Here is a 72,089-nt window from a genome sequence, read left to right as displayed (position 1 = left end):
CTACATATTCTTTGTCTCCCCACCTCGTTCAACTTGTTAAGGACCTTTTGCATATCATATATGAACACCATTAACAAAGTTGCGAACAACTTGTAGCGATCAAAGAGTTTTGCACGATCCTACTCTCCTAGGCATAGATAACTCACTGACAGATATACCTCATATACATCATTTCAATTTGCGTTTGAGCTGCCGTATATTTGATGGATATTTTCATGAGTACTATAATTCAGGAAGAAGCAGAATTAGAAATCAGTGTCTGTTTACACTGTAGGAAGCCGTTGTCGGAACTGCGCCTGTGCGAGAGTCTTGTTTACAAAAAATGTATTTCGTGCACGATATCTAAATGCTCCTCGTTATCTTAGCTGCAACATTACAATTATACGATGTATATACTAGACATGTTTCACACTTTCATCAATCGCCATTGTGCCTTAAATACAGTGTTTACATCGGTCATATGGGTCCCACACGACCTTTTGAACGCAGTTCCGACGACGTTAAAGCATTAATCAATTGTCCGGATCTACCTCTCGAAATTACTGTGCCTGATCTTGTGACTCCGCTTCTTAACAATCACAAAGTGTGTGGTATGTCATCGCCGTCGATTCTCGCAATTGAAGGCAACTATTCAAAAAGAAAGGTCTGGACGATTCAATATTAATTTTATTGAAGAATGGTCTGAGTTGGAAATAAAGTGTCGTCACAAACACCTGTCAATTCTTTGAAAAAAGGAACAGCAAAAGTAAAATGACAGAGATTGCAAAAATAAAATGAATAAGAATTATCATACTTGTTTCCATGGGGACATATTTCAAAACTCAAAATATCAGTTTAAAGTTTATAATCATTATTGATAACTGGAAGATTTCATTGTCATGACAACTCCATGACACTTTAAACGAAGCATCAGAAAGCTGTACTTATTGTACCAAGTGTTTCATGTCAAGAATTTCATCGTTTTACAAAGATTGCGATCCTGTGCTATTAAAATCATCTAGTTCGCACTTTCCTAGGTCCCAAACAGAGTTAAGCAAACTCGGCGTACATGTCTTCAAAAATCCCAAACGCTTTTTTAATCGAAAAGACAGCAGTATTTTAATTAAAAAATGTCTGTTTCGCAGTTTCACTTAGTTGCGTCCGTATTTGGTAATAAGAGCAGGTGCAAAATTGAACAGGGTTACTATTTGTTGATCAGTTTGTACAATACAATACATTACAAATTGCAATTGCTTACTTTTTTTCATTAAATGATATGCGGTGTAAAGAAAAAGTAAAGGGCATTGGCCTAATTGACTTCTAAGAAGAGCGGCATGAGGTACAGTCAAACAGAACATATCAATCTGCCGGGCGGCGGAAGTCTTACACAAGTTTTGTCACCTAGAAATCCGATCTACGGCGAAGGAGAGAATATTAGTATAGATTTTTAGCAAGGATTTTTGATTTCGACTTATCATCGGTTAGCCAGCAACAATAATCTTTACGGCCCTGATACGGCGTTTGCGGCCCGAGGTCGTACGGCGGAAGGGCCCGAGCGTGCGAGGGCCCGTACGCCGTACGACCAAGGGCCGCAAAAGCCGTATCAGGGCCGTAAAGGTTTTATCATATACCTTATGGAATTATAAATGTGTAGTTTATATAATATTCAACATTGTTTAGGAGATAAAAATGCGTGCGATATCAAAAATTCATCATTTGTGTCAGTTTTTCATAAATACGATGGCCGCTTCCCCGTCGCGGATTGATATACACAATGACGTAATTTGTTTACCTGCAGAATTCTAGAACGCGCAAAGCAACATTTGTACTATACCGTGACCAACAGAGATCAAGGCTGAAATTGAGGTGTAAGAAGGACAAAAGCCTGATGTCAGTTTCTTGCAATTTACACTGAACAGGCACGCACTTAGTATACATAGTATTTCACTAGAATTTAGAAATAAAAGCTCATGTCACCTGCGCGGCTCCATTCGCCACGCGCAACTACTATCTGAGCGAGCAGACGTTTTCCTAATCTCGCGCTGGCTTTGTGTACGAATGGAACGTTTGCAGATAGCAACGCGCGTAGTAACCAGAATCGAGATAGTTCGGAAATGCACGCGATTGCCCATATTTGGGCACCGGGCCGGGGCGTGATACGTAAAAAAAATGCACGGATCTGACGGGCGCTTTCTCCCATAGCTTTACACAGGCACGTGAATGCAGGTATATGATAATGTAGGTGTCATCATGAACGTAGGACTACAATAATGTGCTCAATATTGAGCGCAAAACTTCACTAGCGGTCGCCGGTATTACCGTATTGTAAAAGCTCGTGTGATTTAGGCTACACTAATTCTGTAAGATTTCTTCTTCATGGTTCAGTAATCCGCTCTTCTTGTGTTCGCTTCCTGCCTCTCGGCTAGAGGTAATTCAATTTAGCCGTTTCTTCGCAGTTATCGCGGCGGAACGTCAGGAGAAAAAAAACAAAACCTCGTGACTAATTTTTTTTCAATTCCACACCGGTTACATGTCACCCGCTCACATATAAATATTATCACTTTTTCCATTTTTTTTTTTTTTTTTGACGAACGTTCCTTTATATAGTCGTTGTAGGCACGTATTTGTTACCATTGATTCCGGAATAGAAATAAACAAAGTTAATGGCCGATCTGTTTTGCGGAATATAAAATTGTGGTATAAATGTTAGGTTGAGACAACCTTAGAAGTAGCCTTATTGTAAGTATGGTGGCATGTAATGGCTTCATTCTACACTGAGAGCGATGGAATCCTTGAAAATCTGTTCGTCAATTCGCGGCTTTTCTTCAACAAAAATGGTCAGAACATTCCAAGTAATGAACAAATTTAAGGCTGAGCTGATACATGTATATAGGTTAACGCTGAAACATAATACAAAGTAGCAATTTAAAACGAAAGTGCGTAAAAAATGTTGACTTCCTCAGAATTGTAAGACATGTTTGGACGATTTAGAATGTCGATTTTACTGTTTCATAGATAATAGAATTAATCCAATGTGTGATATTGTCAACAAGATGTGTACTAATACTTAAAATTAGACAAACATAGCACAAAATTTAAAAACGCTAGAAGAAAACTAACCGTTTGTGAATTTTCAACCGTGAAACAAGAAGTGGAAAGTGATATGTTTATGCAAAGAACGGTAAACGTGATTCCATTTGTCGGTTAAGTGTCTCTAATTGAAAGATGAAATCACACATCATTGAGTTTTTACGCTCCTAGTAATCGAACATTGCATCGTGCAATCTATCCTTCACCTGTGACAAGGAGAGTTAGGCTTTAACAGTGAGAGTGAGTCCTTAGTGTACTTTACTTGAATTTGTGAAGAAAAAAATAATTGAGAAATACTTATACTTTCTTCGAATACCAAGTTTTGTTTCGTGTCGATACCCAAAGCGGTACCAACAAATGATAAAGCAGAATATAGAGTTTGCATTGACCCACTCAAATCGTTGATTTGTGGTTATGATATTTTCAGGTACCACGGGAAACGTCCTAAGTTAAAATGTAACGGAAAGGGAATTTATCGAAGGCAATCAAATTCGATTCGTAGAAACTACCTGTATATGAACCGGCAATCTTGAACAATAAACTGCATCACGATAGTTGTCCCAATGAACGACTGATCGAAAATGTCTTGAATGATTTAACGTCTACCAGACAGCCAATTATAACGCTTGAAGAATACTGTATGACGAGCTTTTAATCTTCTATACGACTAACTTTGCAAACTTAGCTTTAATTAATATCGGCATCCCCTACTCTTGATTAAATCATGCTTCGCCGAGTCACTCCATTAACAAACGTACCATTTTTCCCATCAGCCGAACAGTGTTTGCCTTTTTCTATTTTGCTATTGAAACGTGTAAAATAATACGCAAGACGCGTTGTTGTAGATCAGCATTGCATCAAAACCTGAAGTTCACAACTCAACGTACTCTAAACAACTGTTTCCTCTTGTTTGGCGTGCAAATTTGTCTAACGGAGATCGAGACTGGTTAAAGGCCAGCTGCTCAGAGTCACCCAGAGCTCTTGATATTAAAGTTAGCCTTAGGTAATTGAATCTCCAGGCCTTCTTTCATAAGGATAGGTTGGAGAATAAATCGCCGGCCACGATCACCTTACTCTAGCTTACGTAAGCTAAATTTTCTGGTCATATACTATTCTAGCCTGCCTGCCATTTTTACACGGCAGGTATATATGGGCGTCCATTTATGGGCAAAAAAATTAAGGTGACACTGCACGAAGGGTGACACAGCGTATTCTGCTCAAAATTACAAATTTTGCAAATCTTCGAATTCAATGAAGTTTAATTATTTTGCTTATCTAGGATTAAATTATCGGTTAGGTTCACCTTTTAGCAGTTGTCAAGCAGCCGTAAGTGTAATTTTATGTAAATTTATGCAAATCACCCGAATTTCTGGCTTTTCTTTTCTTCCACTTTTAAAATTGCTAAAGATTCGGTTAAATTTTATGAAATTTACACATTATGTTCTATACATACTATTTAACAAACGACTAGGCTTTGTTTGACAATAATGTTCTTACATTTTTAATAAGGCGTATTTTAATTTTGCTTACCATGATTTTAATCACTTTTTCTGAGAGCAAGTCTTTCAACCCCTGCCTCTTTAGAATGAGGATAGGTAATGTAAAATAAAATAGTCGTTTTTTTCTTCATATATTCTTGTTTCTAGTGAACCATTACATTTCAGAAAACGGTATCAACCTTTTGACTTAATTTGATCATTAATACCAAATTCAGCTTTTTTACCCTAAATATATGTGAAAATATACCCTTCATCCTTCGAGGGAGCTATTGCTACAATACTAAATTTCAGATTCTCTGCTTTTTGAAAATATGTCATACGAGGGGGTTTAATTGTCATCTTTGATGAGGCTTATTCCTTTGAAAAAAACAGTGTTGGTTACCTGCAGCACCACTTTATAACGGTTGTAGTCGGCACGATTTTCGGAATAGTAAATCTCTTTCGGTGATAGTTTTTTGCGATTTCCGGTGTACGAGTCATTTCCTGACTTTTGTGCCATCTTGTGAAAGGAATGTAGTCTAGGGGAATATGGGTTGACATATCAGTATTTTCTTTTCAAGTACCGTGTGCAAACCAAACAATCAACCAATTAACGGGCTCGGCGGTGACGTCTTGTTTGCGAAGAGAAAGGAATATCATATAGGTGCATGCAAATGTTCTCATCACATCATTGATACGCAGCTTCAAATCGAATCTCAGCTATAAGTTACCTGTCGTAAAATGGACCGCTCCACGTTAACAGGTCATAAGTAACACAACCTTTTGTTGCAACAAAGCCAGAGTTTCCATCGACAGCTTGGTCATTCTGTCTTTCTGAGAGATAAGAAGGTCGAACTGGTGCGGTTTTCTTGAATGTCAGCGAGAGGTTCAAAGGAAAGATAGAGCTGTATTTACTGTCACTGGACGTCCTTTAGAGTCTGCTCGACTTTAAATTGTAAGTTGACTCAAATATTTAATGTAAGATACTTTTTAATACTTATATATTCGTACCAATTTCTCAAGATTTCAAACGAAGGAATCGCCCGGCGTATACTGGAAACAACCCTCAGCATTTTATGAACGGTAATACATGAGGTACACATGGAAAAGAATGGCAAACACCCTTTCTTAACCGAGTTATACTAACAGTTTGCGAGACGCCCTTTTACGTAATGGACACGTTCCATGTAATTAAAACAGTCATTGTCAATTCATTAGTAACATTATTACATGCACAAGCCAAGTTTGTCGTCTCTGAACAGAGAATAAAGCGATCTATTATCTGATCTACATCACGACAACCCGCGCCTATGTCATCAATTTTGGTGTCGGAATTTTTTTCGATCTTGGATGTGCTCGTCAGTCTGAACAAACAACATGGCGCGCAGCGGTCCGTATTTCTCCCGCGATCAAAATTTGTTTTACGTGAATATTTGTAAAACGGTATCATAATGTTTTAGAGTCTGACATAATACATCCCCTTCGCAAATTTTGAGATCTTCTGCTTTAGTTTTAAAGTCATGACGGTGGTTCGTATCCGTATGGACCCCACCACCTGAGCTTTTGACGCACAGAGTACAGCAACACGGGGAACAAGGGGAGTAAAGTGTTTATCGTCCATGCCGCACGCGAAGCCTCAAAAAGTCGTGTAAAGAGATCATTAGTTTCATAGACTACGACAATGATAATACGAACTGCGGAAGCGTGAGAATTTAATGCTTGTATATTCCGAAGGAATTACGTAATATTTGGAAACAATTATAAACTGGAAGCTGGTCGCATTACCGTGCACATGCGTTCCGTAAGCATTGTAACCAGGGTATAGTCGGTTGGGCGCGACGTTACACGGTATTAGCGCCGAGATTCAGTGGGTTTTTTTCTCGAAAAATAACGTTACTTTGTCTGAGTTAATTTTATTCTAAATTTATGCCTATGCTATCTTTGAAATCGGATATAACTTCGCAGAAGTTACGTATAGTGTGAGGTCATCTGGCATTTGCTCCGTACATAGCCGTAAGCGCCGTGTTCATCGCTCACGTGACCGACGACTAGAAATGATTGACATCTCGCCCACGACGTATTGATATCATCCCAAAAGTAGTTCAGAAGTTTAAACGCGGAAATCTCCTTTCACTTTACAAAAAACAATGAATTCTTGGCTTGTGCATGTGATAAGTATATTATTCCCTAAAATTTTTTCTTCGTTCAGCTCGGAAAATACTCGTGACATAATAACCGTATTACAACTCGTCTTCGACTCGTGGTGACACGGTCATTAAATCACTAGTATTTTCCTTCGGAATATTCCTAAGGAATAATATCTAATTAAATTCTCTTTGTGATTATTTTACAAAAGTCATCGCAGACAATCTATGTACATATACATCAGTACATAATTGTGCATATATGGAATAACGGTACCGTTGAGATGAAAATATTTTGTAGCAATAAAAAGCATCGTCTGTTCTCTTCTCCCAATTTTCTCCCATAGTTATCTTCCAACGATGATTTCTGAAGCTTTGATATTGCTCCTGCTCAATCTAAGTGGCAAAACCTGGAGCATTGTTGTACAAAATACTATGTGCCATGCAGTTGGCGACAATATGACTTTTAGTCCGGACACATGCTCGAGACTTGACGGCTCCGCCGACTGTACACGTGTTTGGAAGTATTCGAGATATCGCACGACACCTATACGGTGGGCCTGCAACTGTGATTCTGACTGTTCAATCTATGGTGACTGTTGCATCGACTACCTGGACGTTTGTCAGAACAAGTCCTTTCCCAATACGCCGAATGAATCCAGACAGAATGTGAAAGATCTATATGTATGCGCCGGAGTGGACGACTTGAGTGCGATAAAAGCTTGGATGATTGGTCGATGCCCGCCATCATGGAAAGATAATTTTGTAAGAGATAACTGTGAGCAGAAAGCATCTCTGGGTGAGTTTTCTTAATTCCCATCTTATCCTAAATTTGTTGCTTTGTCTATATTTGTTCCAGAGCTACCCTCATGGTTTTTTTTATTGTTGTGTTCAACAAAATGTGCACCTTAGCTTTGCCAGACAAAAGGTTAGCACACAACTTAAATATTCATAATATTGTATTAGTAAAATTAATAGGCTAAAAAGTGCGAAGCTCTCTTGTCGTCATACGTACAAAGCACCACAAGGAAGCGGCTATATTTGTATTATGATACCTAACTGCAACAGGGTAAGGAAAAATAGAAAACGGAAACAGAAAATCGCATCACTCCATCACTTCAGCCAAGTATTAAGGACTGGAAACAGTTGGAGTAATTTATTTTCTAAGCTTTATGACTTATCGAATCATTTTGTCTGTCTTTCTGTGTGTCTGTCTACCTGTATGTCAATACATTTAAAATCTCCTGTAAGGATCAGTGCATAAAAGTAAAACATCACTTAGTAGAACAGGCATTAACACGTATTATGCCAGTTCTGTGTCATTGACGGCAACTTGCTTGGCAGCACAAAACATACTAATCTGTCGCAGTTGAAGCTGTATAACTTAGAATCGAAATCGAGAAGTTAGTCATTAGAATAACATGATTTAGTACACTTATGCAGTGGTTTAGTCTTTATCTATATCTGTATCCAAAGACGTCTATATCCATACGCGCATGTCCGATAAATTGATTTATTCCTTAACTGATGAACCAACAATGTGTCAAAATTACAGCTTTATTTCGAAGAAAAGTACGATAAAAGTGAAGAGGAAAAAGTGAAAACAGATGACAAACACAGACAATGCAAAAACGCAAAATGACGACAGGGCGACATATCTAAACAAAAACAACAACAGCAGCAACATCTGGCATGATACAAAGTTTGATATTACTAAAACTGAATATAAATATCAAAGTTTGATCCTTATATATTATTTATCATGACACCTTAATCATAAAGAAAAACCAATGCTTGTTTCGTGAAGATGTTTGTCTTCATATTTGTAAACTTCGCATCTGTAATGATTGTAAGTTTGTATCTTACATTTATAAATTAGGATACACGTATTTGTATTTCATTCCAGGTTTGTCGATTCAGAGTGTCCCAGTTACATGGCCCGGAGGACCAGACGTTTACCGTAACATATATTGTGCTATATGCAACGGCCGAAATAGATCAGAAGTTGTAATGTGGCACGTCAGCGTTAGTATTCGCGGAGACATAGACAGTTTGTATTCTTATCTTGAAAATATTCAAAGTCAAAAGCATGGTTCTGATCAGATGAAACTATTAACCACTTTGGTGACACAGGGTCACGCTGGCAATTTCACAGCGGAACAGATGTTCATATCAATGGAAGACATCACCGGAATACAACCAAGGGCATGTATCCCATACATTGACACTTGCAATTCGACGCTGTATGACAGTGTGAAGAAATTCGAGGCCATCCAACGGATTTGCGAATCATATTACTCTCTGACTAAACTAGTAAGCGGCCAAAATTATGAAGTATATAAAAATATCGATTGCCTTAAGTGTAACGACCCTACCGAAATAGTGTCATGTGACAGTAGTTTCTTTTCATTATTCAAGAAGTGGCCTTTTCCTTTGACACTGCTGTTCGATATAAACAGCAACACGTTTGCACAGGTGACAGTTACTAGAATGCCTTATACTCAACAGTACTCGCAAAACCTTTCGTGCTTTGAAAATGAAGTGATCGATATTGTTACACAAAGCTGCAATAAGGTTACCGAAACTGAAGTTAACGAAAGTTTCGCAAACGTTGGCTCAGATATAAATGTTAACAAAAGTTTGATAACAAATGAAACTGGACTACCAGAAATCAGTTTACGGTGTCCCATATTAAGAAACCGGCTGACTGTACAAAGAGGTGACTTTTACGTCGACGGTGATGTTTTGGTTCTGTCCTTGAACGGTATTACATTTGAAACAAAAGTTTTTCAGCTAATTGCCAACAAATCGTTGGCTTTAGTTTGTTTCACAGCCGATAAAATTTCTCACAGTCTCCAATCATGGATAACTGTGGGATGTTCTTCTCTGTCAATTATTTGCCTAATTGCTTATATTGTTATCTATGGTTTAAATAAAAACATGCACAATGAACCTGGCAAGCTTCTTTTGAATATGGTTGTATCTCTCTTGGTTGCTCAGGCAGCTTTACTCGCTACCATGGGTTTGAACGAGTTACCCAGCTTATGCATCTACATATCGGTTGCGTTGCATTACTCATGGCTGGCCTATTTTACATGGATGTCAGTTGTGAGTTTCGACATCTTTCGAACTTTTCGATCGGTCAGGCAGTCCCTGTACGTCAATCGTGGTCGATATGTTTTGCTTCGTTATTTGTTATGTGGCTGGCTACTACCCGTCCCTCTTGTGGCAGTTGCTGTGTATCTTGACAGGAGTGGGGCTGGAAATTTCAAGGTTGGATATGGCTTTGACGGTATTTGTTGGATTGGAAATAGGCGGGCTGTACTTGTATTTTTTCTGATACCAGTGGCCGCGACTTTTGCCTTAAGTACATGTTGCTTTGTACTAACCCTGTGGTATGTTATTAGGTCCCCGACAATTCTTTTAAAGATCGGAAAACGTGCTGAGTGGAAACAACATTTTGTCACGTGTTTAAAAGCGTTTATTATCATGGGCCTCACCTGGAGTGTAACCTTGTGTGACACACTCATAGAATCAGTCGAGTTGGATTACATCGCTAACGCGATAGGTTCTCTTCAGGGAGCTTTCCTATTTTGCGTCATTTGTGCTGATAAAGTCTTTATGAAACATGTTAGAAAACCAAAAGACAGTCGCAAGTCTAAAGGTACGACAAAGACAACACGGGTTAGATAAGATAAATCGACGTTTAAGTGGCAGACGGTAATACTCCGTCAACAAGATCACTGTTTATGACGATAGAGCTTAGTGGAAACTCTTAGGGTTTCGGACTTGTTTGCCTTGGCGATGATTTTTTCCTTAATTTCATCCGCCGTATCTTGATGTAAGTAATGTGTAACTGACAATTGGATTTGTTCCGTTTCAAACTATTTACTGGTTTCTTTTTCTACCTGTATTTTATAAAGAATCCCAGGACAAGTCATTTTGGACGATAACTTAAATGGCTTTGTTATCGATATATGTGTTACAGAAGTCATTCATTGTGACGTCACCTTTGCTCTTATTACGTAAAACTTACTTAATTATTACCTTTGACCTCGTGACCAATGAGTCAAGAAATCATCATCAAATCCATAAAGTGATAATGATACATGTTTGATCTCGCGTGATTTCCACATGTGCAGAGGATGATACTATGAACTTGCACCGTATATAAGATGTATGTTTACAAAGTTAGGGCGGAGTAGGCAGAAGGTGGAATGAAGAAAGGACAACACCTTGAAATATGTGACATCCGTATCTAAGAAATGAACTGTGTTATCTGTGAAAACCTTAAGCCACTACGCTATTTCTGTATCCCGACGTATTCTCACTGATTATTCCCCGAAGGGTGAAGATGAGAAGTAATATTTGTAGAGAACAAGCATGTTCATATTTTAATCGGCGAAAAGAACCAAATTGTATATTAGTATTTAAAGGTGAACTGATGATCATTTGTTTTCCATAGTAATGTTGAAAAATGACTTTGATATTCGTTTACTTTTTACATGTGTTGTTAAGCTGAAATTTACCATAACACGATATTGCTGTGTTTTGAATTTGAATGATTATATCAATGCTTTGTGTATTTTTAAATAATGTATGTATTTTTAACGCGTGAGTTTCCGGATATCTTAAATTCATTTTTAACTTTCGTCATTAATAGCACTTATTTTAATCTTTCCACGCCTTTTATAAGCGCTTTGGATTATTGTTACAAGGAGAAGCATACAGTGGAAAAATTTGCTTAACCACCTCACCAATTTAGGAGGTAATGATTTATACTGTTTTGTGGCAATATATCACATGTGATAAAACATTTAGCAAAAGCCACTCGCAGCATTTATTGATTTTTAAAAAATCTAAAATTTAAAATAACTATGGCAGCCATGAAGCCATAAAGTGGTAATTTCTATTTACGAAGAAAGTCGAAATTTTTGTAGTTAGTACGTAATAATATATTAGGTATCCGCAATTAATCACATATAACCACGATTATAGAAAGATAATCGGATTTATATACATGCAGTTGTAGTTTTCATATTTTCAAGGGTAGACTGCCCTCTACGGCAAATAGAGTTCCATTCATTAGTGCCTTAGAGGGGGGTCACAACATTGACCTGCCTCTTGTCGATCACACCGCCAAACAAGCAGCTGGCAGTTTGGTTTTTCCAACAATTTTATCCTCGTTTCTACATTGTTCAGGCAAGCTCTCTTTTTGTCTTAGGGGTCATACCCTTATATAAGTGCTGGGCATCCAGGCACATGTTTTTGGCAATCAGTATGAAGCCAAAGGTGTTAATTTTAGGTCATTCTTTCGTGGCTAGGCGTCCATGTCATTACCGCGTAACGCACGTCCTATGCCGCAGTCATTCAACATGTGCAGTTCTGCAGTAATACATCGGAGGCCGTACGGTGAATAATGTACGGGGTTTTGATTTACATGTCGTCCAGTGTTTTAACCCAGTGTGGTTGTTTTACAGCTAGGTGCAATTGATTTGTCATAACTTTCAGCAGCTATTGCCGGCTCAAGTCTGATGCATTTCGTGGAGATCTGCTCGATTACATGGACGTCAAGTTTATTTTTGTTTGCCAGATTTTCCCGCGCATCACATCATGTAGTAGCCATTTTTATCGAGCGTGTCTCACTGTTGGACACTTTCTTAGAGGCCGAGTTAGAAGGCTTCGCCTTTGGGCATTTCTGGAAACACATGCGTGTTTTAGCAAGTTTGCACAGATTTTCTGCGCCGATGGGGTTCATTCTAGCGCACTTGGCGAATTCAGGTAAGGTAAATTGGGCAATTGTGACCCATGAGGGAATTTTGGCCCATTGTACGTTCTCTGCTTTTTAAAGCGCCATCTTTCATCAACAAGGGCGTACGAACGTCTGCTTATTATAGAAGCTTACGGGGGGCAGTTCTTAATTCATTACGGTTAATTTTAGCGTGTTTTGATGGTGCAGTACTGCCAGTAGTGTCGGTGTTATCAGTTTCCGTACATTCGTTTACACTTTTCAGCCTTGCGTACATGCATATTGGGCTTATTTCAGTTGTTTTTGTTGCCACTCACATTGACATATCTCGTCATGACAGAGTGGTTTTACTATCATGTATTAATTTTGGTTGTATATACCTTATTAAGTACTACTTATGTATGCATTTTTATTTGCATAGTTTTAATTACCCAATCAAGGTATATTCCCTTTTTACAGCATGATTAGTGCAATATCTTACCGGTAACCATTTTGGTGGCCATTTGCACTAGTGCTGTTTTTGTACCCTCTCATACCTTGTCAGGGGAGAGTGGTTTACCAATATTATTGGTTGGATTTACCTTCTGTTTCAAGGGTTGATTTAATTTGTAGCCACGTGCACTGTTTAATTTTTGCAGTGGTTATTTTAATTTCTTTGTACTTAAATTATTGTGTTACCAGGGTGAAGGGTTTACAATTTTTACATTTTATTATGCAGTGCAAGTGTTATTTTATTTTTCTTCCCTATGCTGGCATGACTATTCTTATCATTAGCCAATAGGGCCAAAGGTCTAGTCCACTTTACTTGCTGTTAGTATTTCTCTTTATCAACAGCATGCCACCGAAGCGAAAAGCATCGGCCACCAGAGCAGCTACAGCTTAACGCAAGGTTTCATCAACAACAACATTTGCTGTCCCTGTGAGAGCATCGGTCAATCCTCCACATGCAGCTGAACCGATTCAAGAATTCCTACAAGTTCCCAGTACCAGTCAACATAGCGAACAACTTGTTGCTGCAGTGTTAACGCCTAGTGTCACTTCTTGGACTCACACCGATACCAGTGCATTAGCAGCCATTATGTCGCGAACAGTCATCCAGGGTTTAAAGGATGTTGGCCTTTTCACCTCCGCAAGCCCAGCTACTACATCTCCAGCTGTTGCCCAATCAGTTAACAATGACATTACCAGTCAGGGGGTTTTAGTTTCTAGGCAACTGGCATCCCCTCACAGTTTCTACCAATCAGTTTAAGGTGGAAGTGAGCAGGCTTCTGCTGCAAGCCCTTAACTGTCTGTTCATCTAGGAAAACATACCAACGTGCATGGAGACTTTTTATACAGTTCATAGGCAGCCTATTTGGGGTGCATTGTCCATCACTACCACTCTCAGACGTGCATGGAGAATTTTTATACAGCCACTTTGGGGTGCATTGTCCATCACTACCACTCTCAGACACGGCTATTGCATTGTTTATTGGTTACCTTTCCAGACAGCACCTAGCCCCATCCACTGTGTCAACTTACTTGTCAGGCATAAGCTATGTTCATAAACTTGCAGGTTTTTCAGACCTAACCAATTCTTTTATGGTACACAAACTGGTTCATTTATATCGCACATTAGAGCATAAACGGGGTACTCATCTCCTATCACACGCGATATCTTGTATTGTCTAGTTAAGACCATTCCAGTGTTATTACATCAGCTTATCAGTGTTGTTTATTCAGAGCAATGTTTCTAACAGCCTTCTATGGTTTTCCTCATGATTGGGGAAATCACTAAGAATAAGCACGATAGAGATGGTGTCATTCAGTTCAATATGTTGCAGTTTCGGGAACTTCAGGTGAACCTCAGTCAATGATATTAACTCTTTTCAATTTTAAGCATAGCAGGCCGGGCACAGCATTTGTTATTTCATTTCAGAAGATTGATGTGGCTGACATTTGCCATGTACAGGCTATGTGTGGGATTTTTGCCCTTTTAGGGGAGTGGAGCCTGGCCCACTTTTCTGTTTCCCCAGGGTCGTTGGATATAGGACGTTGTGATTTCACAGCACATCTTTAGTACATAGATTACTCTATATGTTAATGCATTTGCACATTGAATTTTGTTTGTATCCGGTCTAAAATGGCTGTGCGGCAGCCATTTTGTTTCTTGTATTTGATGACTGTGCATTCGTTCATGTAAATCTCTCAGCGATGCCTGGCGCGATTGCATTGAAAGTTAGTACATTTTTTCCCCCTTTTCACATATATATGCACGCCGTTTTTTGTAATGATTTAATCAAAAATGGCTTTGTGACAGCCGTTTTCTTTCCTGTATTCGATATCCATCCGCAGGGTCCCCAGGTATAATCCACAGGGGTTCAAGGATGAAATTAGTATTAGTGCTGTGTCCATGCATTGGGGCTCATGAGTGCAGATATCTGAGATATGCCTGTGCCAATTCTTTTTATACTTTGTACAGGGATACTACACTGTAGAATACATATGCATGTCAATTTATATTGGTGTGGCATGCATAATTAGTGCTAATTTGCATAATTCTGGATGAGAGCACTGTTTTTGGTACAACTGTGCCAAATTTGATGAAACTTTGTACAGGTGATTTTCACAGAGAGTTCTAATATCAGTCAAGGACATATGTCAGTATTGCATCAATTAATTGGTATTTTGCATATTTGATGAATTTTGCAATTAGGGTGATGTCTAGAATATACGGTGATGTCCAGAATTTACTGCAGCAGATTTAATGAAACAAATGGTCGGAATCTTTAGCACATAGCCCTACAATAGTGTACAAAGATACTTAGCAGTATCATGTTAATTAATTGCTAATTTGCATATTTCGTTCCTTTTCCTTATTAGTGGGCTATCTCCAGAAATACTTTTAAATTTTATGAAATCTGGAGCAGATGTTGATCCATCAGCATTATAATACTTTGGGAACACATTAAGGAGTTTCATTTCTTTTTTACATATTTAATGAACTTTCATAATTATTGTCATATGTCTAATAATGCTGTATCAATGGTCAAATACCATGCAAAGATATGTAGCGGTTTCTTATCAATTAATTGCTTATTTGCATATTTAATGGATTTTGGTAATTAGGCTGATATATCAAGAATAGTTCATCAAATTTCATTAAACTTGGTACAGATGTTGAGCTCAAATTGCTTTAACAGTAAAAAAAAAAAAAACACATTTATCAGTGTCAATTTAATCAGTTGGTGATTGTATATGTAGTGAACTTTCCTAATTCTAGTGATATATCCACAAATACTGTGTTAATAAACTTGGTACAGATTTTGATCTCATAGTGTTGTTAATACAGTTCATTGGCACTTAGTGGTATCATACATATATATAAATTAATGGGTAGTTTGCATTTACATAATGGATTTTGTTTTAGGGTGAATGTCCAAAGTACTGCATCAAACTTTATGAAATGTGGTACCGGTGATAATCTGTCAGTGTTAGTATAGGATGCAAAAATGTTTGGCAGCATCCTGTTGATTAGATACTTTTTGGTTCATTTAAATGACCATTATTAGTATGGCAGCTTACAGTAGTCCTCTCAGAAGACTTGTAATTAACCCTTTTCCTGCCAGACAGTATCAATTCCCCATCAGCCAAGTCAGTATAAAGGGGTTTTGAGCCAAAACACGACGTTTTTTCACTCACTTGGCTTGGTCTGTTATAGCATCTTTAGTCAAATAAAAATAATAATTAAAATAACATAAATAAAATAATTAATTAAGTTTCATCAAGTTAACAGTATTTTTGTTTTCAACAGCCTTCAAATGTACAGTATTATGTTAAAATACACCATATGGAAGATGTATTTCATTAATTTTAACCATCTTGACCTGGTGTTGAAATATGGACTTGACAGGAAGGGAGTTAAAGTACCTATTAACATGAGGGGATTATGTCATTGTCAATGACTTGTTGAACAGAAAAAGGGAAATTGGTGCTCTGCACTCATATATAGGACAGGCATGGGCCGCTATATATGGGTGCCATTCCTGGTTTGATCCTTCCCTCATTTCTACATAAGCGAGATGGGGGCCACCATACTTAGATTTTTAGCATTGTTGTTTACCAAAATAGTTACGCTTTCTTGAATTGCGTTAACCAGTTTTGTAATTTCATCAGGTTTTACCTTCGCTTCTGGTCATTTTGGGTGGGGCGGCCACACGATGTGTGGCTTGTGGCGTTTTTGAGGCCCACACCTTTGTGGTAGATTAATATGTGCCTTTTCTCCAGTGTTTTACTGTTGTGTAAATTTTTCCTCGCCAGTTGACCTTTGACCTGTGACCTCCATTGTTTGGGGTTCAGTAGTTTTCTCTCAAATCTAGGAAACTGGCGAGGAATTTTTCTTGCTTTCTCATTTTTCATATTTCATTAAAACGTCAAGGATACTTGGCCTTTCGCTCCATCTCATCATTGTTTTGGTGATTATTTATCTCCCACAAACTGAGCAAAATGACCAGAAGTGGTTTAGTTTAAATGCAGGAATATAAAACCACGATTATAGAAAGATAATCGGATTTATATACATGCAGTTGTAGTTTTCATATTTTCAAGGGTAGACTGCCCTCTACGGCAAATAGAGTTCCATTCATTAGTGCCTTAGAGGGGGGTCACAACATTGACCTGCCTCTTGTCGATCACACCGCCAAACAAGCAGCTGGCAGTTTGGTTTTTCCAACAATTTTATCCTCCGGCCTCCACCCCTCCAACCTCCATTGCTAGTCATAGGTTGGTGTTGGCGTTTTTGAGGCCCACACCTTTGTGGTAGATTAATATGTGCCTTTTCTCCAGTGTTTTACTGTTGTGTAAATTTTTCCTCGCCAGTTGACCTTTGACCTGTGACCTCCATTGTTTGGGGTTCAGTAGTTTTCTCTCAAATCTAGGAAACTGGCGAGGAATTTTTCTTGCTTTCTCATTTTTCATATTTCATTAAAACGTCAAGGATACTTGGCCTTTCGCTCCATCTCATCATTGTTTTGGTGATTATTTATCTCCCACAAACTGAGCAAAATGACCAGAAGTGGTTTAGTTTAAATGCAGGAATATAAATATTTATATGTTGTATGGATTTCTTCATTGTTGTTTTAAGACGTTTTTAGCAAACTATCGTTCCGTAAAGCACGCATTCGGCGTTGCCCGGCGATTATGTCTATGTGTAATACTTTGCCGTATTTCAGTGCTGACCCTATAGTCATACATAGTTTAAATTTGTGACGGTGACATAACATAAACCGATTTGTAAAAAAAATTCATTCAACGTCAAAGCATTTTTCCAATTTCTATTGCCATTATGGAATGCATTTTTAGATGCACTTCTGAAATTCTTTGCAAGAACACTTACAGATCCCGTGAAAAATGATGACAGCCATCGGGGGGGGGGGGGGGGCTTAAAACAGTGAATGAATAGAGGCTCAAGGAGCGGGCGGTGAGATTCTAACGTCTAGGAACGGTATTTAGTATTAAACGATCGTTGTGTACGGCTTTAAATAAATTAAAATTTTTTATGACAGATATGGATGATGTCATTATATTATTTATTTCGCCAAGAGTGAAAAATAGAAAGGAATTAAATATTTGAAAATAAATGTACATTCTGTATTCGATTTTGAGGCTTTTACGTACTGCAACATCTTTTACTTCTATACTACAGGAAAAATAAATGTTTTTAAGTTGATGAATTCTTAAGACAATAAAGATATCATTCTCTCGCACATATCTTTATGTGTTCAAGTGCATTTATGCATTTATGCTCACTTGGGTCTGAGTGTGTGCGTGTTTGGGTCTGACAATGGCGAAATGTTAGTATTTGACAATAAGTTACCGTACACCCGAGGAATAGACTTTGAAAAGTAAATCCAAAAATATCAACTGTTACTCGCACTGTTTAGACCTTCGACAAATATGTCTTTTCACTTTTGGTATAAACGTTTTCACTCCCGAGTCCAATCGGCAACCTTTTCAATAACCAGACCTGTAAAAAATATAGAAAACGTTAACGCAATAATCTTTGCCCCTCCAGAAAGCGTGTAATAGGATACACAAGTGTGATTTGCAGAGTGTAAATCCCATTACGATTGCTAATCAAACGAGTGGGTGCCAGCAGTAGCAAGCAAACTTGGCAAGCAAACTTTGCATCCATGTACTCTGCTTCGCCTGGTACATTATGTCGTGCAAAGTTTGCTTTCGTACATTATGGGTCGGGAGGGGTACATCACTGCTTAATTATATCACGTCAGTATAATAAATTGCAAATACTGCAATCTGGTATGTCGAGACGTGAAAATAAGCGTGCTATATTCGCAGTATACATATAGCATGGGGGAACAGGCACGAGAGAACTAGAGAAAATTTCCCTTTTCGACGTTTTACGCCTGTCTATCTGGGTATTTTGCTCCCTTCTCTCTCTCCCTCTCCCATCCCCCTCTCTGTCTCTCTATTGTGCAAACGACCAATATTTCGAAGAACAATGACTGTAAGGAATGAACTTGAATTTTAACGAAATAAGCTACCAGTGAAACTGAATGACGTATGGTTTCAACGTCTCCGTACTATTTCACCAACAGTAATATCTGCCCTAATGATTGACACATTTGTTGCAATGCTTAATTGGCTTAAATACGGGAAATAGCAACATCGCTGTTGCCGACAGTATCGTACATGTCTCTTTGACAGAAATGTCACGAATATAATAAGATTTACCTCTTCCCAGTGTCAATGGCGGGGTGCATATTGCCAACCAATCGAACTGTCTATTCGCTGGCACACATTCTTTAAGAGAAGCGATGATACTAAATTCGCTGCAGGTTGACAAAAGAGAACAAAATATGGAAAAATAAGACGATTATAACTTTTAATAGAAGCACATGGGTACTAGGCATAAGTACTGTTCTGAAAATACGTTAAACCCTTTCATGAACATGGTTGTCTAGCGTCTCTGTAGCAATCGGTTAGCGCGTTCGGCTGTTAACCGAAAGGTTGATGGTTCGAGCCCACCCAGGGACGTATATTTTAAAGTCTTATTGTGTATGAGTTCAAAAATTGCCTTAATTTTTGACGTTGCCCGTGTTTTTGAGGTTTTGTACAACTATTGTCACAAGCTATGTATGGCCATGGGAGAACATATTGAGGAAAACGTGTGCCCGATGGCAAGGTGCAAGCTCGTCATTTGGTCCATATACTTCGCTCATCATCGTACATGTTACACACCGCCGACCCTTTGTATTTGACGAAAAACTATAAAAGCGCCGTTTGAACACTTCATTTCCGGGCACTTGTTATTTGGCACTTCAGTTGGTCAGGTATGACTCATTTCCATTCAGCTAGAAAGTAGTATTAGTATTTTGTCCTTCCCAAATAACACCTATTGGTTATATCCCATTTGATTCTAACACCTTTGTGCACGATGAAGAATGTGGCTTTATTACATTCAGGGCGGCAAGGCCAGTATATTCCGCATAGCTTTGTTGTAAAGCATGATGAGTAGATTCAAGGTAGCGACTTGCAGTTCACTGACATTTGATTCCATATTTCTCGGTCAGTGGTCATCACGGTCATTGATTCATATTTAGTCGAAACACTTTGATTCAATGGTAGACTTCTTGTCGAAATTGTGAGTGACTAATCCCCCTCTAACTGCCAATTTTGATTCCTGACTCGGGCGATCCTTTGCGCCGGATTCAATCACTTTATGTTCTGAGAAACGAATGGCGTTTGTAACAGTCGAGTTTGAGATTTGCATTCTTTACGATCTGACATGTCTAGCATCGAGATGTTTGACCATTGAAAGTTTCTTGCACTTATCTTTTCTTTATTCCCTCCAATGATACCATATCCTTGAGAATATAGATATCGGATCTCTCTCTCTCTATCTCTCTCTCTCTCTCTCTCTCTCTCTCTCTCTCTCTCTCTCTCTCTCTCTATATATATATATATATATATATATATACAGAGACAGACAGACAGACAGACAACAGGCAGACAGACAGACAGACAGATTAAATTAAATTAAATTAAATTAAATTAAATTAAATTAAATTAAATTAAATTAAATTAAATTAAATTAAATTAAATTAAATTAAATTAAATTAAATTAAATTAAATTAATTATCAGAATAATCCGAGTTATTCAGGTAGTATTTCATCAAATCGCAATTACCAAACAACACAAAGTTCAATCGAAAAATTAATGACCTTGAAACTTGTTTATGTAGGCAAAAACTGATCTCAGCTGAATCAATGAACTTGAACATTTTCATCATTTCGGTCGAACCGGTGCCCATGCACAATGGCCATGGTTTTTTAATTTTATTGAGTAAACAAACACAAAGACTACAGAAAAGGACCAAAAGAAAAGAAAGACAACACAGAAAGAAAAAAAGCTAACCATCAAAAAAGTTGACAAAAACTCCCCATTTTTCAACACTCACCTTTGTCCATCTTGTGAGATTGCTACATATTTTTCTGTTTTGTAAACAGATTTCACTGGCAATTTAAACTTAAGAATATTTGGCAGTAAATTTGCATTTTCACATCCAAATATATAAAAGCGTTCAATAAGGAAGATGAGATTTATGAGTAAACTCGAACACGAGTTACGAAGTATACAGTATATTGCATAAAGAGTTGTGGTATTTTGTGTAACCATTTAAAACCACTCCTTTACTGAAATCCAAAAACGATTTATATAAATACAATCCCAAAATAGATGATAATAATTCTTTTCAACCTCTTTACAATAATTACATATCAGGGAATTAATTAATCCCATTTATAAAGCAAACGATTTAAAGGAAGAATCTTCATTATCAACTTGTATTGAAAATTCCTTAGCTTAATATCACTAGCTAATTGGAAAGGAAGCAATAACAAATTTTTCATGAATAATATCTCATCAAATAAATCGTACCAGTAACAAATTTTCTGTGGAGGAAGGTTCCATTTACAAATGGTAATATTTGTACTCGGTTTTAGTACAATCAACTATCGTCTTCAATACCAACAGATTAGAAGAATATTTTACAGGGTTCACACTCATCAAGATTACAGGTCTGTAGGCCTTATTTTCGCAATCCTAAATGTCTGCCTGGTTCAAAAATTAACAGATGGATTTACACTTTCTATGCATTGCGATAAAATTTACATAAGAAAAAACTTACAAGTGTTATCGAGAAGATCATTGATAAAAATTATATTATTGTCAAGAAAGCTATTCCTCATGATTGGCTGGTCGCCAATGTACGTATTTCAGAATTATAACAGAACAGTTGTTTGTAAACATCTACTTTGTCAAGAACAGCGGTGAAGTTATACTGCAGCCATGCTAAAAAAATATTTCTCTTAAGAAAACAAAATTAATGGACTTTAAAAGATCGATATCAGTCTTGTCTAAATTAACATAATAAAAGGAGGACCACTAAAACTTGAAAGTAAATATTTATATCTGTTACTGCAAAATAAACTATTATCACACAAGAGTCTGATAAACCAGGCAGATTTTAGCGTGAGGTTAAAAATATGTAAATTTGTTAATTTAAGACCCCATTTTCAAGTGAGTTTTGTATGATCTTGTCTCGTTTACATCCCAACAAAAAGTTAAAAATTATCGCACTTCTTGAAGAAGGCGCTATACTCGGTGAAAGGGAGAAATAAACAGATAATTAAACTGTGAATCAACAAAAGATTTGATAACTGTTACTTTCCCGTAAAGAGTGAGTCCCCTGCCCTGTTATAGCTCCAGTACCTTCCTCGCCTTTTCAAAACGTGGATAAATCTATTGGAATCTGGATACCTAGAACATTAATATCGCCATCCCTCCAAATTAGGGGACATTTAATAGTCGCGCCAGCGGCTTACTGACTACGCATGCGCTTATTCATAATATACTATTCGAGTAACCGGAAGTGTACCCTTCTTCACGTGACCCTTCTTTCATGGGCGCCGCCATGTTTTTTTTTGAGTACTCGTAAATAAACAAAAACGAAACAAATTACTATTATATAACATTCATTTTATAAAATATACCTCTTTTATTAGACAGTAAATGTTATTATGCACCTTGTCGCTGTTACAAAATATCGTTAATATAGATAAAGGGAGAAAACTCGTGCATATGAACGAGGACATACGCCGAGAATGCTCGGATTGAATTATAGACGAGCGCCCCCTGTGTCAATAATTAGATTCAGAAATTGCCAGTTTTTAGACGGAACGCTATAGTTTTCAGCTTGCAAGTGGAAGTTGGGCAGTGCGGTCACCATTGCAATGATAATGATTGCATAATACGTCCCTTGTTTAACGCAATAGGCTGTTATCATTGTAAAAATTGCCAATTTTTGTCCAAAATTTTTACACGCTACAGAAAATCTATACCTGCCAGTGCCTGCTGCAGGGTTTGACGTCGTGTACGTACGTGAACTGCTTTCATCAGAGGGAAACTGGGCATAGTTGTCATATAAACGTTTATGAAGTAACAATTACAGTTCATCATGAATCAATACAAATAACATTGCCAATCTTAACCCCTGGCGCGACACCAAGGGCTGAGCCCTATATTATTGATATGGAAAGCCGTGTTTTTAAGTGACCCAATACGTAACACCTTGCATTTATCATAATTAGGTTGCAACCCTGAAATTATGGAAAATACATTCAAGATATTAACTAATGCATTAAAGAAACCAGGGTCTGGTTGAGTTGGGAAGTTAGTATCGTCGGCATATTAATTGTGAAATTTTATTTTCGAAGGGGCCTGTTTTAAGACAATTTAATTCTTTACAACTTCTTCCTCGAATCGCCAGCATCTCTACAGCAATTACAAATGGCCATATTCTTTACCCTAGTAACTGATATACCTTACCACGCATGATACGTCGCTGTAAGGTGCAACAACGGACTCTTTCTGCTGGAATAGTATATGTGAAAATGGGTTGTTTCAAGGTCACCAACAGATGAGAAGCGGTAGACGTTCAACAATATACTGATTCTGACTGTGCAGACAAAAAGTATTTACAGCTGCATTCGTTTCTTGACGAATGGAAGGCCACACGCAAAGCAAAGCTAGAAAAGTTCACCAAGTCAGAGACTATCAAAGCAGTTTTTGAAATGTGATGCATCAAATTGAACGGTCTCTCCTCAGGACAGGATTGAGAGAAGATATTTAATTTACTGGACACTCTAATTGTACTTGACATCACTAAAAAGTGGTACGCGTCTTCTCACATTTTTTTCAACATTAAGCTGCTTTCAGTTTGTAATCAAAAAGACATAAATGTGAGGGGAACTTTATGAGTGTGAAAGTATTCGACTTAGAGAACCAGTTGTGATAATGATATGCGTACACGTGTCAAGGCGAGCGGTTGCCTACAGAACAAAGATATGAGAGTGTTCATTTGACAATCTATTCTTCCGGTCACGCCTGATTGACCCGTTCTTTGAGTCTCAAACTCGTACCACTCGCATCATTAGCAAAGTCGTCAACAACATACAGCAATCAGCGTGTTTTGCACTGCTCTATCCTATGGTCCAGGCAATATAATTTCAACTAATTAGCTTCGGTTTATCGGAAAGAATTAGATGAGATTATGAATGTTAGAATATAATGGTGATATGACCGTGCTTAATATTGGGCGACAAACCTTATTAGTTGCTGCCGGCAAAAGATAGGTGTAATTTAGGTGACACAAATTCTGTAAGATTTCCGCTTCACGGCTAAGTCATGACTTCGCTTCCTGCCACTCGGTCAAGGGCAATTCAATTAAGCCGTTCGTGCATAATCATCGCGGCGACACAAAGCAAGTCGGGAGAAAAAACAAAAGCTGGTGACTAATTTATCAATTCCAAGTCGGTTCACTGTCACCCACACACTTGCACATAATCAATCTTGCCGCCTTTGACGAATGGAACTTTTTCTAAAAAGTTGTCGCAGACACAATTTTTGATACAAGTGATCCTGGTATAGAAGTAAACAAATAAATCACAGTGCTGTTTTATGGAAAGCTATATTGTAGTGTAAAAAGTTTGACACTACTATAGAAATTGCATTATTCTTTAAGGAATCGTAACTTGCAATGACTTCATTCTATAACGAAAGCGGTGGAAATCTGGAAATTCGTTTAGTCAGGGGATTTCTTCACTTTTTTCAATAAAGGTCAGAACATGATGGGCTATGAACGAACATATGAGTTGATATGTCTACGTTGATGATTGGTTTCAGGACAAGGTTCTTCTTGCTATGGTTTAATTTATTTTAATACGTTTGACTATGATTTATATTGCAAATAAAGATTTATACCACCAACCTTTCTTTGCAGCTTTGGTGTCTTTGTATTATGCTAGCACTGGTTTTGTAACATTTTTTTTCGTATTTTTCCTTTGACAATCTTAAGCGAAGTTTTGTCACTGTGTTGCGTCTACTATCTTACTAGTTTGATTGCCTAATTCGCCAAAGCAAGCAAGGGTAGTATAATTTAGTCCATTATCTGATGGGTCTGAGTGCCTAATTTGCCAAAGTAAGCAAGGTAAATTAATAATTTGTGGACGCTGTCACCAGATTATCACCAGATTAACTTCGAACGCACCAGCAAGGTATAACAGAAATTACAGCTTGCTTTTTGCGTTCGTTGTTGACTTAGTCAAAGTTAATCCTGTGATAATCTGGTGACAGCGTCCACAGATTAGTAATTTACCCTTGCTTGCTTTGGCGCTTAGACAATCAAACGCATCAGATAATAGACGCAGCACAGTGACAAAAGTTCGCATAAGATTGTCAAAGGACAAATACGTGACACGGCGATGCGGACGAAGAAAAGAAATCGTTAGAAAACCAGTGCTTGCATAATAGACAAATACAACAAATGTTGGCAGTAAAAATCTTCATTGGCAATTCATAGCATAGTAAACGTATTAAAATAAAATAAACCATAGCAAGAAGAAACCTAAGCTGAGACCAAGGCACCCCTACCCAGCCCCTACCTCTGGGGACGGACATTTGTACAACCCCTATGGTGCAAGATATAACAACTATACTTCGCTCGTCATTATATTTGGTACACACCGCCAACCCGTTGAATTTGACGAAAAACTATAAAGCACCGTTGGAACACATCAATCCCGGAGACAGTTGTTATTTGGCACTACATTTGGTCAAGTATGACTCATTTCCATTTAGCAAGAAGTAGAATTAGTATTTTGTTCTTCGTAAATCATTTTATCACCTACTTGTTAAATCCCTTTTGATTCTTACACTGTAATCAGCCTAGTGAGCGTAATACTCGAACAGTTTGTGGTACACACATTGTAGCGTTTACACCCGCAAACATTTGGCAAACAACCACTCATGTTATCAAGTCGACGGGTAATTCTCTCTTCAGAAAGTGCTTCTATCACGTTGCAAAATACTGCATATATCTTATAGCAATTGGACTTTCAACTAAAGCGCAACCTCTCACTACTTCAAGTCACTGTACAATTATGTAATCCGGGGTGCTCTTCTCACTGGATCCGTGGCTTGGGTCATTTGTACATTTTTGCTTATTTTGCTTATTTACATCTATGCAGACATGACGCTTCTTGTTGATGTTAGATACATATGCTATCACACTTACATTATCAAAATTAACTTGCTATATTGAAATCGATGTAAAGATTAAAGTTGCAGCAAACGAAGTTTTTACTCAGTTTCCTGGTTGTTCTTTTATAAATCACAAGCCATACATTGACACACAGTGGAATAGTCATGCTGCTTTCTACTGTCAATCAAAATTTTAATAGCGCACGTATGCCGAGAAATGTTAAACTCAACGATATAACAAAAAAAATGTACTAAAAACTTCTTTTAGATGACTCCGTCCCCTCCGTTAGGACACATTGTGTAATGACTGTAATAAGGTCAAACACAAAAGTAATAAAACGGTTATAACCGTAAATAAAACAACACACAGACTTATAACGCCATCGTTGTTTTAGGATTCTCAAGTCGCATTTGCCAACTTGAAGATGGTAAGTTTGTCACAGAATTGTGTTTTTATCGGATGATCTGGTCAAAGTCTCGCCATTTATCAACATATTTTGGCATTGTTGAGGTTGAAAACTCCGCATGACATGGATTCTGACGTAGACGCTTCGCCATTATGACGAAGTGTCCGTATTTACACTGTTTTTACTCACCGTTGAAAACGATAGGCTCCGATCACCAAACAATGATGGTGAAATGGCCGGCCAAACATACAAGCACGCCCTGATGTCAATTCCGAGTCTCTACAAGAATCACATTTGTGTACTATAGGGCATAGACAATGACTTTCCATATTCAGTAATAAAACAATCTTACATATACCGACTTACCGTGGAAGGTGACAACTCAACATTCGGACATTTATTCTAAGGTGACAGGATAGAAATGGACATAAAAAGGGACAGTAAATATCCAAAAACGTCAGACGTAAGGGTTTTTGTTTTTAATTTAAAAGAAACCTTTTAAAATAGGAATTTAAAAATCTAGAGTATGCAAGAAACTATTGCAGTATTGGAAGAAAGTGATAACAGTCTCTCTCTCTCTCTCTCTCTCTCTCTCTCTCTCTCTCTCTCTCTCTCTCTCTCTCTCTCTCTCTCTCTCTCTCTCTCTCTCTCTCTCTCTCTCTCTCTCTCTCTCTCTCTCTCTCTGCCCCAGAGCTTCCGGTTTAAAGTAAAGCCAAACAGATGAAGTCTTCATTTGCTTTGAATTCACATTGCTAAAACGTGAAAAAAAACTTGCCTATATGGTTTGGTATTGTACACGTTTTAGGTTTGCACACTTCTAGAGTTGAAAAAGCTTTTGTCATTGTCGCTTGGGCACACTAGTGATAATATCATGTGGTACTGCGACAACTAAGATTTCATGTGTGCAGCAATAAAATTGCAGATTGTAGATATTTTTCTAAATGTTAATATATCTTGCTTTCCAGAGTACTCGATATTTTAATATAATTCAAAGTTGCAATTATTGCCCCTTTCAATTCTTTCGAAATACTGACTACTCACATCAATTATATAAATTCAAAGAACATGGAATAGATATCTTGATCCGTCCACACCGGAGGTTGCTGAAACCTTCCACTCTCTGCCATCAAAATACAAACATGCAAGCCCTGGTACTACAAATGATGTTCAGAAGACAATTTTAATGAATATGATAAACTGTTATTTAGGAAAGGCGAAAAGTGACATTTAATAATCAAGTGTGTTTCTGAAGCTAGGTGAGTGAATATATACTTAAAAGGCGCTCAATTTGACACGAATTATAATATTTCTGTACAAGAACTTCCAAGTACAGAAGTTTGCTCTCACTGTCTACAAAACGTATAACCGCGAGTCAAGGGACTTTATCTGCAACCATATTGTCTTTTCATGTGGAAAACAAATATTTTTTTCAAACAGTATGTTGAAATACAGGAAGCAGCCCTGCCAACATAATGTACTGTGTACATCATGCTTTGTTATTATTGACCACTGGAGAATGTAAGTCCAGATTAGAATTCAGTTGTTACTTTACAAATAAAACGAAAATGATGGGATTCCAAATGTATCAAATTTGACAACATAGCGCTTGATGGTTGACGTGTTTGACAACGAACAACGTCCCCAGAGTATAAACCCATTGTCTTACTTGACGAGGTCCGTTCTCGACCTCACGTTTTCATCAACGTGAAGCCCACTGCTGCTTTTCTCAATGGTAATGAAATATACGTTTGAGTCCCCGAAACAGAAGACGTATAAATTTGAAATATTTAGAAGAACTTGGGAGGACTTAAGTGTGTGGACAGTTAACCCGTGAACAGTTTATCATTTGCATTAACAATGAATCCGGCGAGCCTTGATGAAGAAGAAGTGGAAGGTCACTTCATGAAGCTAAGGTGCAGATGCATGTATGGCTGCTCGAAAACAGAAAATCATATAAGATGTACAGAAAAGCACGCCATCATAACTTTAATGCCTCTCATTTATATTTCTTAAGCAGAGGTCACTGGACATAAGTTTTCGGTAAAAAGTATAACCTATGATAGATGGTCTTAGTTTTGTTGACTAAAGGGTTTGTAAATTAAAGAATAAAGCAGAGAAGAAACCAATACTGTAGAATTACACATAGTCATAGAGCTGGTGACAAGGGGTGGCGACACTGAGAAGCGACAAAGCGACCAAAGACTGGCAGACAGACAGTCATGATTTGAAGTACAGAGGCAGCGACCTGTATGTGAAGAGAGACAAGACAACGCGGCCCGTAGAAAGAGAGACGGAGGTGTAACAAAAGTGGTAAAAAGGGGACATACACAAATGCATGTAAAGACACATGAACTCCCGGAGGACAAAAGACACTGTCAGTGTCATTAAATTTAAAATAGGCGGGAGAGAGAAAGGGCACAACCGGCCACCAGCGTTGAAAATAGTACAAACCATGAATCCTAAAACGCGAGTGTTAAACTACAACACTACAAAGGGAAATTACATTAAATCAAATGCTAAAACCACGTTTCAATTTCCCAAAGGAGAGACGATGAAAAAAATGAAATCATCAAATTCTGTGAAGAATTACAGGCAAGGCAAAAGTGAATTCATGCTTTAAACTTACTTCACACTGATAACTGTGTTCATAATGTACAGCGACATGTCCAAGGTAAAACTTGGCAGCACGGTTTGATATAAGAAAACGAAAATAGAAAGAAGTGTTATTTGTCAGGCATTTAACACACTGATTCTGACTGTGCATCAGTGAATCGTGGGAAGAGGGCATCATGTGTTGGCAGTATGCTTTTACCCAGTCACTAAGGTTTCTCACTTGTATAGCAGTTGCACTTTCACTTGCACTTTCTTGGCCTTTTGGCCAGAGGTTCATATCTTTCCTTCATGAATTTTTACTTTGTTGTGTGTACCAGTGCTTTGCTGTCTGTTCTGTGCTCTTTTGTGTATATGTTTACAATTACTGTACTACGAATTTTGACCTAGTGTTATGGGTTACGGATGGGTATGATTGCGTGTTCCATTCGTCAGTTGCGGGCGCGCTAGGGTGCAGCTGTATGGAGGGATAGGATATTATATTATTACCAGGAAAGAAAGTTGAAATCTTCGAAGGTTGTGATGATTGAGTCGTGATAGTCAAGCACATTATGCATTTTTGTAGATTAAGGATACAGTGTAGACAGTTTCGGCCTCAGTTGGTAATTCACAACGCATGCATACCGAAATCCAGTAACCTTCGAAATGAATTTTGTGTCACAGGTAAAGTAGGCCAACGCATATACACCTTTATGTTCTGTGCGCACAGTCTGTGTTCACTCCTGACAAATTTCCTGCAGTAGCCTTTACATAGCTTTTCAAATTTTAAGTTTACAACGCCATGAGGCCCATCTAAAATAGCGAGATCTAATGCATCTGCTTTCCGATAAATTGATGCATGTTTGCGACGTCGACTTCATTGGTCCACGTGAAACTATTTGATATTTTATCATCGATCGACAGTTTCAATGGTTTTACAGTACAACAGCCTGGACTTGTTTTTATATTTCGTATATTACAGGAAACATTTCTCTGGCCAAAATAAATAGGGCAGTATGAAGTCAGGTTTTCCTATTTTAGTGATATGTACAATAGTAAGTTTCAGAGAACGATAACACTTTTGTAAACCATACAAAAGTTGAAAAACATAATAATATATTATACATTTACCATCGAGAACAATAGAAGTTTGCGTCCGCTAAAAAAGCTGTACGGAACGCCCGTTCCGTAACACGTACGGTTTCCAGCTACCCCATCCCCTGCAACTGTATCTGCGCGTTCACTGTTGAGCGGTTTCAAGGGAATCATTGGTCGAATGCGCGCTCTGTACGATACGTGTGTAGTGCACCCACACCATCCAGAACTTGCAGAAGCGCTTCTGAGATTGCGTTCCACACTTGTGCTATAAATCAGAAGAAAAATTGTTGACACTATGCGATTGGCGCCGCGCATCGCCCTCCGCTTTGTGTCGGGCAATACGCTGCGCCAATGTGCTCGTACATCCTTTGCGGTATTTTCGATATAACCTCATAATATGTATTAAAATATTAATGTAACTCCTAAAAATCCCGAATGTTTCACGCCATATAGCACTGGCCAAATGGTTCCTGCTCCACATGTCGTGTATCTTGTACCGGAATCTCGTGTATACCGGTCTGTGATGGGGGTTACGTTACTGCTGAAATAAAAATGATATGATGTAAAGTCGGTATATGGATGATATGGAATGTCTGCCATACGGTTGCGTTAGAGGCAAGGAAAACATCTTTAACGAACACAAGCTGGCGCTATGACCAGGAGCACGGACTGTAAGAGACGAATATTGGTTTCCGTAATTTTCAAGATTCGAAGGAATCTAGACAAAATTTATAATCTGGCAAATGTATACATTGTTTTTTCAATTTTGCTCTAGACTATATTTTGCGGTCTCTTTTGTAACTTCATAACTACGACCGCAGAAAAGTATTATGTTGGTATTTATGGCACAAAATAAAATGTTCGCACTTGGTAAACAGAGGACATGAAAAATATTCATAAAACAGAAACAATATTAGCTAAAATACTGATATCCGTCAAGACATAGCCAAATTCTTTTCATATCTGTCGCATGTGTACCTCATAAAGTTATTAAGAACCTCCTAGATGTGTAGTATGCATGCTGCTAATTCGTCACACACACGCGCGGTTGAAGGGATATTCAAGTTCCCTCAAACGAGCGCGTATCCATGGTGTCGGTATGCTAGTCCTTCAAAACCTCACTGAAGAGAAAACAGAAAATTCTCGCTCGAAAAGTAGCTATTTTCTTATCATATTCTGCAAAAAATAATTCAATAAAAATCATTAAACGAGGGTTTTTGACATGAACGACATGACCTGTGCACGTTGTTGCTCCAATTGCAATAAATCTACTCTCATGTTGTAATTAGTTTCCATGGAGACCGCAAATTACTTTGAAAATCAAACATCATAAGTACGACATCTGTCTGTACAGCTGCACATTTGAGGGGCGTTCTTTAGTCTCTGTTGCCTTCAGGGTTATGAACTGCTGGCACATGCCCAGAACTTTTTATGTTGCTGTGTAAAGTACTACGTCAATTATGCCCATTTATTTTGTTTTTAAACATACAAAAATTTCTAGGCATTGTTAATATCAACAGAATCAAACCAACATATATTTGTTCACTCCAATGATTCATTTTGGACTGATATCAATTCTAACTGTGAACGCCATTCTACGCTATGCGCGCAGTACACGTACTTACACTGAAATTGCTAGGTGCAAATGGAATTCCGTAGACTGTCCTAACCAACGCTAATACTATGGCTCAGCCCTTGGTGTCGCGCCGGGGGTTAACATCAGAAATTAACTTTATTAGAATTGATTCACGATTAGTAATAGTAAAGGATTAAATAGAATAAACTGTTACTTTCTACATTTGTACGACAGCTATGCCAAGTTTAACCTCTGATGAATAACAGTTCACGTACACGATGTCAGACCCTGCAGGTATAGATTTTCTGTTAAAAAAGTTGGACATAAATTGGCAATTTTTACCATGATAACTACCTATGGTGTTTAACAAGGGAATATTGTGCCATCATTATCGTTGCAATATTAATTGTACTGCCCAATTTTAAAGCTGAAAACTAGCGTTATGTCTAAAAACGGGCAATCTTTGCATCTAGTTATTGACACAGAGGGCGCTTTTCTAAGATTCAATCCCAGCATTCTTTGTGAATGTCCTCGCTCAAAGGCAGACGACATTTTTCTCTTTTTAGGTGTGATAGTAAAGATATTTTGTATCAGTGACAAGGTGGTTTGATTCAGGAATTTCGCCATGGCGCCGACGTCCTAAAGGCGACCCTACAGGAATAGAGGGAACTACATGTAACCAGGTAATTGGACGATGTGTGAAGGATAATGATTTTCATTATTGCCAGATCCCTTTTGATCCATGTCCACACGTTTATGTTCACGAGACGATATTCTGCTGGGCAATTACAAAACCAGATGTGAACCGAAAGTGAAAATGCTGACATGTTTCATTATACATTGCAGTTGTCTGTAAATTTTATCTTTTGCCACATGTTTGCAACTTCATTGAAAGTGTTATGATCAACATCATGAACAATATTAACCACAGATTAATTCCAAACGTCATAAGGTAAAATATGTAATATTGTTCAAGCGCCAGTGTCAGAATCGAGGTTCATAAAGGACAGTCGGTTCAGTCTGAACAACGTTGCCGATTCTATGACGCAAGAATACGATTTGCACACTTCTGGACCTTGGACAGCTCGTGCTCTGCATTGAGTGTCATATGACTGTTCAAATTGCATTGAATTGAAGTCATATGACACTTCAGGCAGAGATTAAAGCGTTGTGGCATCAGTGCGGCGTAGATAATTCTCACAAAGCTAGAGGGTCTCCGAGTCGTTGACCGCGCGAGCAATAATAACATAAAACCGGACCGACCGATAATTCATGAAGGCAATTACATTCAATCAGGTCTTAAAGTAGCGATCATTTTCAGTCGCATTGGCGAAAACGAATACGAAAATAACTTCAGCCTCGTGCCTGTGGCAGAGATTATTGTGGCTAACGCTGAGACTCCCTAACTAGATTTAATTATCCACGCCGTGCACAATCTCTGTATGAAGATTGATGACTGTTAACACTTCCAAAACTCTTGACACAGCGCATTGTATCAAAAGTCGGTTTTTACACACAGTTTCTCTGAAACATTACATCTTTAGGGTGAACATCGAGCGACATGAGTAAACAACAGCAGCGTGGTGGAAAATCGGGAAGAGGTGGCGGAGGCCGAGGCAGTGGTAATCAGACTGGGGGTAACCAAAACAGCCGACAACAAAGTAACGGAGGCGGAGGAAGGGGGAAGGCCCATGGAGGTGGTGGTGCCGGCGGAAGTAGTGGCAGAGGCCGAGGGCAAAGTAATCACGGTGGAAACCCTGGGAGCAGCTGCGGGTGCAGTGGGGGACGCCCTCAGTCTGCGTCTGGTGGACAACAAAGTAAACCTAACCAACATAGGGGTGGGGGAAGGGGACAAGGACAACCAGGAGGCAGCGGACGAGGTTATCATCCTCAACATGGGACTCAGAGAGGTGGGACAAGCAACAGCAGTGGAGGGCGCCCAGAGTCCGCTCCGAGCACTCAGCAGCATGGAGGCGGGCAAGGTCAACACAGACATCATGGTCATCAGCCAGCTTGGAAAAGTCAGTCTAGAAGTCCCCATCCTTATGTCCAGGACAAGGTCGCAACGACCAAGCCAACAGTAGTGGTTATTAAACACGTCCACGTCCAATCACAAGTGCGACCAGTCGAGCCTAGAACAAGCATATGCGCATGCAACACTTCTACTGCAAGTACTGGCGCTATCCCGAAGACAAAACAACAAACCCAGGATTCAAACGCCGGAATAAAGAAAACACACCCATCACCAGGTCTTGCCACAACAAAAGGTAGTGCAAATACAGACCGAGAAAAGAAATACATATGTCTGGACAATTTAATGGGACGGTGTAACTACAAGAGGGATGACCAATGCCGATTTTATCATTACGGAATGCCGTACATATGGCAAAAGCGTTCATCTCCAGAAAACTGGGAGTTATTCCCTGATGAAATAAGTTTTGAGCTCGAGCGGCGATTCTGTGACGTCAACACTGTAAAGACGCAAATTAGGTAACCGTTAAAGCATATCTTTATTGCATATAACACGATTGGAACTAGTTGGGATAATTGGATGGTGAAGTGATGTCGATTTCATCTACAAATGTAATTTCATCTGCTTTTCTTTTTACATTACACAATTATTTTTATCTGTAATTTGCAATATTGCAACATTCAGCTATACGGCACCTAACACTTTTGAGAAATTTGAATATGAAAATCCAATTATCCCAAATTAGTTCCAATCGTGTTATATATGTCAAGAATTAGAAGTCCTACGCCAGTCTATAAGCCTGTCCGTCTGTCTGCCTGTCTGTCTGTCTGTCCGTCTGTCTGCCTGTCTGTCCGTCTGTCTGTCAGTATGTATGTATGTATGTATGTATGTATGTATGTATGTATGTATGTATGTATGTATGTATGTATGTATGTATGTATGTATGTATGTATGTATGTATGTATGTATGTATGTATGTATGTATGTATGTATGTATGTATGTATGTATGTATGTATGTATGTATGAGTGATATGTAAGTATATGGGTCTGTATACTAGAAAACATGAGAGCCTCTTAGTGCTATATCTGAGTGTGTATTTGGCAGAGGAATGCATCATGTGATCACAACATACCGAGATTTGGGTCAAATGAAAATGACATTCACATGAATATGCAAATGAGTTATAAGTAATGAAAGCAGACAAAAATTTTAAGAAAATACAATTTGAATTAAGATTTTTTGTTGCTGTTCACAATATTCTTCGGCATTCATAATTGGAATTATTCTGAACATCATAATATATGAACTTTTCTATTTGGCTCATTGCGTCAGTTTCTTCTGATAGTTTGTCAATCAAGGCATAGCCAAGGCATGGTTTACTGTGTAAACAGCGCTTCACAGATATTTTGTGGTGTTTGTTGTGTTTAAAGGGATTTGTTCGTGAACCTAAGCATATCACATGACTTTGACTTCAATGTACGAGTGTCGTGACACTCGCCTTTACATTATAAATCTGTTCACAGTCTTAATATGCAAATTGTACAAGAGGGAACAACGTTTGCTCTACAAATATTGAAATAGGAACTGGTTTGACGAAACACACACCAAAAATAGAAATGGCTTGGGTTAAATTTCAATTTCAATATGAAATGTTTGGACTATAACCTGCCCAGACAAACAGTGTGAAGGCATGGTTCAACCAAATGTTATTCATGGTGGCAATAATGAATAACATTGATCTTAAATAATTGAAAGACTTTCCAAAAGATTAGTGACTGTACGGCTAAAATGTTATTTTCATACATTGTTATTTTCATACATCCCATTCTGTTGCTGTAATCTATGAGTTCCAGTGTGCAATAACTTTTGTATTTACACAATACGCAGATACCAGACGCGTATCAGGTATGTTTGACCTCTGACCGTTGATTTATCCGGTGTAAATAAAAAATGATTTAGGATGTCAGCCACGTCAATGTATCATTCTAGTTGGATGAGAGCTCACGCTGGCCATGATAGGAAACTTTTACCAGACTGAGTGCAACAACGGGTCCCTCAATTAGCATAGAAGCTTAATACGGATATAGAGAGCATTTTGTTGGAAGGAATAATCTGCATAAAAACTAATGAAATGATGAACTACTTGGACTGCATCGCAAGAGTTGTTTAAACGTTTCAAATGTTGCTCTTAAAACTGCTGTATTGGATCATTTGCATCACCATTCGTCAAAGCAGCGCTATCACGTTTTGTCGTCCGCTTCGCTTCCACTGCCTTAAGTCAGTTTCCAAGACAAGTAAATGACCTTTTTAAGCTAACAATTCTCTAGTGTTTAATAAGCTGATAACCCCGGGCCATACATTATATAGTCGATTTCTTAAAAACTTGTGCTCCAAAAAACACTAAGCAAGATTTTAAAAATCTCAGACATGCTTTGGAAGAGCTTTGTGACAGCTTGCATTCCAGCAAGTTTGAGTCAGATTTCTTGAATTATTTAGACAAAACATAGGGAAAACCAATTTTGAAAGGTTATGCAGTGTTTCATCTAGGTTGCTCCACCAAGGGGGGATTGGTCCCCCTCTACAGGAATTTTCGAGGGGGATTTTAAATTTTTTGGGGAATTACACTGGACAAAACGCTTAGTGTGCCCTTAGCATATTGACGTATATTGACGTATATGGAACACAATACTAATTGCATACGCAGTGTATATCTTTGTATATGGAACATTCCAATACGTTGATATGCGTAGTGTATTTCTATGCAGATCATGAGTATACGTAATGCAGATCTTTGCACACTAAGTGTACACTGTAGTTTTGCATTTTATTAGTATACGTACGTGTATACTTAATGCATACGGCACATGTACAAAATCAGTATATGTGTATATATGTTTTTATATCAAGCATTTTGTCCAGTGTTAACGGAAACATATAATGACGTCTTTACATGTAAGTTTTATGTTGCAGTGATGTCAATCGTGATATATATACTACAAGCCATAAATCACTTGCTTACACAATGAAATCTGCAGGCTGCAAACACCATCCTCTATAAAATGTTTTCAAAAGAATAGGGCTCCCAAGAGCGGCGGACAGATCATTAATATTCATAAGCATTAATATTCCTGAAAAATTGTAGCATGCTACAATATCTGTCTGTCTGTTTGTACATACTGTGTATGTTTGCTTTCTTAGGGCTTAAAGTACATTCAAACATAAAAATTGAACAACAGCTAGCTATTCCACTGTACCTTCAAGGGATTTTTTTCATTTTTATCTGAACTGTCTGCACTAACACAAAGCAAGAAAAACAGCTTTAGTAGTTATAAAGGAATGTTTTGCAGCTTCTGAAAAATTAATGTACTTGTTTGGCACGTTTTCACTGTGCTTATATCATCCTTCACCACTATTAGTTTGGATCAACATTGCCCTATACAAACTAGTTAGCTGTATTTTTCTAGTGACCTAGCTGGTCTTGTAGTTTTTTGCGCAGACTTAGTAGAGTTAAAACGAACACTTTAGAGGGTCGGACTAGTCTACCATATTTTGAATGCGGAGTTTCTCGATGTCAGATTTGCTCCAGCTGCTCTTTGTCAGTCATTTTAGAATGGTGAAAATAACAAACAGAAAGGTTGGTTGTCACCAACACTTAACTTTAGGGTTTATTTGCCCGAAAATAAGTCAGTGGCCGTTCACTGAATTCAAAAACCGAACCCATTGATGCCACAGCTTGCTTGTGTAAGTTGTGACTTACATTGCATGTAGTCTGAACTGAACACGTTTCTGTAACAGTAAAGTCCAATTTTTCGTGTCAATTATTGCTATCAGAGTTATTTTCATATTGTTATAGACATTTGACGCACAAAAACTTCAGTGTGTCTCCTTTTCTCAATCGTACAGAGATAATATGACACAGAAATCTTGTCTATCTGGGGCAATGAACTTTTGTGAACGTAACTCTCACTGGCTGACAGGCTTTCATCAGCGCATGGAAATAAACGTGTGGTATTGTTTCAACAGCGCAGTTCAAAAAGTACCAAATTGGAACTAAAATTAGTCCCTTCCATGTAAATGTTCTTGCTACACTAAACAATGCCTGTTGCCACACTATTAACAGGTGTCCCCGAACGGGTCGAAGTGTGACACCCATGATATTTGATATGCTATTCTGGCCAGCTCAGTACAGTGCGCGAAGGGTCGCCCCTTCTCGGTGCAATGGGTGGCACGCAGCACACCAAAGAGGGGAATCGCGCAATCGCGCAGCCTAGATGAAACACTGGCTTATGCAAATTACCTTTCAGGTTATGATTAGGTAAACAATGGTGACACTGTGGTTAGCAAAATGTTCCCCTATATCCAGGCTTTCAGAGAACGTATGATTTATGGGAGTTCTGAGCTGATTAACCACAAGAGAATTGTTAAATTCAAAAAAGTCGATTTCTTGTCTTGGAACCTTAACGGAGTACTCGTCCTGTGTCCTATACGCCTTGGCTCAAGTATGTCTGTTGGACGATCGCAATCTATTCTGCTTTCTCTGTAATTTTTTCCTCCGTGTTAAAACAAAAACAGTTTTTAACACTATTAACACAAATGTTTGGGGAAATATAATCTAATAGTAATAACCCTCTTCGCAGGCAGGTTTACATTTGTACTCTCAATCGGGTATAATTCGTTCCACATAGCACAAGCACAGCGGCTCGTACAGTAGGTCGAACTTTGTATACCCTATCTCGTGTATAAGCGGCGGACGTTTTCCATTAAACTTATGGTGAATTGCAGAAGTTGCAGTGACTTTTCCAAAAGTTTATTCATATCGCATGTAAGATAAAGATAGTTAACAGTGGATTTGTGTTATTTCAAACTGAGCAAATGAAAAACAAATCGCATGGTTGGCGACGTCTTACAGTGTACGCATGCGCAGAGTAATGGATTGCACGTTGCCAAGTGCGGCGATGCTGACTACAGTTCTGCGCGTGAATGTCTTATTTTTTCCAATTAGCTAATAAAGGAATAAAAGTACGTATTTGCGAACTTAATCTTGAACCAAGAACAGTCGCTTTCGGTTTTTTAGGCTATCCGTTATCCGTTATTAGCAAGCCCTGTTCTCAGTATCTACAAGCGTTTCCCTGCTGTTGACCGACTTCACGTGACTCGAAATCAATACAGTATATAGACTTTGTAGTGGTTAAACGAAACACCGTATACATGTACACAGGGCTTTCTCTCGACTGCGAGATTACGCAAATTGTGCATTTAGAGCCATTTTCTGCCCTTTAAATGTTACTGACTGTGCGAAAGTCGCGCACAAAACAGCACGCAAATACACCAATATGATGGTGACCCAAGCGCAGTGTATAGTGACCTGTAAATTTACTGTCAGAATACTCCCTCAGAAAAGACAAAATATCGCCTGTCATGTCATTCAACTTTAGTGACGTGCATAATATGGAGTGTACGCATCGAAAAGAACAGCCAAGGCATAGATGTGGTTCAGTCTCCATGGACACTAGTATATTTTATGTTCATGTTTTGATAGGATATGTTGTATTAATGTCATAAGTAAACATTAAAAAATTCCCAAGAAAATGTCAAGTCTACCCCCCATTTTTTATGAATGGGGCACAAATATTCCTCTTCAGTGAACATGGAGAGAAAACACTGTGTACACACTTTTTTCAGATATTTTTGACATTCGGATACGTCATTCATTATGTGAATATTTAATTTAAGGCCCATTAAAATTACCAGAGGGCTAGTCAATAGGGATAGGGGTGAATAATTTGTTTAAAATCCTTGAAGCCTCTGACCTACTTTTGCTAGCATCAGCACCTATCATAAATGCATGTTCGTCGTTTTATGCACATCTGGTATGTCGATGACAGAATACTGATACAATACGAATATAAGCTGCTTGCCAAAGAACCACAATAATTATACAATTATTGTCATTTATTCATCTGTGGTCGTAGCCGGTGAGGTAGTTTACTCACATAAAAACAAATAATGGCCTTTTTTCTGTTGGGCGAAAACACTGCTTCCCCAGTGAGTATGTGAAAACTTAAATCATAACAATTTCAATTGATTTAATCTCAATCAATAGCATCACATATTTAAGCATATGTCGTAAACAGTGTTCAAATTTGTCCTATTTGGTATTAAGGGATTCTAGACCTCGCGCCTACAGTTATTTCACAGCTCAATAACAATCCAATTCTATTTTGCTCCAGCGATGGTTCTTCAAAGTTGATGGTCGATTACAACAAAATGATTGCAATCAATTTAGAAAAGAAAGAAGTCACTGAAATTCGTCGTTTGTCGACACCGTCTACACGGACTGGAGACAACACACTGGCTGTTGATTGGCTGTGGTATTGGAAAGATGGCACTGTGTGGCGCATATATGGCGAGCAGGTGAGGATACTATTTGTGCTACATTATTTGTCTATTGTGTGATAAATTGCGACCCCCCTGTAATTTCTGTCAATTAAACCAATTGTCACTGCATGAAAAACCTGTAATAAAGGCAAATTCACACTAATCATGTTTCCTGTATTTTAGGATAATAAACATAAATTCTTGTGTCCACTTAATTAGGGTAGCTATAGGTATTAGTCAGCCATGGTGTCTGTCTGTCTTTCTGTCTGTCTGTCTGTCAGTGTGTATGTCTGTATGTATGTATATATTTATGTATGTGAGTATGTCTGCCAAACGCGGAAACGTGAACTGCTGCACGTATAAGCTTGTCATTTGGTCTGTAAATGCACCCCAGCCTGTGTATGAGATTTTGTTCAAATGAAGTTGTCATTACCAAAAATATGCAGGTTAGCTGAAAACATCGTCAAAAATTAAAATCTTTATGACTGCTAGTCAGATTGCATTGATAATGATAATGTATGGTATATATTTTAAATGTACACCTATTGTGATTGCTTCATTTTGGGCTGATATGTGCAATTTTCTCTTTTTCAGGGTTTTAAACATTTTTCACTTGTTTTTTGTTATTTCTATAAATTACGATGTTTATCTCTTGAAAGATTTGATCAAGTGTATTGAAATTTTGTCATCAAGTTCCTAAGTGTAATCTGACTTTGATTTGTTCATAGTGTGGTAAAATTTCCATTCATATTTGTATTTTGGGACAATAACATTTTAGTTGAAAGTCTCATTCGCTGAAACTGCTTGCCTGCTTGCTTCAACGTTTGGTTTGGCTGTTACATTTTTACATTACATTCTCGCCAGTTGACCCACCATAATTTAGGAAAGGTAACTTTCTATTTTGAAATCAAACACAAAACCTGAATCCATTGAACTGGTATAAATGCAGCACCACTGACACACTCTAGCTGAGCCCTCCAAACACCAACATGACATCAATAATAATCATGCATGGGATGTTTCCTAAACCACTGCACTTTGTCTAGAATAGATCCTTGCTTTTTCAAATTGTTTTCTACAATTATTTCACTTTTGACAAATTCTTATACTATTCCCGGTCTCCAATTAGCTTAGGGGTCAATGTGCTTGACAGTTCTGTTACATGCATAATGAACCCAACTGGCTTAAATGCAGGAAGAGGTTTCACTTCTACATTTGGTAGAACTGTACAGATTGCCATGGTACAGTACCCTGTTGTACCTCTCTGCAATGCGAAGAACATTGACAGATATACTTGGATAAAGAACTGAATACATTTCTTTCTATGAAAGAACATCATTATTGTCAAAATAATGTTCACATTGAGGCTGCAGTAAATTGATGCTGGATTCTGAAAAGTCAAAATCAGCTGCAGTTTCAGACAGTGTACCCTGACAGGCAGGCTCGCGTGTTTGTAAAATATCTTTAGCATTCTAAAATTCCTCTGGGCATGAAATATCGCCAATATCCTGGTTGTGTGAAAACCTGCGCATGATTATTTAATGGTTATTGTTTTTGTATGAAACATGTACCATAGCGTTCAAATGAAAATAGCAAGTTAAGGATGCAATCTTTTAAGTGCATATGCATATGCATATTTACTGTACATTTATCACTACCATACAACTGTACAAAATTATTGCAGTTACATTTCATGTGATTTTACAACTTCCTGTTTTATTATCTACCGACTACAGATTAACTTACATGCTTCTAAAAACAACTGCCAACATTTATAATGTTGAGTAAGAATCACATCTTTCAAAGCAATAGAGAAAAGACTAGAACCTAATTTTCCCACTGATCTGCAGTAAAACCTGACACAGTGTAAATACTGCTGCTGTTTTTGATGGTATCCTACCCGAGTTATTCGGGACTTTCATAGCATCGACACCGTCTGGAATGACATTAAAAACGTTTGTCATCAAGAATACCGATTCTATTCCAGATTTTTACAACATTCTTGGCGGTACCTAGTAGAAAGTTATACATTGGATCTACGATATGAAACCGCACAGGTAAATAATATGAGAGTTCATTCAGAGAAATCCATCGTCCACCAAACATCTTTTGTAGTCTTGCTTGTTCAGTTGGAGTAGAAGCCTTGGAGGCTCTGAAAGCAAAAGCTTTATACTCCCCATCTGTCCACATTTGGTGACTCGAGTAATCATGTGCACTTTAATCTGGCTTTTGTGCAAAAGACTGTCGGGAAATGCATTAAAGCATTTACTCCATCCTGTAAGTAGAAAATATTATAAAGATTAATAACCATTCAAATAATGGCGATGATGAAGGTTCATGTAACTGTCAATTACCAACGAAATGTAAGCAGCAGATATGCCTGCCTGAACTCAAACCTGTCCCACAAAGAAAAATAAGTAGCATCACTTAGTATAGAGTACCTGAATCATAGGACTTCACTTCACATGCAACATGTACAGCATACTTGTTGTTTGAATAATTATAGCACAGGTTTAAACTATGGCAGGTGAGACTGCATGACTGGTGACAATTGTTTAGCTCCAATTTGGTATATGAGTACCAGGGGAGCTATAGGGATTAGTCAGCCATGGTGTCTGTCTGTTTGTCAGTATGTATGTTCAGTATATATGTCTGTAGGCACAGTATGTATGTATGCAAATGAGCTGGAACATTGTAAAAAAAACGGTCAAAAATTAAACTCTACAACTGCTGGTCAGATTGCGTTGAAAATTACAATGTATATTTTTATGTACACCTATTGTGATTGCTTCATTTTGGGCTGATATATGCAACTTTCTTTTTTCAACATTTTTAACATTTTTTAATTAATTTTTTGTTATTTCTTAAAATTACAAAGTTTTCTCCTGAACCATTTGATAAATTGTGTTGAAATTTTGTATTCCAGTTCCTGAGTGTATTCTGACTTTGATTTGTTGAAAGTGTGGTAACATTTCCATCCATATTTGTATTTTGGGGCAACATTTTAGTCGAAAGTCTCATTCTCTGAAACTGCCGCGGCTAAGTCTGCTTGCTTCAAGTCCAAAAGTTCGTTTGCAGGTCCCTAGGGATGACCTTTGTGGGTCATTTTAAGGTTATATTGAAATTTGCACATTTGAATTTGGGGCAATTTATAATATTTTAAGTCAAAACGTCTCCTATGAGTATGAAAGTACTTGTCTGATTGCTATAAAATATGGTATATTGGGAGGACTTTAGAGAGGTATTGCAAATTATGATGCAATTTTGGGGGTTTATTTTCTGCAGTTTTCCTCAGAAACTACTGATCACATTCCTGATTTCTTAAAACATCTCCCAAACTGTTCCTGTGATAAAAGTTTCTTCAAGAACCCCTGCTGAGAGAGTATACTGTACACTAAGATCTTGTTTGAAGAGGCTAACTGTGTCACACAATTGTTGATATTGGATACATCATTCAGCATTACTCCATGAAAAAATGCTGCAACTCTTGCATCAATGGTCCTCAATATGTATTTACGTTCTTTTGTAGGTTCTTTTGGCCTAGGTATAAGGCCAACAAGAATGACATTTTCTGGTTTCTAGTGGCTTTCACGAGGTAAATTGTTTATGGCAAGATACAAAGTACCAATAGAATGTAGTGTGTGTTCATATATCGCTGAAACCAGTCTATATTCAATGTGCATCCTAGGTCATATTAACTTTTGAAGAAGCCCTGATACTCAAAGTCCTTCCACACTTCCCCCATCATAAATGTCTTGCATGAGATGTTTTCTTTGTTGTTTTGAACGCCAGGTGCTGCGCATTTTCATGAAATTTGGCCTCATTGTTACAATAGCAATATACTTTTCGTGGATAAACATTCTCTGTTCAATTTTTTCTGCGTACCTTTTTCAAAAGAACTTGATCACCACTTCTTTTTTCTTGCTTTACTGTGTCTTGGAAATTTCACATGTGAACACTTACTTCACTGCTATCTTTCTGCCATTTTGTTTTTCTTAATGTAACAGTCCTCGAAGTTGTATAGAGTGTGACGCTGAGGGCAAACCACATACTGGGTGAAGTGATCTCGTTCCAATCCAATATGATATAGTTTTGCATTGAGTATAGGGTTGCTGGCAAAGCATGAGCGAGGACAGGAAGACAACTGCTTTTCATAGTTGTGCTAATTGTGGTGAAAACAAATGTCAAGAAGAGAATCATGCTGTGAATTGCTTTGTCAGAAATGCCATACAATTTCTGCCATGAAAATATAAAAGAGTAAGATGGCAGTTACAGTTGATATGTATTTAAGAAAGAGTTCAGTGCATTCTGAGATGATTCACTAGCATCCTCCACTGTACTGTCATCTAGTAAATGTACTTCCATCGTCGTAAACATCACGCCTCTTTACGGCAACAGCTCAGCGCTACCCATTGATTTTTCCGTAGGTCAGCGGAACGGAAATTATTGCTCTGGCTCGCGAGAATGTGTACTTCTTGTAGATCGTCATCTCGATCCGAACACTCAGCTCCACTATCTTCAAAAGCACCTATCAGCTGTAAGCTCATTTGGAATCAATCTATCCATTCCCTACCAATGAAACAAAAAGAATCTCAGAGGTTTTTCATATCTTCAAGTAAAGTGGCCATGCAAAACTATTTATTTCTCACAGACTCATACATATGTACAACTCCTAGCCAAGATTATATACATTTCTACAACTAATTTACATGTACATTCCTTGCAAAACTTTAACAATGTGAAGGTTTCCATGGTGTGATAGACTGTTGCTATGCATTCATTCTATAGAATTAAATGGGATGTTATGGCAGTGAGTGATACTCTTGAAATGATAGATGCACGTAGTTTATATATTGTAAGCATATATTCACATTGTCATATATCTCTTATGTTTCAACAATAGAAATTGTGTTTACAAAACTGCAAAAGTCACTCAATTTCCTTTGCATTAACTTTGAAACTAAAATTGAACATGCTAAAGGAATTTTGACCTTCGCTGTAAAGTACATTGGGTAATTTAGCAAATGAACATTAATTCATAAATAAAGACAATCAAACTGTAAAGAAAATGGAGAACCATAGTTCAAAATTATTTATTTGATTTAAATACAGAAAAATTCAGTGGTGAATAAATAAGGAATCGATTCCCTGCCACGAAACAAACATAAAAATACGAATTCGTATATGTATTTTTCAAAAGCACAATGAATGAAGACAAATCCAAATCTGTATTTTTGAACAATACAGATGAATCCATGCAGTGCATTTGCTAGTATACACAGGAGTGCTTATACTTGTTTATCCATTCTGAATTTATCGGTATTTACGGTAAATACTTTCTGGTTACCAATACTTTCTGGGTTAACTAAAATACAGGCGACTGTCCATGCTTATACTGCAAATATTATGTTTTCATGCAGTGTTAACCCTTTGAGCGCTGTAATTTTCTCCAGCCAAAATATTATTGCAAAATTTTACCAATTTTTATGAATTTTCCAATAATCTTTTGATAATTTTGGACCAAATGGACACCACCTTTCATTTGCTACAGTTTTTTCTCAAAATTGTGGCAAAAATCTTAGAAAAATTGACTGGAGTTTATTTTATAAAGGGGACAACAATAGACTTTGGCGCTCAAAGGGTTAATAATTGACAGAAATTGAAGCAACAACGAATGCTTCAGACTATATGCGTCCGTGTAACATGAAACTACTTCTAATAGATTTATATTGTCAGTGACTTTATTAATATACGGCCAAACAAAAAATAAGTGTGTTTCCGGTACCCGACTTGCTCTAGAAAACCGCCGACCATAGATATTGTTTTGCAATTTCAAAAGCTATGGAATAGATTCTCTAACTCTAGTTTCCGGAGGCATGTAACTGGAAACACACAATCTTTCTATTTGGCTTACAGTGTGTGAACATTGTTTATTCTGTGATCACACAAAGTGAAATCCATAGATTGTGTCTCAATATTTCTTGTTCATGGACCTATGGCAATCTCTGTGAAATAGTACAAATCTCGAAGGCCATATTATTGATAGTAATATTTGACGTATTGATGTTATATTGTTCACTTTCTGCCTTCGAGGGCATAAGTTTTGCACTTGTTATTTTCAGAAAAAAAGGGGATTAAAAGTTATCTTGTCATACACCATTGAGTACGAAAGTAAACTAAACGATTGCCTTGACCACATTCCTTCCCATACACTTCTTTCACTGTTCAATTATTTTCTGGGGCAGGGAGGCGAAGGCTCTGCAACTATCAGAAGTGCGGACATTGAAGAGAAATATTCGGCGTTCAAAGAGAAAAATGATCCCTTGACGCTGCCCTTCTCAGTTGGACTAGAGACGGACTTTGACCTGAATTTTGGCCAAATGGTCCAGATAAACAGGGAGACCATGAAGAAACGAGATGTCAGACGGAGACCGAACTATCTTTCTCCCGATTTTGTCGATCACGCCAAAAAACGGTAGGTTGAAACATTGAAGACATTTTGTTTGATCAGCATATATTTTAAATTGAATTAGCCGGAGAAAATCTAAAATGCACGCAGTATATAATGATGGCAGTGGTTCCAGACTGATATATTTGCAAGTACAAAGTGTGTCATAACACCTGAGGTAATTAGAATTGAATGATTATGTTTCTGTAAACTTTTGTTCAAACCCTCCTCAAAGAAACTTTCAACCATACTCTTACCAAATCACGAATAAAGCGTTGGGATCTCCGTGCAAAGTTTAGTATTAGAGAAACGAATTACCTGGCCAATTTTAAAATTTAAAATATCCTCCTTCCCTGTCTTAACTCTATGGGAAAAGATAAAATTTCGATTTTCGTAAAACTCAGACAGTGAAAATTATCCTTACTCCAAAAGCTCGAAATGTGACACCAAATCAATTCCAGCGATTGTTATCATTCAAGGCAAGTAAATCACCAGGCCCAAGAAACTAATTCGCATACAACAACAACACACTGACAAAATAAATAGTCTAATCTCGAGGCACTAGTTAAGTGACAGAGTAGTTATACAGTAATTCAGCTAGTTGGTAAATAACTGTAATGAGTCAAAGCTTAGTCAGGAATAATGCCGTCATCTGAGTAACAGCTTTGTCATATTTTGATGTGAGATCTCCACATCTACCAAGAACTTCTTAAATGATCTAGCCAACCTACTTTGTGAAAATCCCTGTTTTACTAGTTTTAAGGCAAGAAAGTTGTGTCTCACTTGAAAGTCTTCATATGAATCATAGATCAACAGTATTTCAGGAGTTATGAAATGTATACTGTAAGCTGGACCCAATGGAATATTACTGTTTAAGGTAGAACGCACCTCGGGGACAGAAATTCGGGCCTTCAAATTTTATCAATTTTCTTCTGACCTACCACTTGTGGGGGCTCATTTTGAAGCTCTTGGCGAAAGAAAAGTTTTCACTGTCTTAGTTTTTCGAAAATCGAAAATTTTATTTTTTCCCATAGAGTTAACACAGGGATGGCGGCCATTTTGAATTTCAAATATCGAGAAATCGCAAGTTATTTGTCTCTCTAGTTCCAAAGTTTGCACGGTGACCCCTGATTTTTATTCTTGCTTTGGTAAGAGAATGGTTGAAAGTTTCACTGAGGAAAGTTTGAGCAAAAGTTTAAGTCTTTCACTTTCGAGGTGCATATTACCTTAAGTAGGGAAGGTTAATGATTCAAAATCAAAATCATTCCTCTTGTCATACAGTTTAGTGTGCAATTTATTTTGTCACATTTCAAAAAGCAGACAAGGTACGACACTGAGCTCACACTTCTGTTGTTTCTTTTATTTCTAATTCATCTGGATAGATGTTATGGAGGTAATTAGAAGTACCAGGATTGTTCAAACTAATCAGATCATCGATATATCTATTGCGTTATTAAAACGCTTAGCAGCTCTTTAAGTCCCGGAACTATGAAGAGCGCATGAACTCAGTTCATTTTATGTGATACAAAAATAAATCTTCAAGAAGGGGTGAACAGTTTGTCCCCGTAGGAATGCCTATATTTGCATGAATGTAATTAAAGCAAATGTGATATACTTGTTGCAGGGATTGAAATAATTTTTCATTTCTGGTGGTAAACTTTTACCATCAGAAATAAAATTAGGAGGCAATTCTAAAAATCTGGTAGCAATATGAAGCGTATATTACCATGGATACAGAATATATCTGGGGCATTCAGTCAGTATTTACACTATAATATGATAGCTGTTCATAAGCTGCAAGCTTCTCATGTGGCAAAATTAAGAAGTCTTTTAGCCTTGACCAACATGTTTGAGCCACACATATAAAATTGTCCCGTGCAGAAGAAATCATTTAGTAGCATAGTGGCAGTGTACATATGGATTACTGAGGTATTTAAGGCCCTGGTGTTGTGTCATAGTTGTGATCAAGCAGGCTCAATAGCATCTTGAGCATAGGTGATTTTCTTGAAACGAAAAGGGTTGAGCTGTAACAGAAATTCCTCTAAAATACCCACTATTTTAGAGTAATCAATGTGTCAATGGTTATGGCAACTTTTTTAGACCAGAAATATCATTTGATATTTTTTATCATCAAAAAAATGTCTGGTGATGTTCACTTCTACATCACTAAACTGATTGAACCTGCAAACATTTATATTAAAATCATTCAGAATCACATCATTTCTTATATCAAGTGATAGCGGTTTGAAATAGGCCAAATGGACAAAATGCAATGTTTACGACAATGCTTGAAGAACGAAGACGTGAAATTCATGATCTAACTTTATCTATGACTGTACATAACCAGTTAGAGAGACACTTAACATCTTCTTCATCTAAACTGGCCCACTTCTTTGCATAAACCTCGGCAGCATCCATAATGATTTTAAAATTATAGTCGCAGTTTATATTGGGTGGCTGACGATACTTTTGCCCAAACTGGAACAGCTAGCTGCTGAAGTTTATCGTTTGTGACGATGTTTAGGTCACCAGTTATTCTATGACCATAAGGTTTGTAACAAAGAGAAGATGACATATTGCAATCACAAGTAGTGTCATTGAAACTCTCTAGGTCTACATCTTTCAAGAATCTGTTGTCAATAAAAAGTTTCCTTCCTATAGTTCTTGCATATGTGCATGAAACTCTAGGGAGTTCTTGAAATTGAAAATACGAACTTTATTTGTTGTGTAAAATATTGCTGATGTTATTTATGTCAATTCCTTTGTTAGTAAAACTTACAGGGAAAAATAACGTCTGCTGACTGTTGAAGCATATGCTTAACAGGTTTGAATAGGCAGAATTTGCCTATATCCATATAATAAATGGATATTAAACGCTGGTATTGACTCAGGTGTTTCAAAATTGCAATTATGCATGTTTTCAACAATAGGTAGGAGTGATTTTAGGTTTTGCAAGGAACCTCAAAAGAACAACTAAGTTCTTATTTTGTAAACATCCAAAGGTTTGTTTAGCATGGGTAAGAGATCACTGAACTTGCGATTTCTGGTGCTATTACCATGTCGTCTTCTCAAATGAGCCCTCACAACTGGCAAATCAGAAATGAATCGTGAAAATTTGATAGTCTGAATATCTAGACGTCCCCAGGCGCATTCTACCCTGAAGTTAAAATGACGGATGTGTAACTCTTGATATTAGGGTTACACACTCAGTAACAACAGGCTCCTATCATGTCTTTTCTTTCCCTTTCTTTCACGTATAATTTGAACACGCTATGCAAATGTAATTTGAACAGCATGTTCAAATTATGTACTGTACGACTACTAGCTACATATGTCATTATTGGTCACCATACGGCCACTAAAACTGTCAACACGTCAAGAGTTGACGTAACAAAATCGTCAAAATTTCAAGCAGATGCTTAATATCACATACTATATTTTGACAGCTTCGTTGTTTCTAGCTGCTACCAATACTCTTACCAAATAAGTTATAAGAGAATGACATTAGGTGGAGGAGGGAGAAGAATGCATTGTACAAACGGTAAATGTCCCGTTGGCTTTCTTACATATATGTACATTCTATTTGCATATTTGATTTGTCAGTGTGACAAGCAAGAAGATTCAACAACAAGAAAAGAAAAAACCCGCCTTTCTCCACATTTTCTCGGCCATGAAGAACTGGGATAAGACGGCGCACGATAAAGGAGGGTACAGTCTGGCCTTGCTGAGCGAAAATGGTGATACCAGTGCCGAGTATGGAGAAGTCGCCTCGCGCTTCCGGTGGACCATGCCTCATGACGTCATCGTCTCCATCGAGAGGGTTCAGAATAAAAGTTTATGGGGATTTTTTGAAAAGTGAGTATATACTTTTAACCTTTTTGCCTGCTGTAAGCTCCATTATATTAACTTTGGACCTATTTTACAGAATTTTGTTGTGCTCAAGAACACACTATATGTATAATACAGTTTAAAACTCTATCGTCAAAATCGTATCAAAATAACTCGTCAGTACAGTGTGTTAGTCTCGCATGCAAGACCTCGAATCTGCGTCTGCGCTTCATCAGGGCACAAATTGCGCCACGTGCGGCAAATCCTCGAGCTGCGAGTAACCACAGATGACGACTAGTTTAATACTCGAAGCTCACGGCTTCGCCACTTATGGCGCACTTTGTGCAGTGCGCCGATGAAGCACAGATGCAGGTTCGAGGTCTGGCATGTGAGACTAAATGTTTTTTGTGTATATCAAATGTTAATCTCGACAGGTTAGCTTTAGTCTGAAGTAGAATTCGTTTGTCAACAATGAAAATATTGTATATTAGTACAGTATGTGCTTATTTAGACTGTCTACGATGGTTTTTAGTTAAAATTAATATTTCGACCTTGCTTAAAAACCAGTTGTTTGATCCCTCTGATGTTTGGTAAGTTTGTTCCTCGAGCTGACATAGTAGAGTCAATGATGTTGATAGTTGGCGGCATTCATCTTTACTTTTACTTTTACTTTTACTTTGATCCATTGTCAAACAAGTTAAGCGGGGAAATAAGAATTGATATGGGCATACTATGTACTGGCTCAGTTAGAAAGAAACAAGTGTGCAATTAGGGAAATGAAAACCTGTCAGGTAGGAAAAAAAGAGTACAGTGTGCCTAACAAAATCAAATGATAACAAACTTTTGAAATTGGAGGTGACCTGTGATCTGTTTTGCACATATAACTTCATGGTTCATATTTATCTGAACCATACGACATTTTTCTCAAATTTAGACATAGAAAGTTCAACGATCTCTTGGTGCCCCTGGGCCCCATGCTGTTCTTCTAATGTGCCCGAGAAAACAAAGGCTTATGTGACTGAAAAGAAACAATCTCTCGCAGATAACAATCTAATAGTATGTATGTATGTATGTATGTATGTTATGTATGTATGTATGTATGTATGTATGTATGTATGTATGTATGTATGTATGTATGTGTATGTATGTATGTATGTATGTATGTACTACGTACGTACGTACGTACGTATGTATGTATGTATGGTATGTATGTATGTATGTATGTATGTATGTATGTATGTATGTACAGTGTGTATGTATGTATATATTTGTGTTTGTATGTATGTATGTATGTATGTATGTATGTATGTATGTATGTATGTATGTATGTATGTATGTATGTATACATACATACATGTATGCTTACACGTATGCATACATTTATGTATGTATGTGTGTTCTGTACTCACTAACTATTCTCTTATTTACTTTCGTACCAGGAGATATGAAGATATGAAACAAAAGGCAAGCGATGGTAGGGTAAATGTTCGCCATCTTTTCCATGGAACCGATGAAGATTATGTAGATGTGATCTGTCGTCAGAATTTTGACTGGCGTCTGTGTGGGTCCAGGATTGGCACTAAATTCGGCAAAGGCAGCTACTTCGCAAAGACGGCTAGATTCTCTGATGGCTACATTCAAACACACGACGTCTACCAGAAAATGTTCTTGGCCAGAGTACTGGTTGGTGAATTCACAAAGGGTCACAAGGAGTTGGTCAAGCCCCCACCGAAAAATGCGAATGACCCCCTAGGTGACCTTTATGACTCATGCGTGAACAATGTCAACAACCCATCCACCTACGTCATCTTTGAGAGCAGTCAGGTGTACCCAGAATATATCATCACGTATATCAGGAATAGAGATATGGATGATATGGAGACATGTCTATCGCAATACGAACAATTGAATCTGATTGAAGAAGAGGAAGATTAAAGCTCCATGATTTGCTGTCATTTTCGATGTACATGTATATTTCCTGGTACTATGTAGGTCTGTTTTAGACACAGCTATAATCCAAAAAGATGTCACAATTGCTGGTCTTGAACTTGTCAACATGACATAAATGTGAGCGATGTCTAGTACCGTCAAATATAATCGAATATTTTTCAAGACAAGCATTTATTTCAGATAAAAAATTACACATTACACACGATGGGATAAATTACAAGGCTTATACTTCAACATGATTTCCAAAGGAAGGTTTCTAAAGGGAAAAAAGAAAATCCTTTGAAAAAAATACAAAGCGAAAATACCGTGTTTACCTGCAAAGCGCCCATGAAAGTAAGTGCTCGACTTAGAAAAACTAAAATTAATTGAGAAACTTTCAAGTCAAGCACGCTAACTTTTGAGTGTAGTCCAGTATGCTATATTTGCACAGTCACCAATTTTATATACGGTACTCTCCCCGCGGATATACACAAAGAATGGCGGTGAGGTGAATGACATTTTCTGTGGACGATATAGGTAGATTTGTGTGCTACTGGAATGATTCGAAATTAAATACTTTCTCAAGATTCTAAAACGAGCAAGCACTTACATATCTTGTCATGTTGGCGAAAGTAAATTGTAATTTTAGAGTTACATGTGTTTCTAACTTTTAAGGGAATGCCTTTGTCATAACCCGCAACTGCAAAACGATGCTATTCCTCTTCTGATTGTAATTTCCTTCTTGGGATTTGAACCAGGCTCTGCAGATTTGGAGCTACGCTCAGGAAATTTGAGCTAGGCTCTCCCATGAGCGTTAAGTCGGTTCATCCTCAGATTCAAGTGACCTTTCTGGCTGACTCTGAAAATGACGTCACTTAGCTTTAGTGACATATCCGAACAAGGTCGAAGTCACTTGACCAGATGAGAGATAAATGATAAACTTCGCCGAAACTTGAAAAAAGTAAATGTGCGTTCTTTCAGAATTTTCTCTCGCATTGTAGAATTGTTCGGAAGTAATGTTTTGACAGAATATCTCAAAAAGACTCTTTGTCAGCAGTTCTTGTAACTTCCAGTCCATAGTCCTGCCGGCGTTTGTAGGTGTCTTGGTTAATTCATGCGTTAAGAAAATCTGAAAATGTGTAAAAATTGCTAGTGGATATACAAGCGCCAATTTTATAGAAAACATAAGAAACCATTATCTACGATCAAATAGTCAATGTAATTTGGATTACAAAGTACAAAAACTAACATACGATATTCGGATTTATGTCTAAGAATATTTTGTTGTTTCAAGTTGTGTTGAACATACATCTATATTGCTATAAAAGTAAATGTACGTTCTTTCAGAATTTTCTCTCGCATTGTTGAATTGTTCGGTAGTGATGTTTTGACAGAATATCTCAAAAAGACTCTTTGTCAGCAGTTCTTGTAACTTCCAGTCCATAGTCCTGCCGGCGTTTGTAGGTGTCTTGGTTAATTCATGCGTTAAGAAAATCTGAAAATGTGTAAAAATTGCTAGTGGATATACAAGCGCCAATTTTATAGAAAACATAAGAAACCATTATCTACGATCAAATAGTCAATGTAATTTGGATTACAAAGTTCAAACACTAACATAAAATATTCGGATTTATGTATAAGAATATTTTGTTGTTTCAAGTTGTGTTGAACATACATCTATATCTGTAGGGGGAGTCGTGTAAATGTGATGGGTTTTTTTAACTCTCACACTAGAAGACCACGTAGCCATGGGCATAGACATGGTAATACCAGCAGTCCTCTCAAGTTCAGTGATCTATTGTCTATACTTAATCAGCCATTAGGAGTTCACAAAATAAGCACTACTTTGTTTGCTTGCTCCTTGCAGAAATTGAGATCTTTACTGTCAAGAGTTCAAATGTTGAATATCGACCAAAATAGCCCTGATAATCGCTTAGTTCAAATTGTAATCGATATCAGTAAGGACAGAACCCTTGAACAGTGACAAGCGTTTATTTTTTCATGTACAATTTGCAAACAAAGGGATTGACCAAATAAACATCAGCAATATATTGCATGATAAGAAAGTTGTGGAAAAAATACCTCCATATTTTAAATTTCAAGAACCACCTATAGTTTCCTACTCATACACAAAAACCATTGGTAGGAAACTTTTTAACTATAACAATGTCTTGAAAAATTTCAACTTTCCTTCAAACAACAGCAGAACTTGCTATTGCTTGTCATCGCCCTTTTGTAATAAACCACTTGGTCACATAATAACTGGTGACCTGTCCATCATTACCAACAGCAAACTCCGGCAACTCTTTCAATATGGCCCAAAATATCGGGAGCCACAAAATATTAATTGGAAATTTAATTTCAAAATTATCATGGATGCCGCTGAAAAATATGCGAGACAGTGGGCTGCAGTTGAGGAAGTTGATGTGGAATGCCTCTCTGACTGGCTGAGGAAAGTCAGAGACAAATTAAAATCACGTATTTCACATCTCCGTTCTCACACTAAACGAGTAAATTCTTCCTCGGTATTAGATGACCCGTCTGTCAAAGCATGCCTCGATGCTTTACACAACGAATATGTTGTAGTTCCTGCAGACAAAACTTCAAACAACATTATCTTTGTCTGTAGGAATTATTATATTCAGTGTATAATAGATGAATTAAATCTTCATTCAGATAAGATAATACAACCTATACTCTTTCCTCCCTTTCTGATGAAGATATTTTTTCAAACCATTCATCTGTGCTCAATGAATTTGGCATTCCTTTGAAAGAGAAGGACAAAACACTGCCTATGTTGTATTGGATACCTAAACTGCACAAGAACCCTTACAAACATCGCTTTATTGCAGGATCAAGCAAATGCACTACTAAACATCTGTCACAATTATTGACTATAATTTTAACAACCATCAAAAATGGTCTTTTTCGATATTGTGACAAAGTGTATGAAACGAGTGGGTTGAATCAAATGTGGATATTAAAAAATTCAAAGGAAGTGTTGCGAGATTTTAGAGTCAAGAAAAACAAGTACAGGTCAATCCGAACATTGACTTTTCCACACTATACACCACAATTCCCACGATAAACTTAAAACAAGGCTGTCATCTCTTGTTAAACTAGCTTTCCTGCATAAAAATGGCAGTAGAAGGTATCAATAAATTACCATCAAACTGGGTCAGGTTAATTTAGTAACAACATGGATGCCCAGCACAAATACATAGATGAAGAATTTATTAACATGCTTAATTTCTTAATCGACAACATATTTGTTAGTTTGGCGGTATGACCTTTCAACAATCTATCGGCATACCAATGGGTACAAATTGTGCACCACTTCTTGCTGACTTATTTCTCTATTCATATGAAGCAAAGTTCCTACAATCTCTAAAGCAGGGTCTAAAAACCTTGCAAGGCGTTTTAACAACACGCACAGATATATTGATGATCTGATTAGTCTAAACAATCCAGACATATCAAATTACTTACATCATATCTACCCTGATGAATTGGAAATCAAAGAAACAACTGAGAGTAAGAACTCAGCTTCATATCTTGATCTGTTTCTGCAAGTCGGTACTGATGGGCTACACACTAAGCTGTATGACAGAAGGGATGATTTCGATTTTACAATCATAAATCATCCCCACTTATCAAGTAATATTCCATCTGCACCTGCTTATGGTGTATATGTGTCGCAACTTCTCAGATATTGTAGGGCTTGTGATTCCTACGCGGATTTTCAAATGAGACACAGTTTATTGGTATCAAAACTAGTGAGACAGTGATATACATCCAAAGGACTCGTGAGGACTTTCAAAAAGTTCTACGGTCGATATAACGACATTGTGGCCAAATATGACACCTCGGTCACTCAAATGATTAGCGACAGCATTCCCGGCTTTGACTTATAACAGTGATTCATATACTGTATCACTTCATACAATATTTAGACAATTTTGGGACCAATGCTGATGGGTGTAGCATGCTAGCAGGGTACCACCACTAACTATCAGTGGTTCAGGATGGTCCTACTTAAATTTGTAAATCTCAAATGTCCCATGGACCTGGTAATGTATTACCTTTAATGAAAACGATTATTGGACCAGTTTAATGTCATATATCTATATGAGAAGTTACAAAATATTATAGAATACAAAGGCTATACAGTAATTTGATTAATATTCCGATTGATATAAAAATTGTGAGTACATTTTTCCAAAAAGTCACTTAAGGCAAACTCCACACGTCGTTCCTGTCTTTGCTATTTGTGTTGATGTATGATTGTGTGTGTATTGCAGATGTAGAGCGAGAAAGTAAAATTCTCACTGATTGGTTGTAAGGAAACAAAATTCTTGCAAATTAAATACCAGATAGTATGAATTCTCGCGAAACAGTGAGCAAGCGTCCATTTCTGGCTAATTTCTTCCGAGTTTCTGTACTAGTGTTTGTACTGGCCGAAAAATGCATCTGAATGCTGAAATTTGTGGCAGGCACGATGCATTTTAGGTAAGTATAAGCCCGTGTTGAAATTCAAAAACACAATGACTCCCCTCCTATTAGACATTTCAAAAACATGATGACCCCCTGTCACCAAAGTCAAAATCAGGGTGAACCCCCTCCCCCCCCCCAATGAATCCACAGCCCCCGAGGCTGAAGAAACATACCAGTCCCTAAGACTGGCCCCGTTGTTGCATGTTGTGGTAAATCGTAAGTTTCACCTTTAATGAGGCCCTCTAATGTTGCTGTGGATGGCCTAAGTTTTTGTGTAAGAACTGGAGTATGTGTCTCTAACTTTTGTGTGTTTTCTGATGTCGAGAAAGTTCTCTTTGTTGTATCGATGACTTTTATCGATATTTAGGTCTAAATATGTGATAATTTGAAAAGAATTTTCAAACGTAAATTTGAAACTATGGAACATTTGTTAATGTTCGATATAAATTGACAAACCTCTTCTTGCATTTCGATTAAGTACATATAGAACTACATCGTCTCTAAATCCCAGCCAGAGCGATATTTGCAATGTGTGATTCCGAATTTTCTTTATTCACTGATGTCTCATGAAATGTAGTTATAGCGACCATTCTATACTGCACAAACACATTTGTCGATTAAATTGATTGTTTAACTCCAACAATGTGTTGTTTTTTTAAAGATTACAGCAGACATAGCCAGCAGATATTTTAATGGTGTTTGTTGAATATGTAATCGTTTTATTATATTTCCTGATTCAATGCAGTGCTTCATTCTGCGGTGTATTAGTATACATAGACACTACGTCTTGCCTTACCAATGTCAAAACTTTGATAGTCTCAATTTTCCGTGAAAAGTGTATTGCATCTTTGAAGCATGCCGTTTTTTTACGATTTGTCTTTAAGAAAATAGTCAACGAATCCTGATATGTGAAAGGTTGGACTGGAACATCCACTCCTGATCGGGCGTTCTACTAACTTTGGGGGGGACCATTAGATAACCTTAGGGGGAGGGGACTTGGAAGACGATTGGAAATCATTAATTATTTTCTCCCTACTTCAATACAACTATTTTACTTCAACTGTGGAAATTCTAGCATCATCTATTTTCGCTTTCCCTATCATTTGCGCTTAACAATTCAATATTCCCTCTTTCTATGTTAAGATGTTATTCTTTACATGACATGACAAAAGTGAATCTGGAAACAAATATACAGCAGCATAAGTTGACGTGGAACTAAAGGCATACAGCATCTGCTTCAGGAAGCTGGTAAGTTGGAAAGAGAATAGAAGCAACCAGTACTGCAGCAAGATAACTGATGGGGAAAAAGTAATCTTGGATTCAATCTGTACAATTACTGCCACTGTTGGTGATTACATTTGTTCCGGGTAGTAGGCTAAAATCTTGTGGCACAAACCCCCTAAGGATTTGAAAGACTACACAATACATATAGGGAGTGCAAAGTGGCATATTGAAAAACTTGGCACATGTAAAATAACAGCAAGGTTTGAGTTAAAATAATTATCATATTACGGGGCATTTATTGAAATGAAACAAGATGTTATGAAAATGTGGTGACCCATGGGTGTGATGAAAATGAGAGATGCAAAGGTTAATCATAACTACGGATCATCTATCAGAGATTAAAAGATCATAATCATGACGTAAGGAATTTGAAATAACGGTAGAATAAGCCTCGTGGACAGATGTTTGGACCTTCCACTATTTTTCATTATACTTTTCACGCTTCAGCCTTATGTTGCCCCATTTTCAAGCTCTTGGAGAAAATTGTGACACTTTATTTTAGTACAAATCGAAAATTTCATTTTCAAGCGGTGTTGGCCATTTTGAATTTCCAATGTCGGTGACTGTTGGGTTGTTTTATTTCTCTAGTACTGTAATCGAACGTTGACGACTAATGGTGTACATGTACTGTTTCTTTTAGGAAGGTTTGAGCAAATTTTTACGTCTTTCGGTAGCAATGAGCGTTCTACCTTTGTGAAAATAATTTATGAAATTAATGTAAGCATTTTTTAAACTATTATTGTGAATATGGTGTTTGGGCGAAGATCTTTTTCTATGCCCATATGCATCAATTTAGTAATGTAGATTTCATGGCCGCTGAGGGCGTTTGTATTGTGGACTTTTTGTCATTTCGTCTACGTAAATCCTTTGCATTTTTGGCGCCAAACTGCTGCAGCATCGTGATAAAATGCAGGAGCAGGCGAGGTAAGGTGTTTTTTAAAATGAGAGTCTCTGCTAGGGCATTACGAGCAAGAATCGGTTTATTTAACCACCGTCCATACAGACCAGGTGTCAGCCATTTTGACTTCAATTTTCAAATCCTGAAACAGTGGTAACAGCTTATGCACTTTTCTACATGTTATAATTTTATTGGGCCATTTTCCCCCACACTCATGACCTGAGATTAATTAGTCTAGAACGTTCTCAAGGTCACTATCCTTCAATACATCACGACCTTGAATTCAATTAGTCATGTTTGGAACCTTCTAGAAATTCAATTAATCATGTAAGTGGAGATATTTTTAGAACAGTGATTAGCATATCAGTAGAAGTTCTAGATTGTTCTTATATTCTCTTACATAACCATTTGATTATAAATAGGGGACCTACAGTTTTCCATGTCAGAAATCTGGGAACGTGTCTATGACGTGTCACTTCAAGACTTTGAAAACTCCAGCAACAGTAATTTCAAGGCTTTTCAAGACCTTCACTGCCACGCTGGATTTATTCTGTGGACGTTGTGCGACCTTAAGCCTGCATGTCAAGGAGTGCGCCGGTCTATCTCACTGTCTGACTCTGGAGAGTTGCCGTCCCAGCTGAGATAAGTAGCCTGTAGACTTTTACAGTTTTTACTTTATCCCTTAACTTAGTGACTAGTTTTATTTTTCGTAATAAATTCCCTGTTAAAAGGAAATTGCTGAGTTCACCGTTTTGTTCGTTTTTCTCACGTAACAACATCTACTCATTCTGAGTAAACTTCTTGTTGCCGGTGATGTTGAAGGCAACCCAGGACCTAATACAACTATTAAATAAAGTAATCCAGAAGCATCTATTATGGAACCTTAATTTTGCTTTCGATCGATTACATCTCGTTTTTGTTTTCGATGCAAATAAAGATAAATCCGTGTTTCACAGTCAACATTACTTTTATAGATGTTTACAAGAAATCTGGCATGTCTAGCAAACAGGGGTCGCATAGTGAGCGCCAGATTCTGGAAGTTAGTTACCTACAAATTTCTATATAAATTTAATGTATTCGTAATATTGTACGCAACCAAGGAAACTGACCTGTAAAATTCTTGATTAGCACTTAGAATTAGAAAGTTTATTTACAAGCCGTTCAACGCAGTACTTCACCAGGTTAACGTCTGCTGAGGATTCCGTTAGTTACACATATTTATGAAAAAATAAAGAGTTCCTCTTAAAATAGTAAAATATGAGGTTAGTAGAAACAGTATCGCATGCCCACAGTATCATGAAAAATAGAAAACTTAAAACCTTTTCCGCACATACAAAGTCTTTGCGCTCTAACTTATTTCACTACGACATCTTGCCAAAATTAACACATTTTCGTAAAAAAGGACTTGCCTTTGAGATATAATTTGTCATGTTGCAAACGCATAAAAAGAACATTAAGATCGTCAAAAGTGTTTAATTAATTCACAGCGATCGTCCAAATGACAACTCCTTTGTCATGCTACAGATATGTACTACTGACACAAAATTAATGTAACTAACAAAGGCGTGGGCACATAGATTAGAAGAACGCAAACATAATGTTATTGTGACAAGTGTTTATATTTACCAGATTTATATCGTAAGTCCAAAAATAAAAAAGTACAGTTTCCAATCGAAATATACTTTTTCTAGCCATAAAAGTAAAATATTTACAATTCATAAATTTCTATTAATATCAATCACCCTCTTTTTAAGACTACTATAAGTTAAAGAAAGAAAAACGGTAAAGAAAATTTTATTTTATATTGTCAAAATCATTGATAAATTTTTTAGAAGCTATTGTCCAGTAGAGTATGGCTCATCACAAAATAGGTTTGTCAGAAAGGGCTTCAAAATATACATAATATGTTACTATACTACGCAAGACATGCGCCATCATGTCCTACGAAACTATAATGAAAGTACTAAAGTTAAGTAACAATATTTGTGCACGTATGTGAACACTCATATTCTACAACTGTCTCTTCCTTGATTTATATGTAAAGTTACAATTATGAGAGTAAGAACAGCAATCCAATTCAACATATCTTTAAAATTTTGACAGACATTATTTTAGCCTATTGTCACTCCCTCTGATCCAAGCGGTATTCACCAGGTGTCGGCATGGCTCGTTTTTCAATCTTCTCCAAGCGGTATTCACCAGGTGTTGGCATGGCTCGCTTTTCCATCTTCTCCAAGCGGTATTCACCAGGTGTTGGCATGGCTCGCTTTTCCATCTTCTCCAAGCGGTATTCACCAGGTGTCGGCATGGCTCGCTTTTCCATCTTCTCCAGGCGGTATTCACCAGGTGTTGGCATGGCTCGCTTTTCCATCTTCTCCAAGCGGTATTCACCAGGTGTCGGCATGGCTCGCTTTTCCATCTTCTCCAGGCGGTATTCACCAGGTGTTGGCATGGCTCGCTTTTCCATCTTCTCCAAGCGGTATTCACCAGGTGTCGGCATGGCTCGCTTTTCCATCTTCTCCACGCGGTATTCACCAGGTGTCGGCATGGCTCGCTTTTCCATCTTCTCCAGGCGGTATTCACCAGGTGTCGGCATGGCTCGCTTTTCCATCTTCTCCAGGCGGTATTCACCAGGTGTCGGCATGGCTCGCTTTTCCATCTTCTCCAGGCGGTATTCACCAGGTGTCGGCATGGCTCGCTTTTCTATCTGCTCCAGGCGGTATTCACCAGGTGTTGGCATGGCTCGCTTTTCCATCTTCCTCAAGTGGTATTCACCAGGTGTCGGCATGGCTCGCTTTTCCATCTTCTCCAAGCGGTATTCACCAGGTGTCGGCATGGCTCGCTTTTCCATCTTCTCCAAGCGGTATTCACCAGGTGTTGGCATGGCTCGCTTTTCCATCTTCTCCAGGCGGTATTCACCAGGTGTTGGCATAGCTCGCTTTTCCATCTTCTCCAAGTGGTATTCACCAGGTGTTGGCATAGCTCGCTTTTCCATCTTCTCCAAGTGGTATTCACCAGGTGTTGGCATGGCTCGCTTTTCCATCTTTTCCAAGCGGTATTCACCAGGTGTTGGCATGGCATACACCAGTATCTGTGACATGGCCACAAGGAACAAAACGCCTATCAACAGTTTCATTTTTGAATGGCAATTTCAAGGCACTTTGTTCTGATCTCTGTTTTCAAGCTTGGAGGTAATTTCTGAAGGAACTGAACAGATGATAGCTGACTGCTTTCTTAAATAATAAAACAAAGGTTTAATTTGATATGCTGAATGCATACGTTTCTGTAAATATTTGCAAGGTTTGCTTGTGAGATAAGCGAAACAAACAAAACACAACCAATGAAAATTAATTTTGCTTCTGTCAACCAAGGCATATGTTTAGAAAAAGTATCCAGTCACAATTGCCAAAATAAAACATTTATTGAAATTTAGCGTGTACTGAAAAATGTTATATGTATGATGTAAATATTCCAGTACACACTAATTTTGTAAAATGGTTTCTATCCCTGCATTATCTTGGAGGGAAAACAAAATGTTCCGACCCCCCAAATTTAAAAAAAATAACTAATACGGTGAAAATGTTCCGTCTCCAAGATGATTTCTACGCGGATTTTCAAATGAGACACAGCTTATTAGTATCAAAACTAGTGAGACAGGGATATACATCCAAAAGACTCGTGAGGACTTTCAAAACGTTCTACGGTCGATATGATGACATTGTGGCCAAATATGACACCTCGGTCACTCAAATGATTAGCGACAGCATTCCCGGCGTTGACTTATAACAGTGATTCATATACTGTATCACTTTATGCAATATTTAGACAATTTTGGGACCAATCCTGACGGGTGTAGCATGCTAGCAGGGTACGCTTACCCATTCCGGACACCTGGTACCACCACTAACTATCAGTGGTTCAGTATGGTCCTACTTAAATTTGTAAATCTCAAATGTCCCATGGACCTGGTAATGTATTACCTTGAATGAAAATTATTATTGGACCAGTTTAATGTCATATTACAATGAGCACCCATCCCACAAGAGTTAGATCGGAAAATAATGGTAGGATTTTGAGAGCCTGGATATCTATCCACTAGGTGTATACATTCTAATTGATAATTTGAGAGATTACATTTTTAAATTTCGTAATCTAGATGAAATTTAAATAAAAAGTATAATATGGGGAATTAGAAGGTTTGAAATGTGGAAAGTTATATGACTTAGACTCCGATTTGTATACAGTGAATAATGCAATGTGTTCATAATAACTTCTGTCTTATGAACTCGCTAAAAATTATGGTAATTCTACTTCAAATCAGTAGATGTGCTTGTCAACGATGTCACAGACGGTTCTAACGTCATCTTTAAATTGTTATCAATGTTTTCCGTAATTTTGCACTTGTGCCAATTAATCTCCAGACCGAATACGTCTAAATAATCTCAGCCACTCAATTCAATGTTATTGAAAGTTACAAGTTGAGATTAGAAGTGTGACACAACGTTTCATATCGTGCAAGATGGTCAGGCTGCGAGTTTTTTTATCATACGACTGAAACTTATTGATTCAAAATATTTTACGAGCACACCAAAATCGAAAATAACGAAACTGCTATTTCCGTAAATATTTCTAACATTCACTTAGATTCGTATTAGGTGTGCTTGTAAAATATTTTGAATTAACTAGTTGCAGTCGTATGATAAATTAATTCGCGTCCTGACCATCATGCACGGTATGAAAATGTTTCAAACTTCGAGCCGTAACTTGCCGCATTGAGTGATAGAGATTACCTAGAAACATGCCGTCTGGAGCATATCTGGCACAAGTTCAAAATTACGAAAACCGCTGATAGTTTTTTTTGACCTAAGACGATGCACGCACTGAAAAAAATGAAAACAATTGTCATGTAAGTGTACATTTTTAAAGATGATTAATATGTTTGTTCTTGTTGACCTTCAATAAAATTGTAATCGGACAAGTTTAAACTTTGTCAGTTTCTATTTCGAGCGTACGTTTATTACAACTGTTACGTTATACTTATCGATGTCAATAAAAACAACATTTACTGTTTCGGCTTCTTTGAAGTATAGAAATTCACTTCATTATATAGCTTTTATATGCCATATTCACCGATCATGCACATAAAATTAAATTGCATAAAAGGGTATTCCTATGGCTCGGGTCCAACCAAGAAAAATATAATGGTCACTCAAATTAATCCATGACGTCCGGATGTGTAATATTAAATAAGAAGATCCACATCTCTTAGAGATTAAAGGAGTATCAATTAACATTTGTAGCTTGCTAAAACCGACAAAGTCAATATAAAAAAGGTTTTCAGAAGGTAAAATGTCGCTATAACAGAGGGAATGTCTGCTTTCATCACCGATCGAAAGCGTAATATTATCCATTCCAATATTAATCTTTTCTTCCGCTTTCTCAGTTTACAAGGGAGCAAGAGATAAACTGAGACGCATTTTAACCAATGTATGCATTTGTTACGCTACGTTGAACCGGGAAATATGGTAGCGATTTCAAAGATGGATAGAATGTCTTGTCATTTAGCTCTTTTTGCTGGTACAGTGGGTAATCGTAGACGCATTGAGTATCTTGTGCAACATCAATATACTTCCGTGTTTGTTGATATTGTAGTCTGTCCTGCTAGTTTTGTAGGATATGTTGCGATGTGCTTATTACTTTGTATTTTGAAATCGGGAAACATATGGTAGAGATTTCAAATGTGGATACAATTATTCATTTAACCCTTTTGCTGGTACGATTGGTAATTGTAGACTCATTAAGTATCTTGTGCAACATTAATCATCATGAAACTGTGTTTGTTGCTATTGTTGTCTTTGTTGCAATTGTTGTAGGATGTGTTGTGGTGCGTTTGCTTTGTATTTTGAAATCGTAAATGATATCACTTGCTGTGATCTGGCTTGAATCTAGTCTAGAAACGCCCTCACATATATTGTAGGTCTAATTTGTGATAATTATATCCCGGAGAATTTTCCACAGGGTACTTACAAATATTATTTCCTATGCTTTGTGACAACTGCCAATTATATTGAAATGACGTTCGCCATATATCCAACAATATTTTCATCGTTTTTAACAATTTCAAATGCGCCTCTCGGACTGACAAACTTTTGTCATACTTTGTGGATCTTCCTCTCGTGAAGTTCATGGGGATTTTCTCTGGCTTAGTTTTGGTGTAAATCTAACATTTTTCCTAAAGAGTTGCCACAAAGATGGCGGCCATTTTGCATTCAAATACCGGTAAAGTGTTTTCACAGAACCAAACTTTGCATGGTGACTCCCTCCCCCGCCCCGGAATTTTATTCTTGAATATGAAAGAGAGTTCTTTGAAGTTTCCTTTAGGAAAGTTAGAGCAAACTATTGTCTTTTATTCCGAGGCACTGCTACCTTAATGCTTTCTTCTAATAACAGACATACCTTTTGAGGGAAAGGGATGATGATCATATAACCTCTATTGTCAAGTCCTTTTCTTCAATATTGAAGATATCTAATTAAGTACGACGCTTTATTTATAAAGCAGTTTCTGTCGAGAAATGCATGTTTTCTTTGATTTTTTTGCCGTCATGTTAGTGTACTTGTCCAAGTATACTCTAACTCAAGACCAAAATGACTTATGCAATCGCTGATGGAAAGCATTAATGATAGTTATCGGAGGATCAAATAGCATTTCGGCGGTAATAGATGGTAATATGTTGAGTTTTATATCAATGCTTTGTTAATCAAGAAAGTTATATGCTTAATATACTCGTAATATAACAATATTATAAACTCTTTGTGTGCTTGCTTTGTTGAAGTGTCATCTTTAGTCCGTGGATTCGATATACAGTCCGGGTCAGCTCAAAATTGGAGACTCATTATGATAATATATTCCGGCATTCAGCCAATCATCGACCAGATTACATCATTAATAAAGTACAGGTCACGCTGGGTCACAAATTACCCACCAAGTGTTTTGGGCCGCTTATTAAGCCCCTGTCTTGTGAATTTCGACGAATTTCGACAGTCAACATAATCCACGTGTTCTGCAGAAGGTCATGCCCAACAAGGAGTCCGATTAGTGAACAAATATTCGAAATATTAACGATTCATTTCTACCCCCAGTTTATCGATTTCGCTCAAGTACCGAGAATCATTTTGTGGATGTTCGTCATCTCTATTAGAAATACTGTTATAAAGGTTATTTGTGTAGGTACGCATATAACATTTTGCAAGAAAGAAGAGCAATGTCAGAGCTTTAAAACGATACCTGTTTTGTAGTTGTCAAACGCAGACTAAAAATGGTACGCGATTTTGAAAATGTGTTGACAGAGTGGCCACACAACTGTTCCCCATACGGTAGAATTTGTATCGCTGCCATCTCCGATACAAATGGGGTATTCTGAACGATCTGTGTAGGTACACGATTTATATTTCGCAGGACTTCAAGCCAGAGTCTAGGAATCACAGCGATATATGGGGTTTGGTTGTCTTAGCCAGAATAAAACTGGTACGAGATTTTGAAATTGTGTTTTGACAGAGTGGCCACACAACTGTTCGACATTATGACAGAATACGGCGCGGGAGTTCGACACAGTATGGCGTACGTAACGAAGGACGCATGTGGAGGTTGCCAGGAAATACAATTTTTACTGATGGCGCGCTGGCCGCTGATTGGCTAATGAGAGGGGGAAAATATTATGGTATAGCGTCTCCAATTTTGGAGCTGACCCGGATTCGTTATATGCTATCGTTGAATATATAAATTGTCTATTACGAATTAATTATGCATCAAGTCTTAATCACTGATTAAGAGCGGTCACGCTATATGAAAATGGTAGGTAGACTGTGCCTCTCATAATCTCAAAATTATGTGTATGAACTATTCGACAAACTACCTCAAAAATATTTACTATACATTGCAAGCTGTTTAAGAGGTTGCTTTGAAACTTGTACTTCTGCCACGTTTTATTAAAACTTGCGATGATTTGTCACAGATTTGTAAAATATAGAAGAACTTAAGGCTGCAATAGAGATGCCATACAATTTATTCTAGGATGATATCTAGGATTCTCAATGATGATAATGAATGTAATTTGATGACTGATATCATATGGTATATTTCGATGTTTAAAAATAAAGGACCCTGAATTTTCGGTATGTGACGTCATGCAGCGTTATCATGCCACTATTTGCCTACACACATTATACATATGTTCGCTGCTTTCCTTGCCAACTTGTTTGCAAGTTTGAAATTCTTAGTGTAGTAGTAGGTGTTAAGCAGACACTTTCCGTAAGAATGGTCTTAAGTCAATAATTGAACGTAAGAGTAAAGCTCCGTCATCAGTCACCTGCGATCTATTTTGTCATAATTTTGTCACGTTTACATAAAATCATGTTAAAATGCACAGTATTTCCGGTCGATATGTGCAATGCCCGAGATCATTATTGACAACCAAATTGTCTGACAGGAGCAGAAATATGGTCAATAACACTACACAATGAAGCTGAGGCCTCTACTATGCACTCAGACATGCCTGTAGTGAGGAGAAAAATGTGCTTATGAGAAAATAGTGACGAATAATATCGATGTACAAAGTCAATGAAGCGTGGGATAATTTATTTCGTATGTTTTTGACACATTTCCTATATATTCTGGAAAGATATTTAACATTATCGGATCATGAGATGTCACCAATATTAAGAAAAATACTTCATTCACCGAGAGTTCGTGATAATGATGTAATTTATTTATATCTAACTTCCAATTACACAAAATCTTTTTTTTCAATGATGTTAACATTACTACAGAAGAACAGAAAGAATAAATGTACATTAGTAGTCAGTAATGACTAAACCCACACACCCCGAATATATTTCAGTCGCTCTAGCAACTGAGCTAATGGATCAGTTGGAAATCATGTGGGCGGTTGAGATTTCAGCTCTTATATTGCTAAAATGTTGATTAAAATCTTTCATCGCTTTTGCTTTGTTAAAGGGTCTTGAAGCACACAAAGTTGATGTGGTTCTCGGCATATTATATGCAAAAACAGTTTTATACATGGTCACAGAATCGAATTATCTCTGCTTAGTTTCTTCTTCCGATCAATCCATATACAACTTTTTATGGTCTAAAATTTATGGCTCTGCTTGTTTGCAGCACGTAGCCTTTGCAACCTCAGCAGCCATGGACTCTTTGTCGGGCCCTTCTGTTACTTCCACCTCTTCCGACTCGTGGGGGTCTTCTTTGTCTTCCGGTTCATCATTCTCCTCTGGCGCCTCTGGAGCCTCCGTTCCGTCCTCCTCTTCCTCGGTCGCATCGGTAGCCGAATCAGAGTACTTGCGCTTTTCCCTCTGCGTCAAGCGGTATCCATCCGGTGCCGGTATAGCATACACCAGTATCTCTGACATGGCCATGAAGAGTAGAACACTCATCAACAGTTTCATTCTTAAAAGGCTAGTTAGCGTCGCCTTCTCCCGATCTCCGTTTTCACAGTTTTAAACGTGGATGTAATCGCTGCGAGTTTTAAACAGAAGATAGCTCAATTCTTCCTTAAATATAGAAACGAGGGCTTGATTAAGTATTCAGAATGCGAAATTTTCTTTAAATATTTGGCATGCTATGTCATCAGGCAAGTGCAAGAAGAGACCTTGAAAATAAATTTTCCGTGCTCCCATCAAAACGTTTGTTGAATTAGAAAAAATTAGAGTAACGATTAGGTTAATTATAAAGCCACTTTGTATGGGGGATGTGTTATAATCAACGAGGATTCTCAACAAGTTGAACTTATGTTTTTAATACAACAAAAAACATTTGAACGTTGGCTTTGAACATATATATAAGGTGAACATGCTGAATAAATAAAAGGCACTTGGTATACGGTTTGATTCTAAGATGACACTGCTTCTCATGATACGACGTCATTTTTAAACGTATACAGATTTGCGAGTGCATATAACTAAAGAAATTATAGATACTTTTCTCTGTTATGCGTGAAATGTACAGTTAAAACCCTAGTCGCTTCATTTTGATTCTTCTGTATCCCAAAAATGAATTTTAGGTCATGATTTCCTTGCAAAGTGCATCATTACCTAGGCGCACATCTCCAAGAGATTAAAAGATCATCAGATAGCTGTTTGAAACTTAAGTAATGCAGGAAAGTTACATTTAGGAGGGCTTTGTCATTGCAAACGATGGCAGCCCTGCAGTTTCCATTAAGGAGGTAATTTTATATGCAGGGACAGCTTTCGTCATAGATGGAAAACTTGAAATAAAGTTTAATAATTCAAAAACAATGATAAACAGAGGGTTATTTTTACGAAGTTGTACCATTTGTTTTGCAATATTTAAATAACAGACATATGGTGGGCTTTCCAAAGTCGCTTAAATTTCCTGTCAGTTTAGCATTTTGGCTGGTACAATAGGTAATGGCGGAGCTATCTTTAGCAGAGTTGACGAGGATGCAGTATCAACTTATGTTCGTTACTCTTGGTAAAGGCCGTATTGTCATGTATTTGTCTTTCGAAGCAACAAACGACATCGATAAGTTTGCATTTTCAATCAAGAACTAAAAGCGCCCTCAGTGGCAGCGCAGATATGATATTATATTTTATATATATATATAGATAAATAGATAGATAGATAGATAGATAGATAGATAGATAGATAGATAGATAGATAGATAGATAGATAGATAGATAGATCGAAGTATATAGATGTCTTCGTGAGAAATTACAGTGCTCGATGCGAAAGCAGAGAGTTGTAAATAATAACACAAATTACTTCAAGCACAAAGTAATAATATCTGTTACTTAAGTTTCGTGCATCCTGCACGTCATCTCTTTGAAGATTGCAGGATGCGTGAAACTTAAGTAATATATATTATTACTTTGTACTTGTAAAGTAATGTACTTGTAGAATGACACCTGCAAAAGTATTTGGGAAAGTGGTAGGTATCGATCGATCGTTCAATCAATCAACCAATTGATTAATTAATCGATCAATGAATCATTCGGTCAACCAAACGATCAATAAGTAAAATGAAGTAAATCACAAAAGACGACAAATTTAGACAAAGCCATTTGCGAAACACACGGTCATTCTTCGGGTTGGGGAGTTGTACACTGTAATGCTTTCAGTAACTTAGGCAGACATATATACAGACAGCAAATCATAGAAGCAAAGAGTTAGACATACAGGTAGACATACATGGCATCAGTTATACACGCCACTTTAAACCTTTAATACAAATGACAAAGTCATTGCTGAGGGGCGTTTTAATATTTAGATCTTTTATTAATTATAAACTGTCGTTGACCTACGTGTACAAAATTTCCCCATTCAACAATAGAAATTGTGGTTACTTACGAAATTTTCCGTATTGGTTGTTCCAGCACATGAAATTAGCGTTTCAAGGTTCATTGGGTGTATACTGGTTTTTACAGAATATAATAGTCATGGTAAGACATTGACAGCCTATTTTGTGAATCCTGGTGTACTTTATTAACTTCGTCAATTGCTAGAATTGTTATGATGTAATGTTTCGGGATATCTTAAAAGATTGGCGTTCACATTTTCATTCACAATAGCTGTGAAAACTTGCATTTCATACATATTGAGTAGTGAACAACTTTTTAAAAAAAGGTCAACACATGCCCCTGACATTGTAGGGCAGCAGACATGACAAAATTCTACAATAAGTACTCTTTGACTTCTTGTGATCTTTAAAATGTAACGACGTTTCGTCAAGACATAAGTTGCCTTCTTCAGGGTAAAAGCTGGGAGTGGCGAGTGGAACTATACCAGCTGAAGTGGAGGGTCGGAATCCATTCAGAAGGGGACAAAGATTACTGGTTGAATTGCCTCCTTTATACACTTATCTATCCCATGATCCTGGTGTGTTCCAACTCTCTGCTTCTAGCTTCTATGGTTGTTGTTGGACTGACTCTTTTTAGAACACTCAACAATAAGTATATCAAACACAAACTATTCAACACATAGCGTTCTCAACAACCACAATACTTGAGTGACTGTGCAAATACAACACACAAGATGAAATTATATAAAACAATAATAAAGCAAAATGAAAAAAATGAAAAACAGAATAAAAAATGAGAGCAGAGCCATATATTGAATAAAAACATGACTAAATCTATTTAAATCATTAAAAGTGAACTTCATAAATAAACCAGTTCCTGCATACCATTATCTTCGTATCCTTTCTATGGAACATGGCGCCCTCTTTCTGGAAACGTGTGCTCGTCGAGCACAGGTCTATAAAACATTTTATAGTGTATGGATGTCGGTATTCCTCACGTCACAGAATGCATATACATCTAATTTCACGGCTTTCCGAGGTAGCAGCATGTCTTTCCAAGCTAAGTGACTTGCGGCTCTCAGTCAAACCTTTTAGTGTTTCCCTCCTCTTCCGAATCCTCCCGTTCATCAATGTCTTCCGGTTCGTCGGGCTCCTCCGGCGACTCTGGAGATTCCGTCGTTACCTCCTCGTCACTGGCCTCCTGTGGGGCCCCCGTTTCCCGTTCCTCCTCACTGGGCTCCTCAGGCGCCTCTGGAGCACCCGTCTCCACTTCCTCTTCACTGGGTTCCTCGGGTGCCTCTGTCTCCACTTCCTCTTTACTGGGCGCATCGGTACCCGTAGGCCTATAGGGGCATTTACGCTTTTCTCTCGGCGCTAAGTGGTATCCAGCTGCCGGTGCCGGCATGGCATGCACCAGTATCTGCGACACGGCCACGAAGAGGAAAATGCCGATCAACAACAGTTTCATTCTTGAATGGCAATTTAACGTCGTCGCCTTCTTCGGAATCTCTGTTTTCTCGGTTATAAGCTCTGAGGTAGGCGCTTTGATAACTAAGCAGTAGGTAGCCCTCTGCTTCCTTAAGTACAAAAATTAGGGGCTGACTCACTACGCAGCTATGCATACTTTTCAGCAAATATTGACAAGGAATGCTTAACATCCGCTGGTGTATATTTTGGGTTTTGCCCATTTAATTTTTGTTGAGTCATTTATAGTTTGATGAAAAAAGAAAAACAATGCAATGTAAAGTAATGTTTTTACCATATACTTGACTTATTGTTAGGTGTATCCGTACTGCAATGTCTTTTGCTCTAT

At 37.6% G+C, this 72,089-nt stretch overlaps 2 protein-coding genes and 1 long non-coding RNA gene across 3 annotated transcripts; 2 read left to right on the top strand and 1 right to left on the bottom strand.

Moving 5' to 3' along the window:
- Positions 1-7,044: 7,044 nt before the first annotated feature.
- Positions 7,045-17,436, top strand: LOC139136746 (uncharacterized). Its single transcript, XR_011553238.1, has 2 exons — positions 7,045-7,490; positions 8,598-17,436. It is a non-coding gene; the product is annotated as an uncharacterized lncRNA (long non-coding RNA).
- A 14,817-nt stretch (positions 17,437-32,253) lies between these two features.
- Positions 32,254-52,552, top strand: LOC139136745 (protein mono-ADP-ribosyltransferase PARP12-like). Its single transcript, XM_070704562.1, has 6 exons — positions 32,254-32,393; positions 33,255-34,200; positions 39,915-40,098; positions 46,308-46,537; positions 50,114-50,365; positions 51,778-52,552. Exons 2-6 carry the CDS (start codon positions 33,272-33,274, stop codon positions 52,271-52,273), a joined length of 2,091 nt encoding a protein of 696 aa, XP_070560663.1. The 5' UTR covers positions 32,254-32,393; positions 33,255-33,271; the 3' UTR covers positions 52,274-52,552.
- Positions 52,553-61,065: 8,513 nt separating this feature from the next.
- Positions 61,066-62,043, bottom strand: LOC139137802 (sterile alpha motif domain-containing protein 15-like). The gene has a single exon (XM_070706072.1). The coding sequence runs from the start codon at positions 62,041-62,043 to the stop codon at positions 61,066-61,068; it is 978 nt and encodes a 325-aa protein (XP_070562173.1).
- Positions 62,044-72,089: the final 10,046 nt, after the last annotated feature.

This window comes from Ptychodera flava, chromosome 7 (assembly GCF_041260155.1).
Source record: "Ptychodera flava strain L36383 chromosome 7, AS_Pfla_20210202, whole genome shotgun sequence".
NCBI classification, from domain to species: domain Eukaryota; kingdom Metazoa; phylum Hemichordata; class Enteropneusta; family Ptychoderidae; genus Ptychodera; species Ptychodera flava.
Note: the sequence above shows the minus strand (reverse complement) of the source record. Positions and strands in the feature narration are given on the sequence as shown.

What these genes read in the sequence shown, in the direction of transcription:
- LOC139136745 (XM_070704562.1), top strand. Translation starts at nt 33,272, where the DNA reads ATGAGTAAACAACAGCAGCGTGGTGGAAAATCGGGAAGAGGTGGCGGA. An exon ending in GGCGCATATATGGCGAGCAG is followed by an intron (nt 40,099 to 46,307) that starts GTGAGGATACTA and finishes TTTCTGGGGCAG; the next exon opens with GGAGGCGAAGGCTCTGCAAC. An exon ending in GTCGATCACGCCAAAAAACG is followed by an intron (nt 46,538 to 50,113) that starts GTAGGTTGAAAC and finishes TTGATTTGTCAG; the next exon opens with TGTGACAAGCAAGAAGATTC.
- LOC139137802 (XM_070706072.1), bottom strand. Translation starts at nt 62,043, where the DNA reads ATGTCACAGATACTGGTGTATGCCATGCCAACACCTGGTGAATACCGC.